This window comes from Moschus berezovskii, chromosome 2 (assembly GCF_049115385.1).
Source record: "Moschus berezovskii isolate FMDL1 chromosome 2, NW_MosBer_1.0, whole genome shotgun sequence".
In the NCBI taxonomy this organism is placed as follows: Eukaryota; Metazoa; Chordata; class Mammalia; order Artiodactyla; family Moschidae; genus Moschus; species Moschus berezovskii.
This window is the reverse complement of record NC_142461.1, coordinates 76188133-76260221: the sequence shown is the minus strand read 5'-3', so window position 1 is coordinate 76260221 and position 72089 is coordinate 76188133. Positions and strand designations below refer to the sequence as shown.

The following is a 72089-nucleotide window of genomic DNA, read 5'->3' as shown; positions in this document are numbered from 1 at the left end:
GACGTTGTCAAGGACCCAGAAAGCTGAGAAAACAAGTCCAGGCAAAACTTCATTTGAAACCACAATGCTCTCCTCAAGAAAACATACAAAGCTCTGACATTCCATTGTCCTGTTGTGTTTCCAACTATCTTTTTAATAATCACAATAGACACAATCCTTCCTTGTGTCTAACTTAATCCCTCTAACTGCCGTTTAATTTGAATTGTCTTATGTCTGCATCCAACAGAAAGAGAAGCTGTATACTTATGTCACAAAATATCTCAAGCTCCTAGGATCTTTGCCTGAAAAAAGTCTCAAGACTCCTGTTTTATTTATCAATTTTAAACCCTATACCAATATTATACATGTTTGTCTTCATATGAAAATGCTATCTAAGCTATCATCAAGTTAACAAATCCACTAGGAAAATGCACAGTGTTTTCCAGTTTCTGGCATATCCCCAGCTCACTGGCATAAACCCCCTTTAAAAAGCCCAGCTTCTGGCCTATATAACCCATTAAAAAGTCCATTCTCTATCCAATAGAATGCTTTTGGCTGCAAGTAAAAATATATCCAATCAAAAGCAGCTTAGGCATTTCTCTGATGGTGCTGTGACTAAGACTCCATGCTCCCAATGCAGAGAGTCTGAGCTCAATCCCTGGTCAGGGAACTAGATCCCACAAAACTGCAACTAAGAGTTTGCATGCTACAACGAAAGATCTCACATGACACAACAAAGACCCACCACAGTCAAATAAATATATATTTTTTAATGGTGACCAAAAAATGTATTCCTGCATATAAAAAATTCCAAAGATAAATGGTACAAGATTGCTTAAGTGCTTCAAAAATGCCATCAAGGACCCAGGGTCCTGGCAACTTTCCACTTTACAAGAACTTTCACTTTGTCCTCTCAGACACAAGATGAGTGTCATGGTTCAGGCATTCAGACAGAATACATTAACATCTAGTTGAAGAAAATGAATGCTTTATCTCATGAGCCATGCTTTATTAAGGAAGAAAATCTTTCCCCAAACCCACCCCACACAAGGAAACTTTCCCTCAAGCTCCACTGACCATGATTGAACCATATGCCTGCTATAGATTGAATGTCTGTATTTTCCCCAAATTCTAACCCCCATCATGGTACTCGGAGGTGGGGCCCTTCAGAAGATGATTAAGTCATGCAGGCAGAACCCTCATGTTTGGGATGATTACTCTTATGAAAGAGGCCTGAGAAAGTCCCCTAGGCCCATCCACCATGGGAGGACATAGAGAGAGGGTGCTTTCCGTGAGGAAGGAGGTGCTTGTTACCAGACATGTGCCCCCAGCACAGAAAGCCAAACTCTGATAGTGGGTGCTGGCAGCAAATCTTCAGGGCACCAAATAAGAAGAACGGGCAGCTCATGCACAAAATGACCTGAACTCTTGATGGATTTCAGGCAAGGGTTTTTAAATGCCATCATAGGAGAGAGGGTCATAGGATGCCAGATCAGTTCCTGAACCTTCTTCTGATTGGTTGGTGGTGAGGTAACAGGGTAATATTTCAGAAATCTCAACTTTCTGGTTCCAGCCAGTCTGGGGTATATGTGCTTGTGGTCCTAACACAGTCACTAACCTCCACTTGAATGGCGTTCTAATATTTTACAGAACAACTCAAAGATGTGCATCAGATTGTTACCTACAGCCTTCAGGAGGAACTAGGAATCCTGTGACTCTATTGCCCTCATCATTAACTACTTGAGACCGCTTTCTGGAACTCGAGGAAGGTCTAGGAGACCAAAGCCTGTTTTCCTGTAAACAAGAAATGAGGAACAGAGAAAGCCTATCATACCTGAAAGGCCCCACAGAATCCTGCTCAGTTTCAATCCCCCCTTTTCTTTAATACTCCTCAATCCTGAGGGGAATGAGGGTGGGGCAAGAAAGGAAATAGAGTTTTGGATAGAGAGCCTAAACATGAAGCAAGGGAACGTGGTTTTAGGGGGACTTGGTTTCACAATCACCAAGCATCAGATCTACTAGGACCATGATCATGGACTTCCCAGCCTTCAGAACTGTGAGAAATAAGTGTCTGATTTTATATGCCACACAGTCTCTGGTATTCTGTCATAGTAGCCCAAACAAGCTATTAATAATACAGTGCCCAAGCCTTAGTTGTAGTGAAGACTGGAAAATGGAAAATCTGACATTTTCAGCTTCTGTAGTAGAAGGCAAGTTCTTCAAGGAAGGAATTTAGATAAGTGGGGTCTCATAGCCCTCCCACCGGACAGGTACGGGAAGGATCTGCCACAAAGCCATCAGTCTCATTGGCTCAGCCCGCAGGGCAAAGCTAGATACACTTTGAATGAACAAGATTCTCAAGGGATTCGAGCAAGTAGCCCTAGGAACAGTGGTTTCTTCATTTTGCAACATTTCTTCACCCTCTTTCAGCAGCTTCCCTGATAGCTCAATTGGGAAAGAATCTACCTGCAATGCAGGAGACCTGGGTTTGATTCCTGGGTTGGGAAGATACCCTGGAGAAGGAAAAGGCTACCCATTCTAGTATTCTGGCCTGGAGAATTCCATGCACGGTATAGTCCATGGGCTCGCAAAGAGTCAGACATGACTGAGCAACTCTTACTACACTCTCTTTTAGTCCCTTCTGACCCATGACCCTTTAGACCCTTCTGTCTCCCTGTGTCCCTTCTCTACCTGCCACTATGGTCATGGCTCATGGCACAATTAGGGTCCCTCTTCTGCCAAGGGACCAAGACCTAGCTTCATTGGTTTAGCCCTTGTTTCAAATCAAGGTCTCAAATTCAATACCTCCAGGTGCATATTTCTATATGCACATAAACTTCCCTACCAGAGAGAAACCAAAGAACAATTCAAGAACAAATAACAAATGACACTTAATCTGTTGGGGATTAACAGGAAATGGTGAGGAATATGGCAAACTGAAAAATCACCCCTGCTTCTAATGGGAAGAGTGAAGTATTAACATATCATAATACATACACAGGATTGTCAGATAATCCTACTTTTCTACAAAAGTCCGGAGAAGGCAATGGCAAGCCACTCCAGTACTATTGCCTAGAAAATCCCATGGATGGAGGAGCCTGGTAGGCTGCAGTCCATGGGGTCGCTAAGGGTCGGACACGACTGAGTGACTTCACTTTCACTTTTCACTTTCACACATTGGAGAAGGAAATGGCAACCCACTCCAGTGTTCTTGCCTGGAGAATCCCAGGGACGGGGGAGCCTGGTGGGCTGCCGTCTATGGGGTCGCACAAAGTCGAACATGACTGAAGTGACTTAGCAGTAGCTACAAAAGTCAGAAATCAAGATGGTGTGTTTTTTTTTTTTCATAAAACTTTGTAAATGTTGTCTCACCTTTTTTAAAAAAGAACATGCAAGCCAAACACAATATGCATATCTCAGCTCAAGAGCTTGCCCTCCAAGCCCCCATCAAAGCACATCCCTCTCGCTAGTGGACTTGTAGCTCTAGCAAGGCCATGTCCTCACTTCATGGCTTTTCTTGACTACTGACCCTCCTCATGGCACAGTTCTTCATTCCTGGACAAATGCAGTCTGCATTGTTTCTGGGCACCCAAGGATTCTCCAGACTGTAACACCCCTATTGACAACACATCAGACCTCTTGACCCTGCTGTCCCTGCATCAGGGCCTTATTTCACATTCGTATTTCCGGGCTGCTTCCCTGATGAGTGCCCAGCTGAGGCCTCTCCCTCTTGACAGCATCCTTCCACTCCACCATGGTGTCAGCTCTGCACCATCACCAAGACCTCTCTGAACTCAACCCTTCTGCCTTCCTCTTGTGCAGCTGTTGACAGTACAGACCACAGGAGCAAACTGTTCCCTGTCTCCCTATTCATCCACTAAGTCTGAAGGTCAGGACTTAGGCCAGGCCCCAGTCCCAGATCCCCCTCACCTTGTTCTGGTCCTCTAGTTCTGGTCCTAGGGCGGGGGACATTGCTGGACATCACCAGGCTTCATGAGCTTGGTCCACTCTTGGTCCATTCTGTTTCACTTCCACTGAGTCCTTGCCACCTCTTACTACTACTCTCACACAGAGGCTCCTCCATACATTGATCCCTCTCCTCAAGTACCAGGCCACCCAAAGTCTCCACTGTCAGCAGACAATGAGGAAGAAGATGACAGTGATATACAGTGGGCGGTCTATTGAGAGCCTACATGTTTTGGGCACTTTGCAGTATTTCACTGAGTCAGCGCTCCCAATTAGATATCATCCCATTTAAATATGCGGTAACTGACATATCATTGGATATACATGGAGTGATCAAGATCAGATGGCTAGTGTCCCAGACAGGGAATACATCTATGCCTACTTGGCTCCAAAGCCTCACCTTCTACCCTCTAACCCACTGAACCAGTTCTGCCAGTCTCCTTCTCTATCCCTGGATTCTACCTCAGCCCCCCCTGCTTTCTCCCCTCCTCTGTATCTCAGGAGAAACAATCCTTCCTTTCTGGGGCTAACAGCCTAATAACCACACTATGCCTATCACGGCCTCCTCTGTACTCCCTTCCCATCTTCTCGTCGTTCTTGATTCTTTTTCAATTTCTCCCTCTCTACTCAACACTTCCCTGAGTCTCTCCCTACTATCTGCTTCCCTGAACTCCCTGTCCTGAAAAATCCATCAGTTTATTTCCACAACCCTCTCCCCTCTTGTGTTTCTCCTTTTTAGTCATCATCAATCTAGCTAGTACCTAAACCAATTCAAGCTAATGTGTTAATGGATGATATGCTCTCTAAAGACTATATTTGTTTTATTAATGGAAGCCCTGGAAGTTTACCCACAGAAAGAACAATGTTAAGAAAGTTTCAGGGACATGAATTTGAATTGGGGGATGCCAGATTAAATTAGCGGGACCTCGATGCTTCTTGTAATTATAGAAGAAAGAGGGAAACTCTCTGCTGGACTACTCATGATCCTTGGTTCATCCAGATCTTGATCTTCACAACAGCCCATTGAAGACAAGTATTAAGGGATCTGCTTTTCTGCTTAGGAATCTAAGGCTCAGAGAGGTTAAGAGATTGCCCAAAGACACACAGCTAGATAGTAATAAAGCTTCAAATTAAAGCCGAATCACCTGACTTAACAGCCCCTGAACTTTTCATAAAGCAAAACAATTTCATTGAGAAGGTTAAGGTTGTACTACCACAAAAGCTAAAACAGGCACACAGGACAGAGCATACCCATCCCCTTCTCTCTCTTCTGCGTTCCTCCTCCCCAGACCACCCTCAGAGGACAAATGATTGCCAGTTAAGAACATGACTGGAGTTTGTATTCTTCTCCAGATTTCTATCTCCTCCTTTCCAGATGCAAACTCTTCCAAGAGGTACACAGTTCTTCAAATACCTGAAACTGGAAAGATTCCAGGGCAGGGGCCTAAGAAAATGTGGCTGGTATGACTCAGTCTGAGAAGAGACAGAGGCCTGATGGAATGAGTGAGCTCTAAAGGTACAGGTGAAATATTCATTCAGAGGTAGTATTTAGACACATTTTAACTAGGCCTAACTTTTAAAGTCCTACTTACTAAAAGGCTGACCAATGACCCCAGGGTTCATTTAGCCCATGTGATAGCTAAAATTACCAGGCCTAGTCAAGGATACTCTGAGAGCTTTTTTAATGCCCGGGTAGGAATTTAGCAGAATCTGTTTCCACACAGCCTGAAAAACAGAAAGTCAAAAATGTTCAGAGTTGTCAGTACATGTGTTTCAATACTAAAAGCAGAAGCAGATCAGACAAGGAGTTGGAGCAAAGTTCCTATTTCAAATTCATCCGATAACATCTTCAGATAAGACTGAGGTAAGAAACCTAGGATGCAATCACTGAAATAATTGCTGCTGAGAAGCCTGGGGCTATTAAAAGAAAGAAGAACGAAGACGTGCAACTGTACCAGCAGACTTTCAGGGCTGCCTGCTGCCTGGTCTTGCAGTTCAGCTCCGTAGCCTTTGTATGAAGCTCATTGTTAAACAGGGTAAACACCCCAGCAAAGGAGTCACTATCCGGAATTCCAGGTTCCACTGAAAGATTATCAGCAGCTAGTGTGTTGATGTTTCTCCATGTGCAGTGTGTGGGGGAAGAAACAGTCCTCTCCTTTATGGCACCAATTCATTATAAGGCACTGCCTCTTTCCCCGGGCTCCGGAATGATTTGCCATTTGTGAAATGTCCTCTCTTCAAACTGCACAGTTCCCAAATTAAACACTGAAGTTCCTGACCCGTTTTTCCTCTCCATGTTCCCAGCTCTCCCTCTCTCACAATCTACTGAACTGCCTGGTTGGAAAAACCCCTGTGAACCAAGCAGCAGAAGCATCAGGCTTCCCAATCTCCCTCCTCCTCCCCCACCAACTCAGTCCGTTAGAAACATCCCAACGCTCTTCTCTTGGTTCCCCACCCCCCACCCCTCCCTGCCCACTCCTGTCCCATTCCCTTATTAAGGAAACAATGAAGCGAACACACCAGGATATTCTGGTACAGACAGTGATCTCCAGCAATAAATTACTTCCTCACTTGGTGACTTTTATGGGTCAGAGAAACCATATGGCCCATGCAGCCAGCTCCAGGTCAACTCTAGCAAATTCGATGCTCATACTTCTCATCCTGATCATATTAAAAGACTGTGGGGTGCCCAATTCTAAAGTGTTTCATCACCCCAATTTCCCAGATGCATGCAATTCACTCTCAGTAATCATGCTGCCTTCCTTCTTGGCTCTCATCTATTGACTCTTGTGCCTGGTTTGTGGCATCTGGGTTTCCCTTTGCTAGCATCTTTCTGGGACAATCTAGTGGGGGAGGGACATTCCTTAGGAATTTATTGGCCCAATTGATGTACTTTTTTTTCTACATCTTTATCCTGACTTTTCTTTATCTTGGCGATAGAATTCCATGGTATAGGTTGTTTCTAGCACAAATGAACCAAATTAGGCAAGGAGAGGTTGACCTGAGTCCACTCACCCTTGCTTCCACTCCAGTGCTGTGGGTGTCTTGGGGGAGCACTCCTTTGTGACACAGCATTGAGAAGGACATCACTTCCATGCCCACTGGCACTCAGAGTGTTCTCTGAGGTTGTGCTTTTCAAACTTGGGGCTGGGTAGTAGTGACTGGTGTATAGGAATGGGATGGGGGATTTTCTACTGACATCAGTTCAGTTCAGTTCAGTAGCTCAGTCGTGTCCGACTCTCCGCGACCCCATGAATCACAGCACGCCAGGCCTCCCTGTCCATCACCAACTCCCAGAGTTCACACAAACTCATGTCCACAGAGTCAGTGATGCCATCCAGCCATCTCATTCTCTGTCGTCCCCTTCTCCTCCCGCCCCCAACCTTTCCCAGCATCAGAGTCTTTTCCAGTTAGTGACATATCAGGTAGCAATTTAACTAGAAGGTAATTCAACACATCTTCATGTTAAAACAGGCCTGAATTGATCACACAATGCAATGCAAAAAAACTTTATAAATTTAGACAAACTGATTTCTCATTTGCAGGAGGCCACTTTGGTTCATGACCCTCCCACAGACTCCCACCCTCAGGATCATTTTCCTTCCTCTGTTCCCAGAAGTATTTTGGTGAAAAGTATGAGAAGTGCACTAGGAAGTGATTCTGAATGTTATTTATATAAATAATAATAGTTATTACTATTTCCCCTGAGATAATTTTTCTCAAGCAATGTTTTCATTATATTTCTGTGGATGGATTAATAATGATAATTAACTACCCACTATGTGGCTTCTCAAGGAAGGTATTATTCCACTTTATATTTTACAGATAAGTAAATTGAAACTCAAAGAAATTAAGTGATTTGCCCAAAGTCTTTTAGCTAGTTACTGGAAAAAAGCAAGATATGAACCATTTCTTTCCCTTCAATCTTTCCTAGCATCAGGGTCTTTTCCAACGATTCAGTTCTTTGCATTCAGTTCAGTTCAGTTCATTTCAGTTCAGTCGCTCAGTCGTGTCCGACTCTCCGCGACCCCATGAATCACAGCACGCCAGGCCTTCCTGTCCATCACCAACTCCCGGAGTTCACTCAAACTCATGTCCACAGAGTCGGTGATGCCATCCAGCCATCTCATTCTCTGTCGCCCCCTTCTCCTCCCACCCCCAACCTTTCCCAGCATCAGAGTCTTTTCCAGTGAGTCAACTCGTCGCATGAGGTGGCCAAAGTATTGCAGTTTCAGCTTTAGCATCAGTCCCTCCAATGAACATCCAGGATTGATCTCCTTTAGAATGGACTGGTTGGATCTCCTTGCAGTCCAAGGGACTCTCAAGAGTCTTCTCCAGCACCACAGTTCAAAAGCATCAATTCTTCGACGATCAGCTTTCTTCACAGTCCAATTCTCACATCCATACATGACCACTGGAAAAACCATAGCCTTGACTAGACAGACCTTGGTTGGCAAAGTAATGTCTCTGCTTTTTAATATACTATCTAGGTTGGTCATAACTTTCCTTCCAAGGAGTAAGTGTCTTTTAATTTCTTGGCTGCAATCAGCATCTGCAGTGATTTTGGAGCCCAGAAAGATAAAGTCTGACACTGTTTCCACTGTTTTTCCATCTATTTCCCATGAAGTGATGGGACCAGATGCCATGATCTTTGTTTTCTGAATGTTGAGCTTCAAGCCAACCTTTCCACTCTCCTCTTTCACTGTCATCAAGAGGCTTTTGAGTTCCTCTTCACTTTCTGCCATAAGGGTGATGTCATCTGCATATCTGAGGTTATTGATATTTCTCCCCTCAATCTTGATTCCAGCTTGTGCTTCTTCCAGCCCAGCATTCCTCATGATGTACTCTGCATATAAGTTAAATAAGCAAGGTGACAATATACAGCCTTGACGTACTCCTTTTCCTATTTGGAACCAGTCTGTTGTTCCATGTACAGTTCTGACTGTTGCTTCCTGACCTGCATTAGGTGCCCAAAATATTGGAGTTTCAGCTTCAGCACTGAAGCTGAAGGCAGGAGGAGAAGGGGATGACAGAGGGTGAGATGGTTGGATGGCATCACTGACTCAATGGACATGAGTTTGAGTAAGCTCCAGGAATTGGTGATGGACAGGGAAGCCTGGTGTGCTGCAGTCCATGGGGTCACAAAGAGTCACACATGCCTGAGCAACTGAACTGACTGAAACATTTCTATCTGACCCCGAAAACTACTTCTCATTGCAGCAGAAAATAAAACAAACTTAAGAGAGAGAAAAGGACCCTTGAATATTCAAAAAGTTTGGTACTAGAAACTACAATCTAGAGACTTCCCTGGTGGTCCAGTAGCTAAAACTCCATGCTTCCAATGAAGGGGACCTAGGGTTCTATCCCCAGGCAGGGAACTAGACCCCACAGGCCACAACTAAGAGTTGGCATGCTGCAACTAAAGGTCCCACACACTGCAAGGAAGATGGAAGATCTTAGTGCTGCAACTAAGACCTGGTGCTGCCAAGCAAATAAATAAACTTTAAAAAAAACTACAGTCTACCAGTCATTGGGCATTGGCCATGTGCCAAATATTATTCTAAGCATTCTACATGTCTCATCACAACAACCTTGAGAAGTATGGACAAGCATTATATCCATTTTACAGATGAGGAAACTGAAGCAGAGCGTTACGTTTCATGAGGAAAAGAATTGTATCTGTCTTGATCCCTCTTTTATCATAGCATTATCCTAGCATATAGTAGGCACTAGTCGGATGAATTATTTGAATGTTTAGTCACAAAATACCTAATACATACTATCTGTCTTGTTCATAATAAGATCCCTACCTAGTATCTAGCATAGTTTTGGCATATACTATACATTCATTGATTAAATCTTATAGTCATATAATATTTAATTTTCTATTAATATGTTCAATATATGGTGTCAACCTGTTTTGCATTCAGTGCATATATAAAGAGATATAGTAATCAGGACTTCAGGGTTGCAAATGACAGAAACTGAGCGCCAACTAGCTCAAGATAAGAAGAAAAAGAAGAGTAAAGACAGGACGGAAGGAAGAAAGCAATGCATGTAACTATAAAGTTCCAATGTGGACTTCAGTTCACTTCAGTCGCTCAGTCGTGTCCAACTCCTTGCGACCCCATGAATCACAGCACACCAGGCCTCCCTGTCCATCACCAACTCCCGGAGTTCACTCAAACTCATGTCCATCGAGTCAGTGCTACCATCCAGCCATCTCATTCTCTGTCGTCCCCGTCTCCTCCCATCCCCAATCCCTCTTAGCATCAGACTCTTTTCCAGTGAGTCAACTCGTCACATGAGGTGGCCAGAGTATTGGAGTTTCAGCTTTAGCATCAGTCCTTCCAATGAACATCCAGGATTGATCTCCTTTAGAATGGACTGGTTGGATCTCCTTGCAGTCCAAGGGACTCTCAAGAGTCTTCTCCAGCACCACAGTTCAAAAGCATCAATTCTTCAGCGATCAGCTTTCTTCACAGTCCAACTCTCACATCCATACATGACCACGGGAAAAACCATTGCCTTGACTAGACGGACCTTGGTTGGCAAAGTAATGTCTCTGCTTTTTAATATGCTATCTAGGTTGGTCATAACTTTCCTTCCAAGGAGCAAGCGTCTTTTAATTTCATGGCTGCAACCAGCATCTGCAGTGATTTTGGAGCCCCAAAAAATAAAGTCTGACACTGTTTCCACTGTTTTTCCATCTATTTCCCATGAAGTGATGGGACCAGATGCCATGATCTTTGTTTTCTGAATGTTGAGCTTCAAGCCAACCTTTTCACTCTCCTCTTTCACTTTCATCAAGAGGCTTTTGAGTTCCTCTTCACTTTCTGCCATAAGGGTGGTGTCATCTGCATATCTGAGGTTATTGATATTTCTCCCAGCAATCTTGATTCCAGCTTGTGCTTCTTCCAGCCCAGCGTTCCTCATGATGTACTCTGCATATAAGTTAAATAAGCAAGGTGACAATATACAACCTTGACGTACACCTTTTCCTATTTGGAACCAGTCTGTTGTTCCATGTCCAGTTCTAACTGTTGCTTCCTGACCTGCATACAGGTTTCTCAAGAGGCAGGTCAGGTGGTCTGGGATTCCCATCTCTTTCAGAATGTTCCACAGTTTATTGTGATCCACACAGTCAAAGGCTTTGGCATAGTCAATGAAGCAGAAATAGATGTTTTTCTGAAACTCTCTTGCTTTCTCCATGATCCAGCGGATGTTGGCAATTTGATCTCTGGTGTCTCTGCCTTTTCTAAAACCTGCTTGAACATCTGGGAGTTCACGGTTTACATACTGCTGAAGCCTGGCTTGGAGAATTTTGAGCATGACTTTACTAGCATGTGAGATGAGTGCAATTGTGTGGTAGTTTGAGCATTCTTTGGCATTGCCTTTCTTTGGGATTGGAATGAAGACTGACCTCTTCCAGTCCTGTGGCCAGCGCTGAGTTTTCCAAATCTGCTGGCATATTGAGTGCAGCACTTTCACAGCATCATCTTTCAAGACTTGAAATAGCTCAATTGGAATTCCATCACCTCCACTAGCCTTGTTAGTAGTGATGCTTTCTAAGGCCCACTGGACTTCAGGTCGGGCTATATCCAGGACCTCAGTCAATAGCATCAAGACTATTTAAATGCATATATCATTTAAATTTTCCTTTCATAGACTCTTCCATATGGCTACAAGATGCTCTAGGTTATATCATTCTTACAACTAATACTCACAGAGAAAAGTCCCTCTTTCTGTTTAGTCATAGTCCAAGGACCAGGAAGAACTCAGATTATACCAGCTGGAATCACAAGTCGATCCCTGAACTAATAATGAAGCTAAGGGAAATCAGTGCTCTGATTAGAGGGGTCTGGTTATATGCCCTTCTCTGAAAGTAAGGTCTCTTTTCTTCCCAAATAACATGAAATAAGTTCTCTCTGAAAAACAAGTTTTGATGGTTTGATGAAGCAGGGAGGGGAAGCCATGTTGGACAAAATCTCTGGCTGCCACATTCACTAGCAAGAAAAGGTCCGATTCCCTTTCATGGGATCTGAGGCCTCAGGAGTCAGACTCCTGTATCTACAGATTTCTTCCTATCACCCTCCTTCAGCCAGGGTCTAGGCTTCCTGGGGACGCAACCCTGAGAACCAAAGTACCTTCAGGCAAGCCCCTTTCCAGGCCCTTTCCAGTCCTAGACCTGCCTCCACAGACTCCCAAATGGGGCTCTTCTCTTGGTGTGCAATGCAGCTGTATAACACAGTTGTACAGTGGGAGAGAGATGCCATTCTTCCAGCCCCTGGAGACAAGGCCCTCCCACTGCTGAGCTCATTGGTCCTACTCAGTACGTCTGCACTCCATTTCCCTGGCTTCCTGCTCTAGGTGCACATTGCACCCTACCCCTGTGCCATTTTCCAGCCCTCTATCATGGACCCTCCCATGCTGCATGAGAAGGATAAACCAGAGAGTGCAAGCACATCAATCATGGTCTGGCAATGGGGATGAAAGATGAACGCAATTCTTACTCATCACCACAAAATCGGTAATGTGTGCAGAGAAGTCAGGCCCATTTATGGGGGGCTATGATCTGTAACAGACTAAATGACACATTTGCAATCACTCCCACATGGCTGCCAAGAGGATAGCAAAGCCATTTGAGTCCCCATCAGCACTAGATTCTCTTCCCCATGCATGGATTCTGACAACTGCAATAACACTTAGTACCTCAATTGCACAACTTCTAAATGGGGCAAAGCAGAGTTTAATTTTACATTCAGTGGTGCAAGAAACTTCAAAGTTACTTCAAATCTCTGATGCAATCTCTTGACAAAGAAACTGCTTATCAGAGTGTACAGTCCTGGCCCAGAGTGTTCAAAAGGATGGTAGAGAGCATTCTATCCAGTGGCTGTAAACTGGCAGCCCTCAGCTGATTATGATTCACAAACATGTTCTGTTGGGTTCTGGTAATGCTTACAAATAAGGAAATTTCAGCTTTTAAAAATCCAGAGTCCTCATTTATCGTGAAATTCAAAGGATCAGACAAATTAAGTGCATAATCCATCATGGTAGTTGGCAGCTGAGACAGAAGTTGTAGCTCCTCCATTCAGGTGGATGGAAACTCACCCATTCTCCACACTCCCCACCACTCCCTGTTGACATCCATTTTCATTATCCATCATCCCCCTCATAGGAATTGGCACCTGCAGCTCCTGTCTAGGCCTTTCATTTCGCATCGGACTCTAAGAAGGCCCAAAATGGTAGAATGACTTTGATCAATTCAGACTGGAACTCTGTTTTTGTTATTGTTTTTAAACAATATGTTGACTTTTCTTTCTTATTTTAAATTATCATACAAGAAAAGTGACTTTTTTGTACAGTTCCATAAATTTTAATGCATATATATATATATATTCATGTGATAGTGAAAGTGTTAGTTTCTCAGTCATGTCTGACTCTTTGCAACCCCTGTACTGTAGCCTGCCAGACTCCTCTGTCCATGGAATTCACAAGACAAGAATACTGGAGTAGGTTGCCATTTCCTCTTCTAGAGGAAACTTCCAGACCCGGGGACTGAACCCAGGTCTGCTGCATTGCAGGCAGATTCTTCTCCATCTGAGCCACCAGCAAAGCACATGTATAGATTCATGTACCTTTACCAAATCAGGACATAAAATGGTTCCATCATCCCCAAAATCTGGCTTATGTCACCCCTTTACTGTCACTCCCTCCTGCCACCCCTAACCCTGGAAACCACTGATCTGTTCTCCATCATGACAGATTTATCTTTCACGTCTATCAGAAAAGTGGAGTCATACATGATATAACCTTTAATACAGGCTTCCTAGAAGTAGCATAGCGGCTGAAGGAATCACTTGAGATTTTGGTGTATTGGTAGTTTGGTGTGTTGGTGTATTCCTGTTTATTCCTGAATGGTTTTCCTCTCTATGGATGTACTACAGTCTGTTAATAGACTGAAGTTTTTTACTCAAAGTTCAGAAGGGCTTTTTGAGACGTCAGGCAGTGGGGTGCTGGCTCAAACTGGATCATGAAAGTTGAGTGCTAACTTTTCAGAAATGATGCCAGCCAACTGTTGAGCAAGCGATTAAAAAGTTAAATCAAAAGTAAAGGTAATAAATACTCAAAGCTTGTCACATTCTAATTAAGCTCGTTCAGTTTATTACACTCTAAGAAGTGAGATTGCTGTACCTATCGTAACTACGTGGTAAGAAAACTGCACTATGAGGTACAATGTCCCTACTTAGTGTTCAGTGACATCATGTTAATGTTATTAAATCCATTTACTAGGACACCATGGCTCTAAGCTCTAAGAACCAAGCCTCACCCATTTCCTCACCCACTTTTCTTACCTGCCCCAGACCCCCACCCTAGCTTTTCTTATGGATTCAATTTGGATAAAGAAAGTCCCCCTGGGGAAAAGACGGGGTGCAGAGCTAGACAGCAGAAACCTGACATACTTCACTTGGCCTGAAAGCAGCTACAGGACAGTGCAGTGGAAAGTGCCTTGAGCTGGAAGGAAGATGCCCGGGGATTGCTCTCCCCCTATAGGGGTGTGGTGCAGTTCTTTTTTTCCTACCTCCCCACCTTTTCCTGCAGCCCAAATTCCGGTTGGGAAGATCTTCTACCCAACCTCACTCCTCGTCCAACTACTCCCTGTACTGGATCTCTTCAGTAAAAAGAAGGAGCTAGTGAGTCAGAGCTTTCAAATGGCCACCTGCAGGTCCCCTGCTTCAAAGGCACACCTCCCAGGGATTGCCAGGATGAACAGGCAAAGATGAAGTGATGGGACAGGGAGCCCTGGACCCCCCACTTCCTACTTCAACTGAAGCCCCTTCGCTTTTATACTCCACTTTAATGTTTTATAAATGAAAGACCAACACAAGATTTCCTTTGAAAATGGTTTCTGGTGATAAAAGGAAACTAAAACTTTTGAACATTAACCCTGAAGCATCTTTAATCTGAGCTATAGCAAAAGCCTCCTAAGTGGTCTCCCATTTTCTACTCTTGCCACCTCCCTTCTCCCCCCTCCCCCTTCCCGTCCCCTCCTCTCCCAACACACACACACACAGAGCAGAAGAAACAGCAGCCACAGTGATCCTGTTAAAACACAAATCAAATCATGCTGCTTTTCTCCTCAAAACTCTGACAGCTTCCCTTAGTGGTCAGGATAAACTCTGAAGTCTTCAACAAGCTCCACAAGATTCCACAGGGTCTGGCCCCAAGCTCTTACTCTGATGTCATTGTCTCTCACCGTCTACGCGTATCACATACCTGGCCTCCATCCTGCTCCTCACAGGCACCAACCATGTTCAAGCCCATGGACCTTTGCACATCTTTCTGGAATGCTCTTCCTCTGAGTATCCACATTGTTACCCCCTCAAACATATGGCCAATGTCACCATCGGTGAAGCCTTCTCAAGTCCTCCTATCAAACCTGGTTCTTTGCACTATAATTTTCTCTCTCCTCAACCTAAAATATACGTTTCATAATTTAAAAACTAAGCCATGTTCATTTCAGAGACTGCAGAAAATATGAAAAAGTACAAATAAGACAATAAAAAAATCCGTTACTATAAACCCAGAGATAGTTAACATTCTGCTGTATTTCTTTCTAGTATTTTGCTTTTCCTTTCTTTTGTCCTTCTTCTTTCTCATGGTTAATTGTGCACAGAATGAAATAATCAACAAGATGTACAAAGCTTACTGTGAAGAGCAAGTTTCCTACCCTTCCACAGTCCCTACCCAAGCCCACCACCGTCAACAACTTTAACAACTGCCTACAAATCCATTTTTAAAAATTAAAAAATTGGACTTAATTAAACTTATTAATAAAATCTTTTCACAGCAAAGGAAAATAACAACAAAATTAAAAGACAACCTACAGAATGGGAGAAAATATTTGCAAACAATGCATATATTAACTGACACAGGGTTAATATCTAAAAATACATAAACAGCTTATACAATTCAGTACTTTAAAAAATCAATCAAAAAATGGGCAGAAGATCCAAACAGACATTTTTCCAAAGAAGACATACAGATGACTAACAGGAACCTGAAAAGATGTTCAACATTATTAGATCATCATTGAAAGTGAGTGAAGTCACTCAGTTGTGTCCAACTCTTAGCGACCCCATGGACTGTAGCCTACCAGGCTCCTCCATCCATGGGATTTTCCAGGCAAGAGTACTGGAGTTGGGTGCCATTGCCTTCTCCGAGTAGATCATCATTCAGTTCAGTTCAGTTCAGTCGCGTCCGACTCTTTGCGACCTCATGAATCACAGCACACCAGGCCTCCCTGTCCATCACCAACTCCCGGAGTTCACTCAAACTCATGTCCATCGAGTCCATGATGCCATCCAGCCAGTTCATTCTCTGTCGTCCCCGTCTCCTCCCGCCCCCAATCCCTCCCAGCATCAGAGTCTTTTCCAGTGAGTCAACTCAATGCATGAGGTGGCCAAAGTATTGGAGTTTCAGCTTCAACATCAGCCCTTCCAATGAACACCCAGGAATGATCTCCTTTAGAATGGACTGGTTGGATCTCCTTGCAGTCCAAGGGACTCTCAAAAGTCTTCTCCAGCACCCAGTTGAAAAGCATCAATTCTTCAGCGATCAGCTTTCTTCACAGTCCAACTCTCACATCCATACATGACCACGGGAAAAACCATTGCCTTGACTAGACGGACCTTGGTTGGCAAAGTAATGTCTCTGCTTTTTAATATGCTATGTAGGTTGGTCATAACTTTCCTTCCAAGGAGTAAGCGTCTTTTAATTTCATGGCTTCAATCAGCATCTGCAGTGATTTTAGAGCCCAAAAAAATAAAGTCTGACACGGTTTCCACTGTTTCCCCATCTATTTCCCATGAAGTGATGGGACCAGATGCCATGATCTTTGTTTTCTGAATGTTGAGCTTCAAGCCAAACTTTTCACTCTCCTCTTTCACTTTCATCAAGAGGCTTTTGAGTTCCTCTTCACTTTCTGCCATAAAGGTGGTGTCATCTGCATATCTAGGTTATTGATATTTCTCCCAGCAATCTTGATTCCAGCTTGTGCTTCTTCCAACCCAGCGTTCCTCATGATGTACTCTGCATATAAGTTAAATAAGCAGGGTGACAATATACAACCTTGACATACTCCTTTTCCTATTTGGAACCAGTCTGTTGTTCCATGTACAGTTCTGACTGTTGCTTCCTGACCTGCATACAGGTTTCTCAAGAGGCAGGTCAGGTGGTCTGGGATTCCCATCTCTTTCAGAATGTTCCACAGTTTATTGTGACCCACATAGTCAAAGGCTTTGGCATAGTCAATGAAGCATAAATAGATGTTTTTCTGGAACTCTATTGCTTTCTCCATGATCCAGCAGATGTTGGCTATTTGATCTCTGGTGCCTCTGCCTTTTCTAAAACCTGCTTGAACATCTGGAAGTTCACGGTTCACATACTGCTGAAGCCTGGCTTGGAGAATTTTGAGCGTGACTTTAATAGCGTGTGAGATGAGTGCAATTGTGTGGTAGTTTGAGCATTCTTTGGCATTCCCTTTCTTTGGGATTGGAATGAAGACTGACCTTTTCCAGTCCTGTGGCCACTGCTGAGTTTTCCAAATGTGCTGGCATATTGAGTGCAGCACTTTCACAGCATCATCTTTGAAGATTTGAAATAGCTCAATTGGAATTCAATCACCTCCACTAGCTTTGTTCGTAGTGATGCTCTCTAAGGCCCACTTGACTTCACATTCCAAGATGTCTGGCTCCAGGTGAGTGATCACGCCATCGTGATTATCTTCGTCGTGAAGATCTTTTTTGTACAGTTCTTCTGTGTATTCTTGCCACCTCTTCTTAATATCTTCTGCTTCTGTTAGGTCCATACCATTTCTGTCCTTTATTGAGCCCATCTTTGCATGAAATGTTCCCTTGATATCTCTAATTTTCTTGAAAAGATCTCTTGTTTTTCCTATTCTGTTGTTTTCCTCTATTTCTTTGCATTGATTGCTGAGGAAGGCTTTCTTATCTCTCCTTGCTATTCTTTGGAACTCTGCATTCAGATGCTTATATCTTTCCTTTTCTCCTTTGCTTTTCGCTTCTCTTCTTTTCACAGCTATTTGTAAGGCCTCCTCAGACAGCCATTTTGCTTTTTTGCATTTCTTTTCCATGTGGATGGTCTTGGTCCCTGTCTCCTGTACAATGTCACAAACCTCTGTCCAGAGTTCATCAGGCACTCTATCACATCTAGACCCTTAAATCTATTTCTTACTTCCACTGTATAATCATAAGGGATTTGATTTAGGTCATATCTGAATGGTCTAGTGGTTTTCCCTACTTTCTTCAATTTAAGTCTGAATTTGGCAATAAGGAGTTCATGATCTGAGCCACAGTCAGCTCCTGGTCTTGTTTTTGCTAACTGTATAGAGCTTCTCCATCCTTAGCTGCAAGAATATAATCAATCTGATTTCGGTGTTGACCATCTGGTGATGTCCATGTGTAGAGTCTTCTCCTGTGTTGTTGGAAGAGGGTGTTTGCTATGTCCAGCGGCGCAGACGCGAGAGACACCGGCTGGGCGCAACCGACCACACGCAGAAGCGTGGCCGAGAGGAGATGTCCTTTTCATTATAGGGGACTGGAATGCAAAAGTAGGAAGTCAAGAAACACCTGGAGTAACAGGCAAATTTGGCCTTGGAGCACGAAATGAAGCAGGGCAAAAGCTAATAGAGTTTTGCCAAGATCATCATTGCTGCTGCTGCTGCTGCTAAGTCACTTCAGTCATGTCCGACTCTGTGTGACCCCATAGACGGAAGCCCACCAGGCTACCCCATCCCTGGGATTCTCCAGGCAAGAATACTGGAGTGGGTTGCCATTTCCTTCTCCAGTGTGTGAAAGTAAAAAGTGAAAGTAAAGTCGCTCAGTCATGTCAGACTCATAGTGACCCCATGGACTGCAGCCTACCAGGCTCCTCCGTCCACGGGATTTTCTAGGCAAGAGTACTGGAGTGGCTTGCCATTACCTTCTCCAAGATCATCATTAGAGAAATGCAAATCAAAACCACAATGAAGTACCTCACACTGGTCAATGGATGTCCTCAAAAAGTATACAAATAATAAATGCCGGAAAGGGCATAGGGAAAAGCGAACACTTGTACACTGTTGGTGGGAATGGAAACTGGTACAGACATTATAGAAAACAGTATGAAAATGCCTTAAAAAACCAAAGGTATGGTCTAGCAATTTCACTCCCAAGTACATATCTAGAAAAAAATGGAAACTCTAATTCAAAAAGATACATACGTCCAATGTTCAATGTTTACTGCACCGCTGTTTACAATAGACAGGACATGGAAGCAACCCAGTCTCCATCAACAGATGAATGGATTAGAAAGATATGGTCCATATATACAATGGAATACTACTCAGTCAAAACAAAGAATGAAGTATTGCCATTTGCAACAACGTGGATGGCTCTAGAGAATATTATACTTAGTGAAATGTCAGACAGAGAAAGGTAAATACTATATGATATTATATGTAGAATTGAAAAAATAATATAAATGAATGGCTATAGCAAAACAGAAACAGACTCACAGACATAGAAAACAAATTTATGGATACCAAAGGGGAGAGGGAGAAGGGGAAGGACAAATTAAGAGTACAAGATTAACATACACAAACTACTATACATAAAATAGATTAGAAAAAAAGGATCTATTGTACAGCACAGGGAATTATACCCAGTGTCTTATAAAATTTATAATGGAATATATCTATAAAAAAACTGAATCACTGTGTTGTACACTTGAAACTTAAAAAAAATATTCAGTTCAGTTCAGTCGCTCAATCGTGTCTGACTCTTCGCGACCCCATGCACCACAGCACACGTGCCTTCCCTATTCATCACCAAGTCCCAGAGTCTACTCAAACTCATCTCCATTGAGTCAGTGATGCCATCCAACCATTTCATCCTCTGACATCCCCTTTTCCTCCCGCCTTCAATCTTTCCCAGCATCAGGGTCTTTTCAAATAAGTCAGGTCTTTGCATCAGATAGCCAAAGTATTGGAGTTTCAGCTTCAACATCAGCCCTTCCAATGAACACTCAGGACTGATTTCCTCTAGGATGGACTGGTTGGATCTCCTTGCAGTCCAAGGGATTCTCAAGAGTCTTCTCCAACACCACAGTTCAAAAGCATCAATTCTTTGGCACTCAGCTTTATTTACAGTCCAACTCTCACATCCATACATACTGGAAAAACCATAGCCTTGACTAGATGGACCTTTGTTGACAAAGTAATGTCTCTGCTTTTTAATATGCTGTCTGGTTGGTCATAACTTTCCTTCCAAGGAGCAAGCATCTTTTAATTTCATGGCTATAGTCACCATATGCAGTGATTTTGGAGCCCCCCCAAAAAAATTAAAGTCAGTCATTGTTTCCCCATCTATTTGCCATGAAGTGATGGGATCAGATGCCATGATTTTAATTTTCTGAATGTTGTGCTTTAAGCCAAATTTTTCACCCTCCTCTTTCACTTTCATCAAGAAGCTCTTTAGTTCTTCTTCACTTTCTGCCATAAGGGTGGTGTCACCTGAGTATCTAAGGTTATTGATATTTCTCCTGGCAATCTTGATTCCAGCTTGTGCTTCATCCAGCCCAGTGTTTCTCATGATGCTGTGGAAAATTCTGAAAGAGATGGCGATACCAAATCACCTGACCTGCCTCTTCCTGCAGGTCAGGAAGCAACAGTCAGAACTGGACATGGAACAACAGACTGGTTCCAAATAGGAAAAGGAATACATCAAGGCTGTATTTTGTTACCCTGCTTATTTAACTTATATGCAGAGTACATCATGAGGAACACTGGGCTGGAGGAAGCACAAGCTGGAATCAACATTGCCAGGAGAAATATCAATAACCTCAGATATGCAGATGACACCACCCTTATGGCAGAAAGTGAAGAGGAACTAAAGAGCCTCTTGATGAAAGTGAAAGAGGAGAGTGAAAAAGTTGGCTTGAAGCTCAACATTCAGAAAACAAAGATCATGGCATCCGATCCCATCACTTCATGGGAAATAGATGGGGAAACAGTGGAAACAGTGGCTGATTTATTTTTCTGGGCTCCAAAATCATTGCGGATGCTGATTGCAGCCATGAAATTAAAAGACGCTTGCTCCTTGGAAGGAAAGTTATGACCAATCTAGATAGCATATTAAAAAGCAAAGACATTACTTTGCCAACCAAGGTCCGTCTAGTCAAGCTATGGTTTTTTCAGTGGTCATGTATGGATGTAAGAGTTGGACTATAAAGAAAGCTGAGCGCGGAAGAATTGATGCTTTTGAATTTTGGTGTTGGAGAAGGCTTTTGAGGGTCCCTTGGACTGCAAGGAGATCCAACCAGTCCATCCTAAAGGAGATCAGTCCTGGGTGTTCATTGGTAGGACTGATTTTGAAGCTGCAACTCCAATACTTTGGCCACCTGATACGAAGAGCTGACTCATTTGAAAAGACCCTGACGCTTGGAAAGATTGAGGGCAGGAGGAGAAGGGGACGACAGAGGATGAGATGGTTGGATGGCATCACCGACTCAATGGACATGAGTCTGAATAATCTCTGGGAGTTGGTGATGGACAGGGAGGCCTGGCGTGCTGTGGTTCATGGGGTCGCAAAGAGTCAGACATGACTGAGCAACTGAACTGAACTCTGCATATAAGTTAAAAATGCAGGGTGACAATATACAGCCTTGATGTACTCCTTTACCTATCTGGAACCAGTCTGTTGTTCCATGTCCAGTTCTAACTGTTGCTTCCTGACCTGCATATAGATTTCTCAAGAGGCAGATCAGGTGGTCTGGTATTCCCAACTCTTTCAGAAAACATTACAAATCAATTAAACTTCAATTTTTTAAAGTAATACAAGAACAAAACAAAAAATAAATTAATTAAAAACATGTTTTAGCATTGTCTATTGATTTCCACTATGGAAGGTGAGGGCTTCTCTGGTGGCTCAGCTGGTAAAGAATCCGCCTACAATGCAGGAAATCTGAGTTCGATCCCTGGGTTGGGAAGATCTCCTGGAGAAGGGAACAACTACCCACACCAGTATTCTTGCCTGGAGAGTTTCATCAACAATACAGTCCATGGGGTCACAAAGAGCCGGACACTACTGAGCGACTTTCACTTCACTTCACGGAAGGTGAGGAATTAGCTTCTCTCTTTCCACTTCCCTTACCACACAGCCACATATTTTCTGTCTCTTTCCCCCTAATATATACTACTTTGGGATAGGTCAACAGTGAGTTATATAATTATAACTATGCAAATGCTTGAATCATATGTGTGTGTGTGTGCGCACACTCCAGTCATGTCCAACTCTGTGCAACCCTGTGGACTATGGCCCACCAGGCTCCTCAATCCATGGGGATTCTCCAGATAAGAATACTGGAGTGGGTTGCCATTTACTCCTCCTCTGAGGGATCTTCCCGACCCATGGATCAAGCCCACTTCTCTTGCATATCTAGCATCGGCAGGTGGATGCTTTACCACTAGCACCACCTAAGAAGCCTTGAATCATACAGTGTTATATTATTACTTTTCCTTTCCAATTATTTCTGCTTTTCCTGGAGTTACTACCTGTATAGTTTCCTGTTTTATTGTTTCTTTTGTTCTGTTTGCATCAGTAATAACAACCAAACATCACGAGTTGCCTGTTTCTTGAAGTACTTTCCTCCCTTTATCTTGCGACATGGTCCAGTCTAAATGGTTTCCCTGTGTATCTGCAACACAGATGACTTCTTGGAATTTCTCTTCACCATCATTCTAGTCATATTCTCTTTCCTGACCCTGATATCTTTATTTTTCTTGGTTTATTCTTTTGTTTTGGTGGAGCACATGCTGCAAACGCTTCCTAAGAAAGGTTGCATGAAAGACACATTATTTTTAAGAATCCATAATCTGAAAATGCTTCTTTTCTAACCTCACAACTCAGATAATTTGTCTGGAAGTAGAATTTTAGCTCAGAAATCATTTTTATTCAGCATCCTAAAGGCATTGCACCACTGTCTTTCAGCTCCCAACGTTTTCTCAATAGAAACCATACTGATTAATGATCCTTTGTAAGTGATGTCTTTTTGCTGGCTGGAAGCTTCAAGCTCCTTCTCTGGCTTAGTGTTCTGAAAGTTCATGACAGTATAAGTGTAGGACTCTTTTCACCCATTTTGCAATTGTGATGGGCACTTGGTGGCCTTTTCAATCTGGAAACTCATATTTTTTTAAGTCTAGCAATGTCTATTGAATTCTTTCTTTGACAATCCCCCTCTCCCTTGTGTCTTTTTTCTCTCTTTCTGAAATCCCTATTATATGGACCTCCTGGGCTACTTTTCTAATTTTTTCATCTTTTCTCTCCTATATATCCAACTCTTTGTCTTTTTATTCTAGTTATTAAGAGGTTTCTTCAAGTCTCCATTTATTCTACTGTGGTTTTCAAATTTGTCATCACATTTTCCAAGAGCTCTTTTTTCTCTGAATATTACTTCTTATACAGCATTCTGTTCTTTTCTCAGGGTTGCAGTATCTTTTATCTCTCTGAATATTCACTGAGAATTTTCTCCCTCCCTCTGCCTCTGTCTTACAGGTTTTCTTCTCCCTGCACAGTCTATTTCCTCCAAGTTTTTTTTTCTGCACATTTGGCTTTTGTTTGGTCTTTCTTATTAGAACTTTTCCTCAGATGTCTGGTAATCCTTGGCCATCTGCTCCTCTGAGGATCAGGGAACTAAGCTGCTGATTGGAAGCTCTGTGTACACAGGTGGGACTTGCTAACTAAAGAGTTTCACTGCATGCTGCCAGCAGACTGCACACCTTGATTGGAAAACTCCAATATCACTGTCTTCAGGTCTTTCTTGAGATAGTCAGACTCTCCAGAGAAAACTTCTCCAAAGCCCTGCTGGAGCACATAGGCCTGGCTGCCCTACTCACAAGGAGAGAGGGCCTCAGCATTCGGTACACATGTACTCACTTAATCCCCTATTTGAGTCCGGTCAGTTTGCCATCCTCTGCTGGTCAGGCAGTCTGCTCCAGGGACTAGAGCCGCAGTGTTCTGCCAGAGGTACCCGGCTCTCCTCTGTGGAGAAAAGAAGATGCTCTGAACTGATCCTCTTTATTTTATCTTCTGTCTTCTACATACACACACACCATTCCAGATTCCCCAACACACCCATTGCCCACGCTTTGGGAGGTGACTAGCGTAAACCAAGTTGGTTCTCTACCCACTGAGGACGCAACTTTCTCAGGTTTACCTTCCAGCTCCCATGCTTAGTGCTATAACCTCCTCTCCTTATTTCCTCATCCATGAATATCTATGCCTTTAAAAAATGCCTTGCACTTCCCAGCCACTCAGTGCTTAAGACGCCATGCTTCTACTGCAGGGGGCACAGGTTCGATAGTTAGTTGGGAAACTGACATCCCACATGCCACATGGCATGGCCACAAAAATAAAAAAATAAAAGGGGATTTATTTCATTCTGTGATGTCTCAAAAGGAGTAAAAGGAGATATGGTTTTCAATCTGTCATTTGTGACCAGGAACCCGTAGTGTTTATCTGCTTATTTGTTTACTGTCTATTTGCTCTCACTAGAATATGCGCTCCGTGATGGCAAAGACTGGGATGCTTTGGTCACCCCTCGATCTTCAGACACTCCCAGAAGAGTGTCTGGCGCATACTAAATAAGTGTCGACCAATAAATGAATAAATGTAAGAAGGAAGCAATATTCCTCTGGCTCTATTTCTTTTTTGTAAGTTTTTACTCCATTTCCCAAGTTTATTCTAACTTTCCTTCTCTTCAACTATGTCCCTTTTTCCCAAAAGACTTCCCACTTCACTGCTTACCAAACTTTATTCTTCCCTTGCAATTTTTCTCTTTCCTGACTCACTCTCAACTTTCCTTTCTACTACCTGGCATTAACTTCAGTCTCAATTTCCATGAAAGTGAAAAATGTGAAAGTGTTAGTACTCAGTTGTGTCCAACTCTTTGTGACCCTATGAACTGTAGCCTGCCAGGCTCCTCTGTCCATGGAATTTGCCAGGCAAGAATACTGGAGTGGGTAGCCATTCCCTTTCTCTAGGTGATCTTCCCAACCCAGTGATCAAACCCAGATCTCCTGCATTGCAGACAGATTCTTTACCTTGTGAACCACCATGAAGGAGATCGAGTTTTCACTCAGTAAAACACACTCATTCCATTTGTAGGAGCTTGGAAAACACAAAGAGAGAATACTTGGTTCCTGCCTTCTCTGGAAAAAACAAAATTTAACTAACTCTTTTTTAAAATTAAGACTTCTATTAAGACACTAATTCAAGCTAGGTTTCAAAAAAAGAAACATCAAATTACCAGAGTGCCAGGAGCAGGTGGGTCAATAAGAAAAGGCCTGGGGATGCAGAATTTGAGGGATTATTGGAAGGGACAGAGGACTGAGCTTCTAGACAAAGAAAGGCCAAATAACACTCACAGTGCTCACAGCCACTCTTATCCTTCCAACCCCTCCTCTCTTGTATCTCCTGTTTAAAAAAACAGGGCTAAATTGGAAAAGAAAACAATTGTTCATTTTTCTCTCATTAATGTTTCTTGAATTTTCTAGTATATTCTAGCCCTAGGGAAGCAATTCAGACATGGCATCTGCTCTTATAAAGTTAGAGCCTAGTGTGAGATTCAGATTATAAACAAGTAAAAAACAAAATAAATAGTACAAACAGTAGCAGGTGCTCTGGGGGAAGTACACAGTGTTCAGTAAGAGAAGATAACAAAGGGGACTTCCTTAGATGGGGGTGGGCAGTGAAGGCTCCTCTGAGAAAGTGCAATGGACTTGTTGTTGATGCTGTGGTATTCTGAAGTTAATTTCCTACTTTTCCCAGCAAAAGTACTCTGTATCATTTTTTAAATTTCAGCTCTCTTCCATATGCAGCCATGCTATTAGAGCATGTGGGGTCCCACCCTCAGTTCCAAATAAACGTTCTGTCTGGCTTAAGCAAGTCTGATTCTTTCCCTACCTTCATGTCCCTCCCAAGGTGATTGATTTAGACATGGGTTTGTGACACAATTTAGTCCAATGAGAGAAACTGAATCCTTGGACCTGAGCAGGAATCACCAGAAGAGACCCTCTCTCTACTCCTGGAGACTGTGGTATGAGGATGTAAGTTTGAAATAGTGACAGCCATTTTGTAATCATGAGGAAAGAGCATCTGTACAGTAAGTGAGTGAAACAGTCTTCAGTGACATAGGTTAAATCTTTCTTGAAGCCAGAACTATTTCTGGACTTATTAGATATAGGAGACTGCCCAAGGAGTGCTAGTGGTAAAGAACCCGTCCGCCAATGCAGGAAATATAAGAGATGTGGGTTGGATCCCTGGGTCAGGAAGATCCCCTGGAGGAGAGCATGGCAACTCACTCCTGGAGAATCCCATGGACACAGTTCTCACCTGGAGAATCCCATGGACACAAGAGCCTGGTGGGCTACAGTCCATAGGGTCACAAAGAGTCAGACATGACTAAAACGACTTGGCACACACACGCACAAATTCTTTTTATTATAATATTTTAGGTAGTCTGAGTGGGATTTTCTCACTTGCAATCAAAACAATTGTTACTGCTAGAGAAGTGATATTTAAGCTAAAAACTGAAAAAGAACTAACCAAGAGAAAAGAGGAGGTAGGAGCATTCCAGGCACAGGAAACAGCCCTAAGAAAGCACTGGAGAAAGAAAAATCTTAGTGTGTTTAGGGAATAAGTGGAGGCCAGTGTGGGAGCCACAGGATAAGAGAGTGAACTGGAACCAGACTGGCAAGCAGGGAGTCATGGGAAGGAATCTGCATGCTTAGATTTTATTCAAAGGAAATAGGAAATCCCACTCTGATTCGTGTTTCATGATAATGTGGTTGCTGAGTACAGAATGGACTGGATGACTGGACAGGGGCATAAATGTGAGAGGAATATAAGAAAAAGCCTATGTGATTGTCTGGGCAAGAGAAGGTGGTTTCTTACACTAAGGTGATGGTGGTGGGGATGGAACATAACAAAAAACTAGATAGTTTTTCAGTCATTTCTTTAATTTACTTGTACATTTATATATTCAACCAGGGAAATGAAGAGTCTCTGTACCAGTGTGTTAAAGTTCAAGACCTTAAGATGAAAATATAATTTTGCTATCCAAAAGAGACTTCTATCTAAAGGGAAACAACCAGGGAAATGATTATAACAATATAAAAAGAACTGTGATGGAAGTAACTACAAGATGCACTGGGGGCATTGGAAAAGAAACCACTAATTTGGCCTCGGAAATTCAGGCGTGGATTCTTTGAAGAAACAGAGACATGGGTTTCAGGAATTTGTCAGATCAGCAAGGAGGATATTCTAGGCTGAATGCCTCAGAAAGACATGGAGGCTTTAAAATAGTTTGGTGGTGTTGTTGCTCAGTCACTAAGTCGTGTCCAAATCTCTGCGACCCCATACCTGCAACACACCAGGCTTCCCTGTCCTTCGCTATCTCCCGGTGTTTGCTCAAACTCATAATCACTGAGGATGGTGACTACAACCATGCAATTAAAAAACGCCTGCTCCTTGGGAAAAAAGCTAAAGCAGAGACATCTCTTTGCCAACAAAGGTCTGTCTGGTCAAAGCTATGGTTTTTCCAGTAGTCATCTATGGATGTGAGAGTTGGACTATAAAGAAAGCTGAATGCCAAAGAACTGATGCTTTTGAATTGTGGTGTTGGAGAAGACTCTTGAGAGTCTATTGGACTGCAAGGAAATCAAACTAGTCAATACTAAAGGAAATCAATCCTGAATATTCATTGGAAGGACTGAAGCTGAAGCTTAGGTTCCAACACTTTGGCCACCTGATGCAAAGACCCAACTCACTGGAAAAGGGTTTGTAGTCAGGGGAAAAGAAGTCAGGTATTTCCAGAGCTCCAATTGCAAATGATCAAGACCATCCCCCCCAAGAAAAAGAAATGCAAAAAGGCAAAATGGTTGTCTGAGGACTTACAAATAGCTGAGAAAAGGAAAGATATATCCATTTGAATGCAGAGTTCCAAAGAATAGCACGGAGCGATAAAAAAGCCTTCCTCGGTGATTAATGCAAAGAAATAGAGGAAAACAACAGAAGGGGGAAGACTAGAGATCTCTGCAAGAAAATCAGAGATACCAAGGGACAGAAATGGTATGGACCAAACAGAAGCAGAAGATATTAAGAAGAGGTAGCAACAATACACAGAAGAACTATACAAAAAAGATCTTCATGACCCAGATAACCATGATGGTGTGATCACTCACCTAGAGCCAGACATCCTGAAATGCGAAGTCAAGTGGGCCTTCGGAGCATCACTACCAACAAAGCCAGTGGAGGTGATGGAATTCCAGTTGAGTTGTTTCAAATCCTAAAAGATGATGCGGTTAAGGTACTGCACTCAATATGCCAGCAAATTTGGAAAACTCAGCAGTGGCCACAGGACTGGAAAAGGTCAGTTTTCATTTCAATCCCAAAGAAAGGCAATGCCAAAGGATGTTCAAACTACCGCACAAGTGCACTTATCTCACATGCTAGCAAAGTAATGCTCAAAATTCTCCAAGCCAGGCTTCAACATTATGTGAACCATAAACTTCCAGATGTTCAAGCTGGATTTAGAAAAGGCAAAGGAACCAGAGATCAAATTGCCAGCATCCGTTGGATCATAGAAAAACAAGAGAGTTCCCAAAAAGCATCTACTTCTGCTTTATTGACTACACCAAAGCCTTTGACTGTGTGGACCACCAGAAACTGTGGAAAATTCTTAATGAGACAGAAATACCAGACCACCTGACCTGAATCCTGATAAATCTGTATGCAGGTCAAAAAGCAAAAGTTAGAACTGGACATGGAACAACAGACTGGTTCTAAATAGGGAAAGAAATATGTCAAGGCTGTATATTGTCACCTGCTTATTTAACTTATATGCAGAGTGTATCATGCAAAATGCCAAGCTGGATGAAGCACAAGCCAGAATCAAGATTGCCGGGAGAAATATCAATAACCTCAGATACGCAGAAGACACCACATTTATGGCAGAAAATGCAAAGGAACTAAAGAGCCTCTTGATGAAAGTGAAAGATGAGAGTGGAAAAAGCTGGCTTAAAACTCAGCATTCAGAAAACGAAGATCATGGCATCTGGTCCCATCACTTCATGGGAAATAGATGGGGAAACAATGGAAATAGTGACAGACTTTATTTTGGGGGGCTCCAAAATCACTGCAGATGGTTGCTTCAGCCATGAAATTAAAAGACGCTTGATCCTTAGAAGAAAAGCTATGACCAACCTAGACAGTATATTAAAAAGCAGACATTACTTTGCAAACAAAACTCCGTCTAGTCAAAGCTATGGTTTTTCCAGTAGTCGTGCAAGGATGTGAGAGTTGGACCGTAAAGAAAGCTCAGTGCCGAAGAATTGATGCTTTAGAACTGTGGTGTTAGAGAAGACTCTTGAGAGTCCTTTGGACTACAAGGAGGTCAAACCAGTCAATCATAAAGGAAATCAGTCCTGAATATTCATTGGAAGGACTGATGCTGAAGCTGAAACTCCAATACTTTGACCCCCTGATGCAAAGAACTGACTCACTGGAAAAGACTCTGATGCTGGGAAAGATTGAAGGCAGGAAGAGAAGGATACAACAGAGGATGAGATGTCTGGATGGCATCACCGACTCAACAGACATCAGTCTGAGCAAGCTTCACGAGTTGGTGATGCACAGGGAAGCCTGGCATGCTGCAGTCCACGGGGTATGTCGCGAAGAGTCAGACCCGACTGAGCAACTGAACTGAATTGACCATGAGTGACCATGATAGAAACAGTAGTAACCACCAAACATTCCCTGCATTTCCCAGGCCCTTTGCAGCTAAGTGACAAACTCGGCAAATTGACTTTCAAGATGAATCTCAGAAGAGTTCATGGCCACCTTCCAGGTCTCTCTTTCTCCTCCATGGCAATCATGGAGGAAATGGGGTGAAATGGAAATGTTACTTGTCAAAGTAGCCTAGATTTCCGAGTTACTGAATGGAGAATAGTTCCTCTGGAGAATCATCCAAACTTGCAACAGACCTTGTATAAATAAGAAATAAATCTTTGTTGTGTTAAGTCACTGAGAATTTGAAGTTGTTTGCTAATATGTCATAACTTAGCACAACTAATATATAGAGTAATGGGGATAAGATGACAGAAGGGCAGGGGCCAGACCACAGAAAGACTTGTCTGCCAAGTAGCTCAAGCAAAGATTGAACTTTATCTTGCAGGGATTTAAGAATCACCATAGAATAAAGATGAATATGAGACCATTCTGGCAGCAATGGGATGGATGAATGGATGAATACTTGGGTTTGGGCCTTGAAGGGGAGAAGTAATTCTTAAAGGCAGAGAAATTAGAAAAGAGTTGTTGAAATAGTACAGGAGAAAGATGATGACATAGGCAATGGTACCGTACATAAAGGAGTATGTAATTTTGGTGGATATTTTAGGAGGGAAAATGCAGAGACTGAATTAGTGACTATTCATTGGGCACAGAGTTAAAGGAAACAAAAGAGGGAAGCTTTGACTCTGTTAAGCCTCTGCTTCCTTAGCCCTGATAACAAACCACCTTAATCACCATGAGTCCAACCACTGTCAGCACCAAGCTCAGTTCAGTTCAGTTCAGTTCAGTCGCTCAGTCCTGTCCAAATCTTTACAACCCCCTGGATTGAAGCATGCCAGGCTTCCCTGTCCATCACCAGCTCCTGGAGCTCTCTCAAACCCATGTCTGTTGAGTCAGTGATGCCATCCAACCATGTCATCCTCTGTCCGAGACAGAACCAGAAAGAAGAGCTTAAGGAGAAGCTCTTCTCCTTAAGTGGTTCCAAGGGAAATGGAAACACTTGGCCTTGAGGCAGAGGAGCCAGGGCACTAGGTCTGGTCCCTTTGGTTGGTTCATTGTATTTCTCTAGATTTCAGTTTCCTGGAGTCATCAGACTTAAATATTTCCAATGTCTCTTTCCCTTTTAATGCCATAACTCTCAAAAAGGAAACAGAGGAGCAAGGGAAAGGATAGAACAGGAAGAAGGCAAGTGAGGAGTTCAGCTATGACTAACAAGGAAAGAAAGGAAGAAAAGAGGGAAAAAAAAAAAACAGGTGTGGTTGCTCAAAATGGGATTCTCAGAGCCTGGGTTACCCCAGCAACCCATCTGTTCATCTTCGCCAATATTCAGTTGCATGGTGTGGATTTTGTCTCAGCTAACATGTCATTGTTTGTGCTTACTGAATTTGTATTTTTAGTTGCAACTCAAGCCACTCCAGTACTCTTGCCTAGAAAATCCCATGGATGGAGGAGCCTGGTAGGCTGCAGTCCGTGGGGTCGCTAAGGGTCGGACACGACTGAGCGACTTCACTTTCACTTTTCACTTTCACACATTGGAGAAGGAAATGGCAACCCACTCCAGTGTTCTTGCCTGGAGAATCCCAGGGACGGGGGAGCCTGGTGGGCTTCCGTCTATGGGGTCACACAGAGTCGGACACGACTGAAGTGACTTAGCAGCAGCAGCAGCATTATGATTATCCATAATTGACAAAAAAAAAATGGATCAATGGCTCGAAAGTGGTGGTGATGAAAATCATCATGCAAATGCCCTGACTCCAGATTAACATCTTAAATGTAAAGAACAGATTTAAGGACAAATGAAGGGAGGTGATGCAGTACGTGCTAGGAGAAATGAAAATATGATTGTGATGATCAAGTTAAGAAAAATCTAAGTCTGTAAGTCAAGAATAGGAAGTTTGACCAGAAAAAATATCTGAAAATTGAATTGTATTCGACTGGTGATACATGTTCCTCTAGACCTCCAAGGTCGGAGAAGGCAATGGCAACCCACTCCAGTACTCTTGCCTGGAAAATTCCATAGGCAGAGGAGCCTGGTAGGCTGCAGTTCATGTCGCTAAGAGTCGGACACAATTGAGCAACTTCACTTTCACTTTTCACTTTCACGCATTGGAGAAGGAAATGGTGACCCACTCCAGTGTTCTTGCCTGGAGAATCCCAGGGACGGGGGAGCCTGGTGGGCTGCCGTCTATGGGGTCACACAGAGTCGGACACGACTGAAGCAACTTAGCAGCAGCAGCAGCAGACCGCCAGGGTGGCCTTTTTTATTTAAAAAAATGTTTTCCAGTAACAGTAGGAAGCCAGGAAAGCTTCAGTGCTATTTTCCAACAAAGTACAATGCCTTCTCTGATAGAACAGTAAGGTTTTTCCAGAACAAGTGCAAACTTTGTGTTTCCCAATACACACCTGATAAATTGTATTGCTCAAAGTGATGGAGTAGCCAAAACTACCAGAGGCATCATAAAGGATTCACTCCTTATAGAAAAAGAGGTGGATGCTGCACTACTGCCAAAAGTGTGTTAAAACCAGCTACAAAGGGAATGATAAATATTATGCTTGGAAAGAAAGCAGAACTATCAGGAAATTTTCTTTATCAAAGAACATCAGTAAATGTTGCAAAATGTCAACCATGCATAATGTGTGGGAAAGGTGGTATCACCTCTGTGCAGACATTTCACTTTATATATGGACAAAATTCAGTTCTGGTGTGGGGCACATGTATGCAAAGAGACGTGCTTTATGACTTCCTCCCCGCAAAATCTTTTCTTCAAAAACAGCTTTATTGAGATATGATTCATATTCCATACAGTTTACCCACTTATAGTATTCAAAGTCATTGGGTTTTGATATATTACATTATGGGTCTTTTAAAAATTGTGATAAAAAGTATATATAATATAAAACTTGCCATTTTAACCATTTTAGGCATATAATGCAGTGGCATTGGATGCATTTACAATGTTGTGCAACATCACCACTATCTACAGGACTCTTTTTTTACTGAGATACAATCAACTTGCTGACTGTCTTTCTACTAGAATCCACAAGCAATTTTTCAGAAGATATATAAATCTCACTGCAGACAGCATTGCCTTGTTACAGAAACCTAAGGATTGATACTGTAACTCTCCTACTGCCATAAGCTCCACAAGGAATCTTTTCCCACCATTGATACCACAAGTACCATGGGCCTTACCTGGTCATATAGCCCAAGCCTCTAATGGCCGCAGAACTCTTTTCTCCTCCGGACACCAGTCAGAGCTGACAGCCTTGAATACAGTTCACTATATGAACTACAGCAGTACCCCCAGGTTTGGAATAAGCAGTCTCTATAATCAGAAGAAGCCTACCAAGAGTCGTGCATTAGTTTCCTTCCTGGTGTCTGGAGGCTCATGATGTAATCAGTTGTCCTTTACTTTTGAGGGAATATCCTGACCCACCCCAGAGAAGCAGAAGCCTCTAAATATGTCACTGATGTGATGGGTCCCTGAATCTTTGTAGTGTTTATCTCCCACCTTGGAAGTGTATATGCTTTACCAAGGTGAGTTTTACCTGATCTGATTAGCAGATGTGATATTCCATGGGATGTCCAGACAAACTAGACTATTTTATGACATAAGAAAGGAGGATTAACTGGGACAAACCCACAAATGAAAGTTTTTGTCCTTTCCAAGTCAATGCAAGCTATTTCTGATCCTCTTTCCTAATAGGGTTGTAAAAGAAAGACTTAGCCAGAGCAATGACCACATATCATATACCCGAAGCTATGCTAATCTGTTTGACAAAGAGACTGCATTCGGGACTACTAATTGGTTAAGTTTACAGTGGTCCACTGTCATTTTTCAGGATCCATCTGTGGGGTTCAGGTGCCAGACTGGTGTAGTATATGTGACATGATGGGAATTCCACCTGGAGTCTTTAAAGGCAATGGCACCCCACTCCAGTACTCTAGCCTGGAAAATCCCATGGACAGAGGAGCCTGGTGGGCTGCAGTCCATGGGGTCGCTAAGAGTCGGACACAACTTAGTGACTTCACTTTCACTTTCATGCATTGGAGAAGGAAATGGCAACCCACTCCAGTGTTCTTGCCTGGAGAATCCCAGGGACGGGGGAGCCTGGTGGGCTGCCGTCTATGGGGTCGCACAGAGTCGGACACAACTGAAGCAACTTAGCAGCAGCAGCAGCAATATCTGCTCTTACCCCCCAGAATGTAGTATTTTTAATTTTCTGCCTTGTTGGTGGACAGGGTGAAGAGAGGTCATTTCAGGACCTGCCATTTAATCTTCCCACAACCACATCTCTCCCCCACAGACCAAGAATCCAGTGTGGGGATTGTGCCAATGACCAAGTGTATCTGTTTCAGTTACATATTCAGGGACTGGGAAATGACCACTGAGTGTGTCCATAAATTTAGGGAAGTCACCGTGAGCCGGACAGGGACCAGGACCCCATTTATCACCTAGTTCTCATATGCCCCAGGTAACAGTGGCAACTCTGTGTTCAACAGTCCTTGAAAATGTTTGGATATTTCCCTTTTCCCAGTGTAAAAGCTATCACAGTAAGTGACCATGGGCCCCTCTGAGGCAGGACGAGGACAAATCATCCCTGAATACATGGAAAGGGGATCTGAACTCTCCCTCCACTAGATGCGTGTGTGCCTGGTTTAAAAATTGACTCACATTCGAAACTGGGCAAGGGATCATGAATTTTTATTGCAACAATGACTCTCAGCCTCCTGATCATCCACCCATGATTCCTTTAAAGTAGTACATTTATGAGCTGCCCATCTATTTTGCCCCTAAGAAAACCAAGCTTGGTTAACTATCTTTAGAGCAATCTGTAGGTGAGGCCTCCTTAGATGCCATTCAATCTTGATGTTCGTTGTAATTGTCCCCTCCTGGCTGATAACAGTAACACAGTGCCAATGGGCTCTAATGTTTGGGGTTCCTTTGACCCTTGTACCATCTGTGAAACCAGTTCTGTAACAGCATCTCCTCTGTCAGGCCTAGAATACAGAACACAAGCACCACTGAGCTTCTAAGTGACACTGGTGCCCTCTCTACAACACATTCCTTATTGCTTTGGTCAATTGTGTGTCCTCTTGGCTCCTCCAAAGAATATAACCATCTTGTGGAGTTTTTACCCTTAGGCAGTATATCTACTATCATGTGACCACTTCTCAGCCTTTTCTTCTTCCACCATCTGGAATTTCTGTAATTTCCCCTTCAGTTAGTGTAGATCACCACTTTCCTCATGTGTCTAAGAGCCATCCTAGCAGCATATTTGTACCATTTCCTAGGTATCTTTACCAGGGTATTTATCTCAGAAGAGTGCTCTCATAGCAATAAACTCTCATTTAGCGAATGTATGTTCTGCCCCCTCCCCAGCACTGTACCCTCAGAATCCAATTCTCACCTGGGTTCGGCTGGTTACAAGTTGACTAGGTCCTGCAGCTCCCTCTCTGGGAAGGTCCCTCATGTCCTCAGCTGGGTTACGTTGCGACTGAGCCCTAGACATTGGCTTAATGGACAGAAAAAAAGAGGAAGAAAGAGACACATGTTGTTTTACAGGGGAGGTCTCTGCATCCTCTTCAGGCAAGTGGGAAGCATCAGTGCTTGCAAGGAGATAAGCCACCTGTGCAGATTCAGAGACTCTGAATCCCAGAGTCAAGATATTTGGATGCAGGAGCCTAGATGCCCCCAGCCTCTATCCAATTCTTTCCCAACCAAGGCCTTAACCTTGTAACCTTGGGAAGTTTAACTTTCTGTTTGTTGTCATTCAGTAGCAAAATCATGTCTGACTATTTGCAGCTCCATGGACTGCAGCACACCAGGCTTTCCTGTCCTGCACTATCTCCTGGAGTTTGCTCAAAGTCATGTCCATCGAGTCAGTGATGTCACCTAACCATCTTATCCTCCATCGTCCCCCTTCTCCTCCTGCCCTCAATCTTTCCCAGCATCAGGGTCTTATCCAATGAGTCAACTCTTTGCATCAGGTGGCCAAAGTGTTGGAGCTTCAGCTTCAGCATCTGTCCTTCCAATGAATATTCAGGGTTGATTTCCTTTAGGATTGACTGGTTTGTCCTCCTTGCTAACCAAGGGACTCTCAAGAGACTCTCATCTAGAGCTCAGTTACTCTTACAATTAAATCCCAGGCCTGAACCTCAGCTTTGTCTCCTGCTGAAGATGATGCAGGCCTTTCACATGCTACCAAGGAGGCCCTCTGGATTCACACTTATATTTTTAACTGCCAGTTAATCATTCTCAGACTTAAGTTCTTTTCCCCAAATGGACTTACTTATAGCCACCAAACTTCACTGTCCTTAAAGTCACCATTTCCCACATATTGCTCTAAAGCCTAATACACTGCATGAACTATCACACTGTCTCCCACCCACGTATCATTGCAGTTAACCACGGTAAGAGTTGCCACACTGGGCCAGGGCCTATCTATGCTCCACCTACCACCAGTGATGAGGTCTTCATTGCCATCAGGCAGCATGTGCTCTAGACTCAAACTCCCATCCCAGTGACTGCTTCCTCCTACCTCTTTGGCATCAGCTATGACAGGTTGGATTCTCCAGGAAATAGATTTGAGAGAGATGTTAACATGCAGGACATTTATTCGGACTTACTCTTAGAATCAACACTAATGAAAAATAGAGAAAGAAAGCAGGATGAAGGAGGGAGAATTTGAGGGGTGATCCAGTCCTATGCCAACCCCATGGAGAGTTCTGAGGCTGGGACAACCTTTCAGAGTTGTCTCAAGTTGAAGGTGAGGCGGTGGGGCCTGTCTGTCCCCTCACTGATCTGTCAGCTCCTGGAAGGAGACAGGACCTTGGATTGGGCCTTTTACTTTAGCAGAAGCATCCTCAAAGAGGGCTGCTGTCTGAGAGCACTCTTCTAGTCATACTCCCAGGAACTGGGACGGGTGGGGTATGGGGAACAAGTCTGTCATTCCTGGAGGGGGACCTGGGTGGTGGCCATTATAGAGCCCACAACAAAGGAAATGGTGAAAACTGGAAACATGATGAAATTGTGGTCACTGATAGATAATAACACTGACAGATACTGATAGACACTGATAGTTACTGATAGATACTCGTCACTGATAGGTAATGTTGATTATTCATGAGGAAGATTTTGAAATGAGAGATGCAATGAAAGTAATTTCTTCATGGATGGACCTTGAGGACATTATGCTAAGTGAAATAAGTCAGAGAGAGAGAGACAAATACTATATGATTTCTCTTATAGGTGGAATCTTAAAAAAAAAAAAAAAAAACTTTTAAATTTTAAGCCAAGCTTATAGATAGAGAGGATAGATTGATTGTTGCCAGAGGCAGGGGGTGGGGAAGGGTGGGGGGGAATAATTTAAATAAAGTAAAAGTAAAACAAATTAAATTGTTGTTTTGTAAAAGTAAAATAAATATCTAAAAATAAGCAATAATTTCTTCATGACCATTTCTATAATTTCAAATGACTTGCTACAGAACATACCTCACTGACACAGTCCCTATTTTGAACAGCCTGACCCTGCATGGGCATGTGAAGGATAAGGCATCCAGATATTTTTAAGACTGAACCATGGCATAAAGAGTTCAAAAATGAAAAAAAAAAAAAAAAGCTGATTTGTTGCAGCATTTAACGGCTTTCCTCACTCATTGGAAAACAAAACCTATTATGCATTATTTTATATATTTAAAAACACACCTGAATATGGCAATAAGACATAAATAGTTTTCAGAGCCAAATGAAACCCACGAATAGACTAGGGATCTGTTCGCTGTTATCTCCTGATTTGCAACCTCCAACTGCCTCACATTTGAGTGTGGTAAGCTCATACACTGAGCATCTGACAAACATCAGATGCAGTCTTCAGAGAGAGCCTGCATCATAATTACTGGGTCTGTGTATGACTGAAATGTCCAGAGGCAAATACATGTGCCTTTCCCCAAGCTTTCATAATTCTAAGACAGGGTTTTCTTGTTTAATAAAATAGGAAACAAAATTAAAATATAAGAAAAGAGGAAAAAAGCAGAATAAGTAAAGAAAGTGACTTGGTGCAGCTCAGATCAATGACTCAAGAGGTTGATACAAACCAATTATAGATGTCTTAAGGGGAGACTGCCAGCAACATCATCTATCTCAACCCAATGAGACAATTATCATTTGATTTTTAACATATTGTTTCATTTTTTTATTTTATAATGAAGACAATTTGTAGTCTATTTATTGTAATTTACCTATACTGGCAGATAGGGGTCTGACAGTTCCATAAATGCAAGCATGTACATGTGCACGCACGCGCACACACAAACACACAGCCTTCAACCACAGCAGATATGCTTTTACCTCTATTTAATACAGAGGTTACCCCATAGGACATGCATTTTCAATTGAAAAGATACAGACCCTAGTGTTAAAATCAAGTCTGAAACCACAACACTAAGTTATCTGAACTCCTGGGGGGCGGGGTGCTGTAAGTTTATCTAATTATTCTGTTCATTGTTATTATATTATCCTGTTTTATTATCTTCGTAACTCCTCATTGTCATTATCATGTTATGTAGCTATCTGTTTGCAGCATGTTGTCTTGACTAAAGTTTAAGTTCACTGAGTACAAGGACCTTGTCTTTCCACCCCTGCACCCTTATTACCTAGAATGATGCCAGGCACATTGTACAGACTTACTAAATATTTGCTGAGTAACTGAATGAATGAAGCTCTCACTTATCTATCCATTCATTCATCCATCCATCTATTTACCCATCATGTACCTATGCATCCATCACAAGAGAAAGCCATGCATACTAGTGAGTTTGTTTTGTTATCTATTTGAAAGTTTAAGTAAGGTTGCAAAGAGTCGGACATGACTGAGCGACTGAACTGAACTGAACTGATAGATATATACACACATGTCTATATTTTGTGAAACAGCATTCTGGAGAACAAGTCCTAAGGTTAGAATCCACAGATCCAACAAACTGGTGATTAAAAGTCATCTTCCAACACCATGTCCTTGGTTATTCCAGATGATAATGACAGGATGACAGCCAGCAAAGAAAAGGACCTGGAGCAGGCACTGCTGAGAACTTGTTTCATCCATCTTATTATGCTTTGTACTGACTCCATATTTCAGTAACCTCCTCCCAAATACCTTATGAAACCAAGCTAAATCGCCCCTTTGTACAAAACAGTATATATCTGATGCCCAATAATAACCTCTTTGTTCTTCCCTCCCCCTGACCAGTATAATTCCATTTATTATCTAACCTTACTTAGGCATTTTCAGCAATCTTTTCATGTTCCTCCACACACATTTTCTAAAAAGCCAGCTGTGCAATTTAGACCATCCCTGGAGATTATTGACCAGTTGGGTTTGCATTTATGAGCACATAACTGAAGCTGACATGGCCTTTACCAGAATTAATAGCTCTTGGAGCAATTTGCTTTCACAGCATTTTACAAACAGCTTCATAATACATCTAAGGGCAAGGCAGGTTTTAATTAGTGTCACTAACAGCTAAGTATTCAGAGGTGAAATAATTAAGCAGCCAGACCGATAGGAGCCAGAGGTGGAAGGTGAACTTGGAGTCTGTGCAGGTTCAAGGTGATAGAAGTTTCCACCTGTCATTGGAGTGGTACTGGGGAGCTGTTCTCTACTGAAATGAGTCTTCTGTTAGTGCTGACCAGGAATTACAACTGACAGACTCAGTCTGTATGTGTGCAATATCATTTTGAAATACCCAGTGCTTCCTTCTACCCACTCTCTCTCTCTCTTTAGTTTCTCCTCTTATTTAACTTTGGTTACTCTATTTCACAAGCAAAGCAGCTGTCTGCATGGGGACAAGGTGCACCATTCAGATTCATGGTTTACAGTTCACTAAATGTAAGCCTGCCTAATCCTTTCATATCATTGGATTACTCTCCCCAAGCAAATTCTCCCAGCTTTCATCATGAGAAATGGGCTCCCTGCCAAGAAACCACTCATCCCAGCTCAGGTCCACCTGGCTTTTCCTGATTGTCAACTCCTCCATCTTGGGCCATTAAAAGGGCTTTCAGATTGAATATTTGCACAACCATTTCTGAAAGCCAAACACAAAATCTTTGTCACAGAGTCACTAACTTCTGTGCAGAATTGTGGTCCAAATTATTATCAGGCAAAGAAGGAAAACCTTTGATCACTGAGTCAGTTTTCTCTTAATAACATCTAATTAGATACAAATACATTTATTTAAAGTTTAAATAGTAACCAAGTTCAGATCAGAGAATTTAGAGAAGAAAATGTGACTTCTTAGTAATAGGTGGCTGCATTTGGAAGATAGGTTAAGCTTAAGAAAGTCATCCAAAAATTCCTATGTGCTCCATAAATGCTCCATCAATTAAACTTTCAGTGGATTTTTAGAAAATATTCATGGTTATTTGCTACCTAATTCCCCCCACAGGTCCAAAGAAGAGACCTTCTTGGATTTCAAAGGGAAAGGATTCTTTGTGCAAAACAGAACAAGGGGTTTGATTCAAACACACTCCTCTGTCAATCACATCTGAAATTCTGAGCATGTGTAAACTCTCGCAGCGAGACAGCACAATAGCACCTTGCCATTCGATCGCTGATTCTGATCCCTCCTAGGCTAAACTTTAACAACTGTAAGCAAGCAACTGGGGTGAGGGGGAGAGTTGATAGAGCTCCTTTCCAACCCAGGTATTCAGCTGGATTTTAGGACCTAAAAGCCACCTTTCATTTCACAGGCAAACAGACATCTACCTTGAACACAAAATCTGGTTAAACTGTTATGAAAAAAAGTTCCTCTGTACCTGTACATTCTCCACTGTTTACACAAAACTTTCAGGAGTCTGAGTGTATTTCGCATTCGAGACACTGAATGTACACTCAAGAGCAATACGCTGGGTGGGCTTCCATTACGCTATTTTATTGATTTCCTTGAGCCCAAGCACTCAAAAGTGGAAAGAGAAAAATGCATTTTCAGTGTCTCAGGGTCTCCCTTCCACATTCTCTGTCCTTTTCATTGCTTTCCAGAGCTGCCATAGCCTAAGGAGGTTGGGGAGCAGTAAAGGGAGGTGGGCAGGGGGACACTTTATCCAAACATGGTAATAAAGCTAGGCAGAGCGATGCTGCTGCTAAGTCGCTTCAGTCGTGTCCAACTCTGTGCGACCCCATAGACGGCAGCCCACCAGGCTCCCCGTCCCTGGGATTCTCCAGGCAAGACCACTGGAGTGGGTTGCCATTTCCTTGCAGAGCACTAGCCTTTCACAATCTCCTTCTTCCAACCTTCCAGATGAGGGGGCAGGAAGGTCTAAGGTCTTGCAACCCACTCTCCAAAGATGGCACCTCTGATTTTCTGTTTTTGCCTTTTCATTTTTGGCTGCACTGGGTCTTCTTTGAAGCATTCAGGCTCTTCTTAGTTGTGGTGCACAGGCTCTCTCTAGTTGCAACACTTTGGCTTAGTTGCCCCATGGCCTGTGGTATCCCCAACCAGGGATCGAAGTCGTGTCCTCTGCATTAGAAGGCAGATTCTTAATCTCTGGACCACCACGGAAGTCTCAGCACCTCTGGTTTAAATAAAATAGTCCATAAGTGTGGTAAAGAATCCCCCTGCCAATGAAGAAGACATGGGTTCGATCCCTGGGTCAGGAAGATCCTTAGGAGAAGGGAATGGCAACCCACTGCAGTATTTTTGCCTGGGAAATCCCATGGGCAGAGGAGCCTGGCGGGCTACAGTCCATGGGCTTGCAAAGAATTGGACAAAACTGAGCCACTAAACAACAATGAACACAGAACTGTAAAGAGAAGAACTAGAAAATACCTTGCTAAGTGGTTGGTTGACAATACATTTAATTTTCAAGTAAGTTCCTTTCAAGGTAAGGGACCATGTTTCCTATGAAGAGTAGAAGGTGACATCTTACAAACGGTAAACGCTGATAAGAAACTACGGGAACTCAGCTCCCATTCATAGAAGTCTGTGTGCTGTGATACGCGCACTCACACTCCCAAGTTTCACTTTGCATTTCTGGTTCATCAAACTATCAGATTCAAGGCTGAAAGTCAAAGTGAAACCCTCACGAAAAAAACCACACTAATTTTTACCTGCTTTAATCTCAATGTTTTGAGAAACTAACATGAAATCAGTCCAGTTCACTCCACACTTACTTTTTGGGGCATATAAAATACCTCCAGGGAAGTGTCAGAAAATTTGACTTGTCTCAAAAATGTTCACCAATGAGAGGGGTTTTTATTAAATCCAAAACTTTCACAATGATTTTTAAAAGTTTTTAAATTCCCCTGCTGAGTGTCTCAATTAAGTCAAGTATTTAAAAATTGAAAGAGTAAAAACAAGGCATGTCTAAATTTCAACCAGTGATAAGTGCTTTGTGAAAACCTGAATCCCTCAAAATAAATGCCAAAAGTAACTGTGCAACTTTCTCCATTAATATGCATACAATAACACTGTCAAACCAAAGAGAGAGAAAGAAAGGGTTTAAAAGCGTGAGAGCAGATGGAAAGGAAAGAGGAAGAAAGTTGGAAGGGAAAAAAAAAAACAACAAAGATGAATTTCTTTTTCACCCATTTCTGGAAAAGGTAGAGTTTTCACCTATGATTACTAGAAGAGGTCTGGTCTGAAATGCTTGAGTTAGACCAAGAGTCGAATTGGTCTGTCCAGTTTACCTGGGGCCATCTTCATCATAGGTACATAGCATCTCGGGCACTTTTCTGCCTGTGTCTCTGAAAGCATATCACAGGGGCCAGCCCAGTTTCTGTATGGCCTCAGGGAGGCCAAGAGTCAAATGGAAGAAACAGAAAGGAAGCCAAGAGTCTAACCCCTGGGAATGTGCAAACGGCAGAGCCAGAGTGGCCAAGTCAAGGACTGGTCGAGGTCACAGAGTCGCAGTTGGTCAGGTGGGAACAGGTCGGCAGCACGGAGAAAGGAGGAGTTGGAGGCAGTTCCTAGAAGAATGTTTAATGGGAACATTTGGAGGCTTAATTATCCTCTTAAGGAAAAAATAAAATAAAAGAGAGAGAGAACCCTAGGCCTGAGTTTGCTGTCTTTACTGATAAAATTCAAAGGGCCCCAAGTGGGAATTCGTCAGAGGTTATGATGAGAAGAGGGCTTCCCCAGTGGCTCAGCAGTAAAGAATCTGCCTGCAATGCAGGAGCCTCAGAAGACTGGGGTTCAGTCCATGGGTTGGGAAGATCCACTGAAGGAGGGGATGGCAACACTCCAGTATTCTTGCCTGGAGAATCCCATGGACAGAGGAGCCTGGCGGGCCACAGTCCATGGGACCACAAAGAGTTGGATGTGACTGAAGCAACTCAGCATGCATGCACAAGGATGAGAAGAGATAGAACTCACTTGCCCTACTGTGCTGCATGCCCAGTTACTCTGTGCACCCCAGATGGTGGTGATATCCTTATGGGCAGTGGCTCCTATCTCTGGGTCCTTAGGGCCTAATCCAGTGCCTACTGTTTGCTAGACATTCAATGGAAGTGCTCAACTCAGTGACTACATGGACAAATGGTTATCAGAAACTACTTGATACTTTCAATATTAACTGTCTCAGGATGCTTTAGGATATTTGTCCCCAAAGTCAATTAAATGTCATCAATCTCTAGAAAACCCTGTAACTGCTACACTCACGCTCAGTTTGCCTTCTCTAGAATGACAGAGGCTGCTCCTTTTCTGGAAACCCACAAGGAAGTACCTTACAGGCAGCCCATCTTCCCGCTTTTTTGCCTGTAAACAAAGTCTGTCTTTGCCTCAAAAATATAGTATGTGTGTTTCCAAGCTGCAAATAAACCGTTGAAAATTAAACCACAGAGCAGCATTTTAATGAGTACATGATTACCTAACACCCCAGTGTGGTTTCAGATGGCCTTGTGCCAACCTTCCAAAATGCTACCAGAAGTTCAAAGTAAAGAGGAAAAAAAAATGTGATTACCATCCCCTTCGTGAAGGTAGCTCTCTTGGATGGCTTCCAGAAAGATTTCTCTAGAAGGACATATGTTATCGGTGTCTGCAGTTAACAAAACTTTTTCTTCCTGTTTTGAAAAGTTTGAGAGAGAGAGAAGGGGGGCCAGCCCTTGAATTAGTACATGATGTCCTGAACTAGGTGTTTTTAGCATCAAAGCTCTGCTGTCAGCGTCAGTACCCCGTGCCGTCGATCTCATCAACTCACCTCTGTGCACGCACTTGCTATTTCTGTAGCCTAGGTTACAAGACCGCAGGTGTTGATGCTCCACTGGCCCCACAGAACAAAACCCATGCAAACACTGTTCCTCCCTGGTTGGCAGCTCGTGCTGAGCATGTCCAGCACTAGGCACAGAGGAGAGGAGGGAGGCGCTGACCCCCTGTTGGGGTCATTTCTCAGGGGCATCCTTTCCTGGGTGCTTCAGTGCTAAGGAAGCACTGAAGCACCCAGGGTTGTGGTTTCATTTCCACATTTGGGTTTCCTGAACTGTCTTTTGCAGTTGTCTTCGCACTGATTCAACGACAACAAGATTGCCCCGAGAGGCCACAGGCAAAAGCGGATCACAGAGTTGGAAGACACCGGAGTGAAATCTCTTCATTCCACAGATGAAGAAATCCAGGCCCATAGGAAATTTAGAGACTCAACCAAACTCACACAGCTACTCAGCATCCTGATTTCCAAGCTGCAGGTGTTGCGCTAGACACACTACCTCTGATTCCTTTCCATAACAGAGTAACTTAAACAACCACCTGCACACAACTTGGTGGGCACAGAGTAGGCATAATATACACTACTTTACACCCTTGCCAAGCATTCAGCATTGTGCTAAACCCCAAAAAGGATAAGTGAAAACATACCATAGACTTCTTTTTTCAAAATTGGGATATAGTTCCTTTGGGCCTTCCCTAGTAGCTCAGCTGGTAAAGAATCCACCTCCAATGAAAGAGACCCCGGTTTGATTCCTGGGTCAGGAATATCTGTTGGAGAAGGGGTAGGCTACCCACTCCAGTATTCTTAAGCTTCCCTGGTGGCTCAGCTGGTAAAAAATCTGCCTGCAATGCAGGAGACCTGGGTTTGATCCCTCCATTGGGAAGATCCCCTGTAAAAGGGAAATGCTATCCACTCCAGTATTCTGGCCTGGAGAATTCCATGAACTGTATAGTTCATGGGGTCACAAAGAATCGGACATGACTGAACAACTTTCACTTTCACTATAGTTGCTTTACAATGTTGTGTTAGTTTCTGCTGTACAACGTGAATGTATTATATATATACATATACCCCCTCCCTCTTGGACTTCCCTCTCATCATGCCCCCATCCCACTCCTCTAGGTCATCACAGAGCACTGTACAGCAGGTACTGTATACACGTCAATCCCAATCTTCTAATTCATCCCACCCCACCCCCCGCCCCAAGTCCACACATTTATTTTCGATCCTTTTCTTTTCCTCTCCTACAAATAGGTTCATCAATCCCATCTTTTCATACCATAGACTCTTGCCCTCAAGAAGTCATAAAATCTTGAAAGTAACAACATATACACATTCGGCACAGAAACAATACAGATGAATGCAAAGTAGGGTGGGAGGTGCTCAATAGCACCTCAAACAATAAAAAGCGAAATGCTCTCTTCTTTACTCTCTGCACTTTGTTGACATACTGGTTTTGTATTCATTTGTATATATTCTTTTATTAACATTCTTTTCCATTATGGTTTATCACAGGATATTGAATATGGTTCCCTGTGCTATATATTAGGACCTTATTATTCATCCATTCTAAATGTGATTTTGTCTTCATTTTGAGATTGCCTCTTTCAGGAAGCCTTCCTGGGTTTGGTTCAGGTTGGATTCTAAGTTCCTGTGCACTTGTCTAGGCCCTGTGAGCCCTTTGAGAACAAATTCCTGGTCAGCCTTGGGTATTCCCATGTCGAGTGCCTGGAACATAGATGGTACTTAGTAAAATGTCTGGGGAAGAAAGAAACTGAATGTCAATTGAAAACCTTTTAGTCATCAAATGGGTTTAGAAATAGACTCTAAAAATAGGAGGGATGTGAATCAATGCAGAAGGGGCTCCAGAAATGGATGGATAACACCTTCCCCATAGAAAAACCACCCCAATCTATGCTGGTGAGAAGTCAGTGAGGACACGCTCAGGGACAGAGTAGTCATCCTGGATGAAGAGCACCAGGAGGGTGCTGTCAGATAAGTCAAATAAGGCCAGACTCTGGGTGGTCAGGGAGGCTAAATGCATGATGGTGACTGACCGAAAGGAAGATGTGTTGCTCTTAAAAAGAGGAGAATTAGGGAAAACTCAAACGGAGAAAGCTGTGCACAGCAAATTACTAGCTCAGTTTTAGAACCTGATTTTGAGAAGCATTTTTCCTACACTTGCAAAGAAGCTTTCGGGCTTCCCTTTGGTAGCTGGTGTTTTCCTCCCTTCTCAATTTTGAAGCATTGAACACCTGAAAAGACAGGCTGAGTTTCACCTTAGGAAAATGCAAAATAGTCAGCTGCAGTGAGAAAAAACAATGAATTGCAATCTCAATCACAGATTTCTTTGAAACACTGTGCTAAAGGGAATTCTGAAAGGACCACTGACTCATTCAGCTAGTGAGCCAGGGTGAACATTTAATGTGGTAACAGGGACTGAGGAAACCACTTCTCTGTGGGGAGCTGATGGTTCTGTGTCCTCTTATCTGGATCCCTTTACCAAACAAACTGAGTATCATCTTTCACTTGGGGGCACCTGGTAGGCATTTACGAAAAGAAAGGAGTTCCGAGAAGAAGAACTATAATTATCAACGGCAGAGAGGGCTCAGTTTCTGCTCTCTTCGTGGCTCATCCACAGAATGATCAAAATCAAAGAGCAAAATAGTTTGTCTGGGAAAGGGGGGTGTGAAGGAGGAACAAAGAGTCCTAAAACAGTGGGATTAGGGATATTAAATACGCCCCTCCCCAACATCCAAGGCTGAAGCGTTACCTTGTGGGCAGCCATATAGTACGTAAAACCCCGCAGATACTCTAAGTCAACTCAAGCCATTCTAGCAAGACATTGATTTGGAGGAAATGCCAGGACAATGAGAGGCTGGAGGAGAGAGAAAGCATATTGTTATGGACGCCTGGCTGTTAGGCTGTCCTGGACTGTTGCTGGTGATATCAACTCCAACCTAGAGCAGACTAGGTAGAAAAGTCGGACTCATCTCTAACGAAGAGCCTTGAACAGGTTCATAATAGTTCTGCCTCTCCCCAGGTAAGGTCACCTGGAGGTTCTTGGTTTAGAGACCTAAACAGTCCTGTGGTCTGAGATGTCAAGGCAACGATGACCCCACATGCATGCAGATAGTTAACATGATTAGCCTCACTAGGGAGGCCATCCCACTCTTGAGGTCCATCTGCAAGCAGATTTGAATTTCTAAGTGGCATTTCAAACCAAGTTCCGTGTTCCTTGGGATTCATGTGACCAACCTCCCAGGTGGTACTAGTGGTAAAGAACCCGCCTACCAATGCAGGAGACATAAGAGACACAGGTTCAGGCCATGGGTCAGGAAGATCCCCTGGAGGAAGACATGGCAACCCACTCCAGTATTCTTGCCTGGAGAATCCCATGGACAGGGGAGTCTGGCAGGCTATAGTCCATGGGGTCACAAAGAGTTGGACATGACTGGAGCAATTTAGCACACACACACTTCTAACGAGAGAGTCACCCCTCAAGAACCAGGTAGGAGACGTTGGGATGAACTGCTGCCTTAGAAGCAGCATGTTGTCACCCACACACTGGAGCAGCCATAAGAAATGGTGGTTGCCATCTTCCTGCTCCCCACCAGCCTCTGGAGGCACCCAGCGAGGTGCCCCCTGCTATGGGGTGCAAGAAATAACATGCAAACATCTGCTTCCCTGTTCCTACACTCCTTCACATAAAGAATGATGGGAGCTTCTGATGCCCTTCTCCTCCTTCTTCCACATCCTCAACATGGGTTTCTATTGGCTGCTAGAGAATGGTATCCTCAGGCCAGGTCCAGCACAGGGCAGGTGTGTCACAGGTTGATGTTGATGGCTGGACTCATGACCAAGAGGTAGGCAGCACTTTGCATTATCATTATTTTGATGAGGAAACCAAGGTCCCAAAACATCAGGTAATTTGCCCAAAATCTCTTGATCAGTAAATTCACATCATTTAACTCCAGAGCCCAAGGACTAAAAGTGATTCATCTCCTTTGCTCAAGGTAGTCTGGATGGATGGAGGAATTGGGTGTGTCAGAACCTTCTTAAAGAACACTTCCCCTCCCCTGATTTCAGCAGCATCAGTCTCCTACTATCGGGCAAGTGCCTGCTTTATGCTTGCCAGTCTCAGTGGTGCGCTCAAGGTCACAACTCTTTATAACTCCTCAAGAGCTCATCACACCCCGTGTTCCCCAGTTTCATTTGTACACTGAGGTTCCAACTGTCAGTCCCCAGCCAGCACATTGGTTTCACTTCCCTGGGCCCTAATTCATCCGTTTTTTGAAATAGGGATCTATCTACCAGGGTGGGTGTGAGAAGAAAGAAGAGGGGCATAAAAATATAACCGCAGAAGCCACGCCATGACGCTGTTCACGCATTAGTGAGCACTTCACAAACAAAAACCTTATAATAGGCTATCTGTGTCCTTTCTTAGTAGTCTTCTGTCTTGACTCTGGCTGACATCAGAATCACCTAGAGCATTTTTTAAAAATACAAACACCAAAGGCCTCATCTCAGTCTTACCAAATCAGAAACACCAAAGTTGAGGCCCAGGGATCTGAATTTTACATACCAGTGATTCTAATTAACTTACCTAGTAGTTGAATTAGTACCTAGTGGTAGTAGTACCCGGTATGTAGGGGCCTGGGCAGAACTCAATGTACACCCTTCCAGGAGTTTCCGTAGGCGATTCCCACCCAGGATGGGGGATAGATTTACAGGACCTGAAAGCTGCGTCCCAAATAATAGTCTTCTTACTTGGCTGGTTCTTAGTTGGTAGCTCCCTGCCGCAAGCCAAGTGGTACTGGCATACGGAGAAATATTCCTTTCATCCCATTACACTCTGCTTATCTCCCAAGCTCTCTCCCTGGCAGTTCAAGCAGGGGTAGGCTCCAGGTACAGACAAAAACTCTGCTCCCTCCAGGCTGCCTTTTCTCTGCCAAACCAGAAAATCACTTTTAACAACCACAAAGTTTCATGAGCCACCAGATGAAAGCTGGTCATGCCCTTAGTGTCTGTTGATGGAGAACATGCTTATACACACACAAACACACAAAAACCCCAATACAAGTTATGGATTCAAGAAAACTTTCAAATAAATTTTTTATTTCATTCATCGCAGGCCTGTCCATCTATACTCACTTGCATCCTAAAAGTAAATGTCCACCAAAGAATCCAGTCATGGAATAGCAGTATTTGAAAGGAGCCCCCAGTGTATAACTAAAAAGCCAGAAGAGTGACCTGAGGTCAAGAAAAAAAAGAGAAAATGGATCTGAAAATAAAATTTGCCCATAGTGAAGTATACCTAGGGCCAGCCTTGAGCCTCACTCAGGAACCAAAGTTGGACACTCAAAGGCAGACCAGGGGACTTCCATGGAGGTCCAGTGGTTAAGACTCCGTGTTCCCAACGCAGGAGTTGTTGTTCAATCTCTGGACAGGGAACTAGATCCCACATGCCACAACTAAGAGCTTGCATGCCGCAACTAAAGATCCCACATGCTGTAACTAAGACCTGGCACAGCCAAAGAAATAGATAAAAATTTAAATAAACAAACAAAGGAAGACCAGAACACTCAGCAAAATAACTCTTATAATATTGTAGGAGTAAAGGTCTGGATGCAAGAGTGCCTGTTTTCCTTAAAAACGACTGCAGCACAATTTACAAATAAAGGCACAAGTTTAGAGCAAGTTATTTTCAGTGGTCTGCCAGAGATTGTTTGCAGTTAAAGTGCCCTAATATTATTTTAACCTCAGGCATTTGGGTAGGACTTCCCAAAAGTGTGCCCAGCCAGGAGGTAAACAATGTGGCACTGTAGTCTCTCTGCAAACAGGATTCCATCTCTCCCACAAAGCTTTCCTGGGGCACACTGGTTTGAAATGACTCCTTCCTTCCTCTGTACTTTGGGCCTCAAACCTGGTGATTCTGATTCTTCAGGTCCAAGGAAGGGCAGATGCCACCAACTTCTTGTTTTCTGTAAATTCATCTGTGACCATTAAACTGTTACTTCATTAGAGATGTTGATTGAAGTTATTTAAGTTTCCTAGGACAGCCTCTTCTTTCCTTCTGGCTTTTCTCCCATAACTCTTAGCACAGTACCTACCTCTAATTGGTGTCCAATAACTACATATTGATTAGCTTCGACCTGGCAGTGTCCTACCCCAGAAACTGACCTCCATATCAGACCCAGTCAGAGGCCTCAGAAATATAAGGATATAAGAAGCACCTTGAAATCTACATTTCTTTTTCTGGTCTGCCAGGTTTGCCACCTCTGATATTTATCTTCTAACCATACACACGTTTTAAAAAAAAAAAGATGTGCATATAGATGGAGTCACCCAGTGACATCAGTAACGGGATACCATCAGACACCCTGTCCCACACAGAAGCCCACAAGGCAGGTGCAACCAACACACAAACTTTGAAAACATAAAAGGATAAGCCTTCAGACTTTCTCTAAAGAGTATCACTCCCCCCACCCACCCACTAACATCCTCACTCCTGACCTCTATTCATCACACCCTAGCTGGAATTCCAATCACCCTGAGCTCCTCTGTCTTCCTCAACCCCACATCAGTGAGCCACCAGATCCCAGGTCCCCAAGATCTCTTTTATTCACTAGCCTCCCTCCAATTCCCACCACTGTCCACCTAGCCCAGACATCTACAACCTCCCGCCTGAGCCATCCGCCTCTGTTCCTCCTTCCAACCCACTCTACACTCTATGTACAGATTAATTGTTCCAAAGCATGGTTCTGACCATATTATCCACCAACTCAAAATCTATACAGTTTCCCTGTTGTTTTATAAAGTCCAGACCTCTCAGTCTTGCCTATAAAACCATCTATGATCTAGCCTCAATGTGCCTCTCTAGAGAGAATACCAACCTACATTCCAATCAGACTGGCTGATCCTTCTTCCTGGCTCCAACATTTTGTTTAAGCTTTCTCATTTCAACCTGAATGTCCTCCTTCCTGCCCAACTCTGTCCAAGTTAAAATCCTACCCACTCTAGATACATCTCCTGGGTGAAAGACATCCTCCTTCTCTGCTGGACCTTGTTTCTACTTCACTTACACTGTCCATTCTGCTCTGGCTTATGTCACATTTATCTCTGTGTCTATATTATCTCCCATGCTGGACTTAAGTCTTGAGACCAAGGATTATATGCTATTTGTGTTGTATGTTTAGTCACTCAGTTGTGTCCGACTCTTTGCAACCCCATGGACTGTAGGCCACCAGCCTCCCCTGTTGGTAGAGATTCTTCAGGTAAGAATACTAGAGTAGGTTGCCATGCCCTCCTCCAGGGGATCTTCCCAAGACAGGGGTCGAATCCACATCTCCAGCATGGCAGGTGGATTCTTTACTGTCTGAGCTACTAGGAAAGCCCTAGATAAATATGCTATTTATCTAGTTTCTATCCCATTGCCTAGAAGGCCTGTGCACATCACAGGCACTCACAGCAGTTTGTGACAAGAAGGCAAGAAGGAAGAAAACGCGGGAGGAAAGAAGAAAGAAGGGAAGGAAACAGGCACTGAAGAGGCCTCAGCCACAGAACAAAGGAGCTCAGAAGGGGCCAGAGAGAGCAGGAAGAGAATCCACCAAGTGGGAGGGGGGCGGACGGGGAGGAGAGCAAAGCATAAAGATGAGAATACACCGTATAGCACAGGGACTCTACTTAATGCACTGTGGTGACCTGAATGGGAAGGAAGTCCCAAAGGGAGGAGATATGTATATATATGGACGGATGATGCATTTTGCTGTATAGTAGAAACTGTCACAACATTGTATAGCAGCTATACTCCAAAAAACATTAATTTAAGAAAAATAAAGAAATGGAAAAATTAAAAATGCTGTGGAACAGATTCTGGCAGCATGAGAGTATGTGTTCCAGATCTGAAAGGGGAGAAGAACTGAAGAAACTTGCTTGCACCATGAGAGGACTTACAGCAACCTTGATTTGATCCCAGGGGCAGACTCTATCATCCTGTTCTCTCCCCTATCCCTCACAGCAGAGCTGGGGTCTCCAGGTGGAAACTTGGTTCCTGTGATTTATGAAACCTGAACGGGGAGAAACTGGCCTTCCTCGTACATTCCATCTAGAGTTAATTAAAATATCTTATCTCTATAATAATTAACTTCTAATTAGTATCATTTGCAGTTCACAAAGTATCCTCATTCATGACCCAGTATGGTCCTCATTTCAGTGGTAGAAGGTAAGTGGATAACATAATAGCTACACCCTGAGAGTTGTCTGGCACTTTAGAGTCAACAAAGCGTTTCGTCTGTCAGAGACATTCCGCGTTGTCTCCACTCACCTTTCCATTGGTTCCTTAAACCCCTGTCACACCCAGGGAGACCCATCCCCTCCAGTTTCCAGGACACAGCCTGCTATTTGATACTTCATCATCTTCGCAAATATGAGACAAACAGGTGGGATGAGTGGACAAATGGGTAGAATTCCTTTTAGCTCTTCACAATCTTCACCTCCAGAAGCCGGGGAGCAGGGGAGAGAAATTCTGACTGTATTGGTTAATTTTTGTCCATTTCTGATTCTATGAATGCCTCACACACTCCCATTTTCAGCTCTTTCTTCTGTAGAATTCATCTGAGACAGCTCATTCTGTTCACAGAGGACACAAAGATATGGGGCCAGAGACTACGGACCACATGTAGCCTCCTGCAGGTCAGGAGGGCAGAGTATTCTAAATGATTTTCTCTGACTTAAGATGGGGGTAAAGCAGGTATTTTTGAGGAGAAAATAAAGCATACAAATGGGAAAAATATATTAATACTTAACTGTGTATTTGGAAAACAGCTTCTTGTTTCACAGGACAAACTTTAGAAAGTTAGCAAAGTTCAACAAAACCCTCTAGGCTGGTGGAAAATGGGCAGGAAAAATATATTCTCTACAGTCAGACTTTGAAGGACAAGGCCAGAGATTTCTCGTGGGATGTACATGGAAGGAGGGCCAATCAAATGTCAATGTTTAGCTTTAGAGGGCAGAGACAGTCTTTACCTACCTGGGACCAGGCAGCTTGTCTAGTGACCCTCAGTACTTGAACTTTTAAGCAGAAGCTCAGACAGAAATTCATGGCAGTGCCCGAAGCAAGCCTGTCCCTTTCTAGAATTGATGCTGGGGCACAGGGCAGGAACAACAGAGAAGAGGGAAAGGAGTTGCTTCTGAGACATCAAAAAATTCAGAAATGCTGGATAACACAGGTTTTGGGGTTCTTGGCTATGATGGTGTGTGTGTGTCAATATGTGTCAGTGTAGGCATAAGAGAGAAGTTAGGGGAGGGTCTTTGGTTCAAGGTGTGAAGGTGGCTCTTTTTTTAGCCTGGCCAATTGCCAAAGAATGACAAAAAACCTCAGCACACCCCATATGGGGTGGCAAGAAAAGGAATCAGAAAAAAAATCTTCCCCTTCAAAAAGTAACCAGCGGCCAGAACCCTAACCCTGAAGTGAAAATTTACTTGGCAGAGAAGAAAAATCCTACCCAGTCCTGAGGAGCCTAATTGAAATCACTTTAGCAGGAAGCTTGAAGATGGGGCTGGAATGCCCTCTCATTTATCATCAAAGATAAAGTTCTCAGCAACCTGGATGTGCAAATGGGGAGCTATTTGTGGAAAGGATTCATCCAAGTTGTTCACAGTTGTTCAGAGTGTCGCCAAAGAGGTCATTCTCCTCTGCCCCCAAACAACCAATAAACTATCTGCATGTGAGCTGATTTCCAAACCACAAAGGGATCATGGGGCAGACTTGGGACATTTGGTGGCTGCTCCCTCTGAGGAGCTACCCCTTCGCAGCTATCAGACATGAAGGGCTGCACTTGGTAACATGGCCTGAGTAACCACAGCCCGGAGGATAACGCCCAAACTGGTTAACCACAGGGATCAATGAGTGGAAAAATACGAAAGAACATCTGAAACATACCACCCTGATATTTTTAAATAACTCTGAAAATGATTTCGTTCCCTCCATTTAAAAAGAAATTGCTCCACCACAGAGCCATTCTCAGTTGACAGAGACTCCAGGAAATGCCCTGAGATTTTTTCATTGAAAAGAAGGGGTTTTAGGGGCAGCTAGATGAGAAAGCAAGGTTTTCTCCAGGCAGCCATCAGCACTTGCTAAAAAGAAACCCATTTAGGTATGGATCTTCAGACAATTTTTTAAGTATTCATTTTCACCTGGCTTTTCCCTAATGTAATACCAAGCATCAGTTCAGTTCAGTTCAGTTCAGTCGCTCAGTCGTGTCCAAATACCAAGCATAGATGGGGTTAATCTCACCCTTGATGAACTGCTTTCCCACGTTTTCTTTTGTCGAGTACATCAGAAAGTCTCGGGAGGCCTTAAAAAGTCTAGCACTAAATCTTTTGAGTCACTTAATCCCCAAATCTTCAACGTTTGGAGATAATTTCCTTTATGAAAAGAAACCCTAACCTGGCCTGGTTCCACTGTCAAACTTGCTAATGGAACAAAGAGGCCTCTCATTAGACTCATCCCTGCGGCTGCAGAAATAAGTGTCTCAGGAAGGGCAGGCAGGTTTCGCTTTAGCCCTAGGATGGTTTTGGCTGCAGCTCTCTTTGGCTTCCTCCTGTGGCATCTCATCCAGCTGAGCTCTGGCTAAATCAGACCCAGTAGATGGAAAATTGGGCAGGTGGGTGCCTAGGAAAAAGGGCTGTACAGTGATCAGGCTCACCCATCAGTGAATGGGCTGCCTTTCTGAGTAATGGGCTGTCCATTCCCAGGAGTGTTCAGGATGAGACTACCCTATATGGTTATAGAGGGAGCCCCTTGGAAAGAAGACCAAATGGGTTCCCAACCCTGAATCTGAGTCTCTGTAACTCAGGAGGGAGCTTTCAAGGCACACATGAGAAACTTTATGACTTCTCTTTCCTTCTTCCATCACATGTCTCTCTTCTGCCCAACTGGAAGTAGGAACGTTTCACACTTTATTGAAGGCTCTATTTCCCTTTACCTCACTTCTGTGGGTAATGGTGGAGAAAGCCATTTGCCCAGTTAATCAAAGGCCTCCAATGACAAGAAAGACATTTCAACAGCTGAGAAATAAGTATATACAGTAATAATAACAGCTAATGTTTACTGATGACTTACGAGCTGCCCCACACTGTGAGAAAGACTTTACATGCATTTGCCAATTTAGCCCAGCCAACAATCCAAAAATGGAAATGCTCTTATTATCTGCCTATTACAGCTAAGGAAGCAGCTTGCCCGGTTGTGGTGTTCCTGAATATGGAGCTAGAAAAGATGTGAAGTTAGCACTCATGAGTTGGTTTCAAAGTCCTGTGCTCCAAACCACTAAGTTTCACTGTCCATCTGGCCATCCTTCCTTCTACTGTCAGTCCTCCTGTTGAAACAGAGAAAGGAAGGCCCATCTTCCAGAAGGAATCTGCCCCCAAAGCTGAAAGGAATAACAGCCCAGGTTGCATGCATCAAGGTAATCAAGAAGCCTGAGAGCCTATGAGCGGGGAAGGGATTAGGAGAAAAAGACAGAGCCAAACAGAAGTTAATTCTCTTCAGGGTCCCAAATATTAACCTGAGTACACTGGGAGCCGCAACTCAGGAAATCCAAAGTAATTGATTTCAGTCTTGGAAAAATGGACAAATTACGACACAGAGGCTACTGCGACAGGATTCTGAGGCCAGTTCTGACTACTTGGCAGTTTTCCTTGTGTGTATCCATTCCATTCCTCCAAGTGTCCGAATCCCCAATTTTTCCTTTGATTCCTAGTGCCAATACCTTAGGCCAGTGTAAACTGGAAGTTTATAAAGTTTTTGCTGGCTTGCTTGTTTTGAATCAACATTTTAAAGTTGAGAGATTTCACATTTTAAAAATCAGGAGTTTCAGCTTCTCTTTAAAAAAAAAAAAAAAAAGGAAGATAAGGCTCAAATTCTCTCATAGGGTAATCAAGGATGATGGCTATGGACAGGGTATGTACCCTCTCGTTCTTCACAGTCCGCATCTCTCCCTAACACCTCATTTACTTACAATATCTGCAGGTGTTTAGAATTTGCCACTGGTGCCTTAGGCCTACAAGTAGCTCTGGATACGTGTAACCAGGTTGATTACAGCTGTGGATTTAGGAAATTGTTCATGCAAGAACACTGCGTGCATTCCCTCTATACATATACACACACACACATTTCTCATTCTGTCCTTTTGCTAATATAAAACTCTTGGTAGAATGATCTCAGAGCCCATCTGTATGGGTGATCAGACCGCCACACTTCTGGAAGCACCCTGGCTCTGCCATGGATGCATAATTCTCTTTAGAAAGCAGACTGTCCACAGGGCTCTGGGTGCCTCCTCTTGTTATATAGCTGCCTGAGGTCACTGCCAATAAATTACTGGTTTAAGGAAAACAATGACAAGACTTTTCCATGGGGAACAGAGTTTGCTCACTCAATTATTTCCTAAAGCCATGCCCTCTTTCCCAACTAGACACTATAATTTTTGAGGTAACAGGACTGAGTCTGTTTATTGTTTGTTATTCTGATCCAGAAAGCCACACTGCACCTGCCACATGAGCCCAGCAAACTTTGCGAGTAATGCATCCTCCTGGCAGTGAAACTAGTCAAGTAACGATCATTGCACTGTTAATTAAGTGGCTGCTTTGTTAAAACTACTTACCAGGGTGACTCTAAATTGGCTGTGCTTATTTACCAGTCTAGCTTTTCTCTTTGTATTGTTCTTGATTGCTACAGAGAATTGATGGAAATCACGAATAATCTCATTTTATCAAAATCAGACCTTTTAGAAATTCAAGATATGACTTGAATTTGGGATAAAAATATACCCAGAACAACAGTATAATTTTCCTAAATCGGTATATAGCTGAAAGACGGGAGACTTAGGTTTATTTGCCAAAGTCCTTTTTCATCTGTTGGAGACATAAGGAGTTGGGGATGGAGAGGGGCTGTGTGCAGTGGCATTGTGGTGGCAGACCACTTCTCCCACCTAGTATCAACTTGGAAATTGCTGACATTTGATAACACTGTCACTTTGAGATTTTTAACCCTCTGCCAGAATTACATGGCTCTTGAGAAATAGCTTCCTTTTTAAAAAATTACTTGGGAAAATATTATCTTTGAGTATCTCCTACTGCCATCAAGGAAGTTTATATGTTTTTTTTCTCTGTCAGAAACAAACATGGCAATTTTTCTTTTCAGAGACATAGCAGGAGCCAGCGAGGGGCCAGGGTGACCTGGTGCTTTCAGAAAACCTTTAATGATGCTGCCTCCTGCCACCCACCATCAGGAGGAGGTCTGTCCTCAGCTTTCTGTCCCCAACTGGCTCTGAACCTATTTGGGGACACAGTACAGCTTTCTGTCATGCACACACAGATACACAAACATGTACACACACTCACACACAAACCAACCAGCTGCAGAGCAAGCAACAGGAGGTGGCAGAATGCTTACCACTGTGTCACCGGATTTGTAAGCATCCCCTCCAAACCACGGCCAAGACCAGTTACTCCCTGGGCTAAAGCCAGCCTGAGAACTTGGGGATCCTGCCAAGCCAACAGCCCCAAGGCCTAGCTCTGTTGCCAGAGCCACACAGAAAAGTCATTAATTCACTAAACAAAACTTCAGAAAAAGATTAGGGAGCCCACCATTTGTTCATCAGTGGGCTAGCTGCACAGAAGATATCTGAGCATTCACTTTAAGGAAACTAGAATATTTGGGGCTGAGGAGAAACGCCATACACTCATTTTAAGGTGGAATAACGTCACACAAATACACTCATTTTAAGATGTAATAACATCACACAACGTTTCCCCTGGTGGTTCAGATGGTTAAGAATCTGCCTGCAATGCAGGAGACCCAAGTTCAATCCCTGGGTTGGGAAGATCCCTTGAAAAAGGAATGGCAACCCACTCCAGTATTCTTTCCTGGAGAATTCTATGGACAGAAAAGCCTGGTGGGCTGCAGTCCATGGGGTCACAAAGAGTTGCAAAGAGACGACGGAGCGTCTAACAATTTCTAACGCTTTCACACAACGTCACCAAAAAAAGATGCCACTCAAGCTGTATGTAAGTAAACGTTGAATGACTTTCAGAGGAGGGAGTTCCAGAGGGTGAATCTCCACGGTCAGAAAGGGCACATTGTGATGTTGAGGAGAGAGACTGGGCTTTGCTGCTGCACAGACTGCGTGCAGATCCTAACTGTGTGATCACAGCCAATTTCCTCACCCTCTCTGGACTTAAGTTTGCTTACCAGTGGAGAAGAGGTGGTACATGCCTTACAGGGTTGCTGAGGGGATTACATGAGGTCAGCTGCATATTCCAAGCCTTCAAAAAATGTTTGAGTTTTACATATTGTTGTGTTTTGAAGAACATTAAAGAGTTAAAATAAAAATCAGTTCAGGTAGGATTAGCCCAGAGGAAAATGGAGCAAGACCATTCTTTGAAGAGGAAACTCATAGAAAAAGTTATCATATTTAGCAAATACTTTAGGAAGTGGAAAGGTATAAGAAGGGATTGTTTCTTTTTTTAAATCATATTGATTTTTTCCTGAATATGAAAATATTTCATGTTTATTACAGGAAATTTGGAAAGCATAGTAAAATGCAAGGAATAAAGTTAAAAATCAAATGTAATTTTGCACCCAATGAAAACTCCTATAAACATTTTTCTTTCAATCTTCTCCTAGTTTTAAATTAACTGAGATCACATTGTATACACAGTTTGGAATCCTGCTTTTTGCACCTAATGTTTCATAAGTATTTGCCCTGTCATTAAAAGTTCTTTGCAAACATCATTTGCAATGGCCATGCAGAATTTCACATATGGATGTACCAACATTTTCTCAACTATTCCACCAACAGTGGACATTTAGGGCTGTTCAGATATTTCAGTATTATAAATAAAGCCTCTGTGAATATATTTTTTTGTAGTTTTTTGCAAAATCTTCTTTCCTTAGGATAAGTTTCTATAGGTGGAATTACTGTTCTAAGATTCCTACTGGATATAAGACATTTTCCACAGAGGTCCAACCCACAATTCCCCCCGGACACAAGTGAGAGACAGTTGGTCTTATCAAATCCTGAGACCCAATATTATCTTTGGAAAGAAAACTTTTTTCCTAAGTTGACAGTCATGAAATAGCATTTCATTGTTCTCTTAACTATCTTCTTCCTTCTAGTGATATACCTAAAAGGATCTAAAGGAGTTCTCAGATAAAGGATAGGTGCTTTCTTTTGTCTGCAAACAATCAACAAATATTTAATGTGCAAATCGTTTTACTCTGGATTTATCCTCTCTCCTTTTTGAGTGGGTTTGGAAGATTCTGCTTTTCAGGTTTTAGCCATTGTGAAGATAATAGTTTGAGGACATTCTGACATTCTGCTGTCATTGCAGCTGACATTCTGAGTCAAAACATTGACTTTGCCACTACCAATCTTCTTGAAAATCAAGCCATGAAACCTGTCTGAAATTCCAGCCCTTCAGCAGGTAGAATGCCTGTCCTACCTAGCTTATGAAAATGTGAAGATACTGATGTTTTATTAATGATTTTAAGTGCTTTTAAGACTTTTATAAAAACCTGCATGATATTATGATTGACTGTATCCAATCATTATTGTGACCTAAATTGACAGTTTCTGAGAAACTTCAATATCAGCTTTCAGTGGATGAGGACCTTCACTGGCAAGTATTAGGGAATGGATCCAGAAAAATGATAAAAATTATGCTCTGTGAAGAAATGATTCCCAGTCTACACATTGTCTCGGGAATATCTCCAGATTGAAAGATTTTCTCTGGAAGAAAAGGAAGTGGTGCTTAGGGACCAGTCTGGGCAAGCCTTCTTCTGGCGACGGTCCCAGGGTGGGAGGTGTCTGGGGTCCTCCCGGTAAAGCAACCACTGCTCCCGCCAGTTGCCAGCCGAAACTCACACCTCGGTCCCCACTGTCACTCCTGCAGTCACCCTCGCCTGTCTCACTATTTATCGGCCCCGCCCCTTACTGGGTCCCCGCCCCATCCAGGCTCTGTGTGCGGGCGGGAAGTGGCCCGAGACTGGAAGGCACTATCTGAGCGCCCACTGCAAACCCCAGCCGTCTGAGACACCTTTAAGCGTCCAGCCCCCACCCTTATTCCACGCTGCCCAACTCTCCAACCGAATTTCTTACTGTTGCCATCGCTTGTTCTCCACATTAGATCGGACAGCGGATGTGAGGCCAGGAGATCTGGGTTTGAGTCAGGCTTGTAATTTCCGGGCAACCCTGGAATTTCATCTCTGCAGATCTGCTTCTTGTTTCCTCCGCATGGGGGCCTTGTCAGGTTCATCGCTGTATCCCCAGCTCCTAGAACAGTGCGTGGCATGCAGTCAGCCCTCACTAAATATCTGTTGACTAAATGCATCTCTGTAATAACACCTACAGCGTGTTGTGAGAATGAATGAATCTGCGCAGCTACCTGGTGACATGTGAGGGAAGGACCCTTCGCTGAGTATCTCTTATATCACAGCACACTTTTTTAAAAGCACTATTCACGAACTGGTTACCTGGGAACACACATCTACTTCTCTATCACAATCTCTCTCCAGAATTATGTCAAATCATCCGACCTTCTTCTGAAAATGTTTCCTGATTGTCAACCCCTGGCTCTAGCACTATTACGGTGGATGTGCGTGTCTAATTATACATAGTTGTGCTCTGAAGAAATAATCTTTACTTGTTTCATTTTCTGAATGAACTGCGTCTGCTCAAAGAGCAGGGAGTGGACTCAAGATATTGGTCCCACTGCTAGCATTGCCGCCTGCTGGTCGGGTTTCTCCGGCAAGTCACTTCCCCTCTCTGGACCTCAGTGTCTTCATCTGTAGCTTTCCCGGGTCAGCAATACCACCCACGTGAGCAAGGATAGACGCGCCACACAGGGCGCGTCAATCGCCCGCGCTTTCCACCTCCTCCAAGCGCATCCTGCTTTCCCAAGTTGGGACACGCCTCCGGGATGCGCTTCCCAGCTTAAGAGTCACGAGGTGACCGCGAGGTAGAGCTAAAGGTACCCGCTGAGGGCCTCCCAAGGCTTCGCTGCCCCCGTGCCTACCCCGCCGCCCCTCCCTCGCGTCCCCCGCCCCCGCGTCTGCCGCTCTCCTCCGCCCCGCCTTTCTCCCCGCCCTGCCCTCCTGCCCGCCCGCGCGGCGCATGCGCCGCCCGCGGAGCGTGTTTTTATAAAAGTCCAGCTTCGGCCAGAAACTTCAGTGTGTTGGCTGTGGCAGCAGGTAGCAAAGTGACCCTGAGGACTTGAGTAGCCCCCGCGGCTGGAGAGCAAGCGGTTACCATGGAAGGGATTCGTGTAAGTCCAGTTTCAACCTGCTTTTACTTTAATGTGCAAACACCTGAATTTACAGCGCAACCGCTCTCTGAGTGGGCTGGAGCAACTAGAATATTGCAGGTGCCAGTGCCCCGGAGAAGGGGTGTGGAAAGATTTCGTGCGCTTAGCTACAGAAGGGGAGAGGCACGTTGGACTGAAATCTTTTTCTAAGTAAAAGGAGAAAAGATTGGGACGACCGTTTCAGCGGTTGCATGTATCTCCCCCTGAGTTCTGCGTCGCGAGCCGGTTTTGCACGCCGTTTGCTAACAGAAGAACACTCTGTAGAAAAATGCAGAGATGTGTGCTCCGCCAGAGACCTTCCTGGGTCTCTTCCTCGAGGGAGCGGGGGTTTCTTTTGGAGCAAATTACACGATCTGAATTTGGAGGTGGAGGGCGGTGCTCCCGGGCAGAGTTAGCAGAGGGAGACTACTCCCCTGGGGGGTGGAATGAGGGGCTGGAGGGGCACCTGGGCTGCCGCTGGTTGCGGTGCAGACAGGCAGGTGCAAGTGGGGAGACGGTTTGCCTCTCACCGCGCCCAGTTGCGCCATTCAACCGTCGGTGGTTTCCTGGAACCTTTTGAAAACCCTTTACTAGGGAGGCTTTTCGTTTCCCCCAGCGGCGCGTAATTCAAAGGCTCCCGCGGCGGAGCCGCCCAGCCTCTCCCCAGCACCCAGCAGTACTTGCCCCTCGCGTGCGGCGGAGCCAAACCGCTGGAACGGCAGTGGAAGGGCGGCAGGCGTGGGCTTTGTGGACTGCGGGGGGTGACGGAGCTGGACCCCCTGTCCAGCGTCCCACTGCGGACCTCCCACCCCTTTTACTGGATCCTTGGCGGGATGGGAAGCGAGTCGGGAGAGTGAGGAAATGAAACTTGGGGCGAGGACCACGGGTGTAGACCCCGTGACTTTCCCCTCCCATTAAAATTCTGTGCTCGCTAATGTCCCAGACGCGCCAAGTGATAAACGGGGGTTTGGCAAAGAAACGCAAGCCCCTGAAGAGCGCCCGTGGGCGGGGGGTGGGCGGGTTACCCACTTCTGACACCCCTGCCCCCAAGCACCAAAGCCCTTCATTCAAGGCCGCATTCTCCTTCCTCACTACGTGTTGCTTGAAGTGCAGAATGATAAGTGTTTAGACAGTCATGGAGAAAACAAGTGTTTCATGCCTTAGAATAAGTCTTTGGGACACCCCGCCCTTTCACACACACACACCCCCCCCCCACCCAGTGCTTTTTCCTCCCGGCTTCCCTGTCCTGGCGAATCTTGGTTGAGAAAGTTAATCCCTGCCCCTCAGAACATGAGATTCTTCCCCCACTCCCACCCACGCTCCCACGCCGCCTTTGTGTTGTGTTTTGGTTTTTTGCCCCGGAGGTTTTTTCTTCTCTCCAGTGGGCGGGGCAAAAGAGTTAGCAAAGATGTGACTTTGAAAACCAAAGAATATCATCGCCGTTTTGTTTTAAACAAAGAGTTTTGTAATTGGTTCTCCTAAAGAGGGATGTAATGAAGTGACTGTGGGGGAAGATGGGAGGAGATCCGCAGGAGTCTAGAATTCCCTTATGCTCTTTTTACCCCGGTACTTTAGTGGGGGAATTTCCTGAAGAAAGCTGGACTGAGTTGGTTTTTACAAATTGCTTTTTTAAAATACCAGAAACATTGTTTTGAACCTGGAGAATGCCTGCTGAACTTGAAAGTGAATGTCTATTCCCTTGCCTGTTTTTCAGATATTCACTTCAGATAATTACACCGAGGATGACTTGGGCTCAGGTGACTATGATTCCATGAAGGAACCCTGCTTCCGGGAGGAAAATGCCCATTTCAACCGGATCTTCCTGCCCACTGTCTACTCCATCATCTTCCTGACGGGCATAGTGGGCAACGGATTGGTCATTCTGGTCATGGGTTACCAGAAGAAACTAAGAAGCATGACAGACAAGTACAGACTGCACCTGTCTGTGGCGGACCTCCTCTTTGTCCTCACACTTCCCTTCTGGGCAGTTGATGCTGTGGGAAGCTGGTACTTTGGGCAGTTCCTCTGCAAGGCAGTCCATGTCATCTACACGGTCAACCTCTACAGCAGTGTCCTCATCCTGGCCTTTATCAGTCTGGACCGGTACCTGGCTATCGTCCATGCCACCAACAGTCAGAGGCCAAGGAAGCTGCTGGCTGAAAAGGCGGTCCATGTTGGTGTCTGGCTACCCGCTATCCTGTTGGCTATTCCTGATCTCATCTTTGCCGACATCAAGGAGGCGGATGAGAGGTACATCTGTGATCGCTTCTATCCCAGCGACCTGTGGCTAGTGGTGTTTCAGTTTCAGCACATCGTGGTCGGCCTTCTCCTGCCTGGTATTGTCATCCTGTCCTGCTACTGCATTATCATCTCCAAGCTGTCCCAGTCCAAGGGCTACCAGAAGCGCAAGGCCCTCAAGACCACAGTTATCCTCATCCTGACTTTCTTCGCCTGCTGGCTGCCCTACTACATTGGGATAAGCATCGACTCCTTCATTCTTCTGGAAATCATTCAGCAAGGGTGTGAGTTTGAGAGCACTGTGCACAAGTGGATTTCCATCACCGAGGCCCTAGCTTTTTTTCACTGCTGCCTGAATCCCATCCTCTATGCCTTCCTTGGGGCCAAATTTAAAACCTCTGCCCAGCATGCACTCACCTCTGTGAGCAGAGGGTCCAGCCTGAAGATACTTTCCAAGGGCAAGCGAGGTGGACATTCTTCTGTCTCAACTGAGTCTGAATCTTCGAGTTTTCACTCCAGCTAACACTGGACTTTTATACATTAAAGAACTTTTTTTTGAAGTTACACATTTTTTCAGATGTAAAAGACTGACCAACTGTACAGTTTTTATTGACTGTTGGATTTTTTTCTTGTGTTTGTTTAGTTTTTGTGAGGTTTAATTGACTTATTTATATAAATATTTTGTTTCATGTTGATAAGCATCTAGGCAGGACCTGTGGCCAAGTTCTTAGTTGCTGTATGTCATTGTAGGACTGTAGAAAAGGGAACTGAACATTCCAGTGTGTATAGTGAAATCACTTAAGCTAGAAATGATTCTGAGCTGTTTGTAAATAAATGATCTCTCCATTCCAGTGGAACATTTTCTTTTTCCTGTTCTTAAATCTTTGGTTACACCATGTGATTTTGCTGTAGAAGATGGCATTTATAACCAAAGCCTGAAGTGATATGGAAATGCTGGTTTTTCAATTTTCAGAAGTGGATTGATTTCCACACCTACAATGTACAGCCTTGTATTAAGTTGTTAATAAAACTACATGATAAAACTACTTAATGTTATGTTCTGATTTCTATTGACATTCCTTTGGCTGGCAGAAGTCAAAAATAACAATAATAGATACATGTATAGCATGTCAGATCCTGTCCTAGGTATTTAGTTGTCATATTTTACTTAATGCTTATCACAACTCTGCTAGATTCTAACATTTTGTAGAGCATGAAACCAAGCTACTGAAAGCCTCAGTGACTTGGTCAAAGTATAGTAAGTAAGAACAACAAATATTTCAAACCAGACTATGTGACTTCAGTAACTCTTAATTCATGCAACTTTAGAAATATCCAACCAGTTCATATTCCTATGAAAGATAATATTCCTAAAGGATAGATGTGCATAAAAAAGGAAAGGTATCCAAACCCACATCTTAGATTTGACTAGTATCCTCACCTTGTATACTTCAGATTTGTGCCAGCCAGGCATTGTATGCTCTTCTCACCTACTCTCAATCTGGACGTCATCACATGCTTTTGACAGGTGAGGAAACTGAGGTTTAGAGACTTGCCATAACATGTACTTTCAAGGGGACGTATCAGGAGCTGACTCCAGTCATCCTTCCAGCCCTTGCTCTTAACCATCACCCTCTGTTGTCCCCCAGAACACCTGGTCATAAGTCAACTGAACTGTTATTGAAAATAAAGCCAAAAGTGAATGTTTTCTTCATAAAATTAACCATACCCAAAATACCCCTCTTGCAATATCTTCTATGCAAATCTCAACACTTATTCTTAATCTATTGCAACATCTAGCACCTCAAAGGTTCAGTCAAGCAGATAAAAGTTAAATTGGTGCTTTCAGAGCTCAGAAAAAAAGGTCCACTGAAGCAAGCTCCCCATTGCCCACATTTTGCACAAGATTCTGGAGTCTTATGTAACATCACCCAAAGCTATTTACACTACTGTTGTGCAAGCCCCAACCTCTTGAGTAAATTTCAACTCTGGACTCCATTTAAAGATAATTTCTAAACTAGAGCAGCTTTACCTGTCTTACTCTGACACAGACAGGGCACTCCAGACATGCGCTCTAAGATAATAACCAGGATATAATTAAGGAAATATTTGGTTTACTTTTCATAATTGTTTCTGACACAGAAGATCCATTTTGGAGGAAAATTGCAATGTCTTATCTTTCTGAGGCAAATCACATTTGTTCAAGGCAAATTATAGATCCTGTGAAGGAAATAACTTAATTACTTAGAATAGAATCCAATTTGGCTGTACATTTTTGCTGCAGTCTATGGAGCTGGTAGAATTCAGAGTGGTATTCCTATTCCACTTGAGAAGACAATTAGATTTTACATAGGAAATTATCTTGAGGTTTCTTGGTTTTCCCTGGGAAGCCTAATTGGATCACCCTTCATTTAAGCATAGTTTTACATGTTCTCTCTTAAAGGCTTAGTCTTAAAGCCGTGACCATTGTAAAAGATTTCACTTGAACTTTCTCTATAAATATTTATTCTTGAGGAGACAATAGAAGAAATCCTTGGAAGGAATTCTTTTTCTTTCTCATCTTGGCTTGAAACCTGTCACCCCAGATTCCTCGCCTCTGCCCTGGAGTCACAACAAAAGGCGCTGAGCTGAAACAAAATTCCCAGTGTCACCAGTCTTAATGGATATTTCATTCTCCCTTGGAACAAAGGTGAGATATCTCTTTTTCAAAAGGAAAAATAGCCTTGGCTCGTTCCCTGCCCTGAAAGCTCCCGCAGCCCCATCATTCTCTGTCTCGACCCTGCCATGTTCCGAACGGCTCCAAAGCACTCCCTATGTCCTGGTTTGTCTGACAATGCTGGGAAAGCCAGTCTGCTGGCCAGACCTTGCATGAAATAGTTGATTGTTCCCTTTCCTCATCCCCTTATGAATGGGTCCCTTGAAGGTCAGTAATGTAGATCCAGTTGTATAATGGAAGCTAAAATATTTAAATTGTATGCATGCTGCCAATAATGGCATGAATATGACATCTGAGTTATTAATAACATGAAGCCTGTAACTGGGGAGGCTTTATCTTGCAAAGCCTTTGTTTTCATAAAACGCCACTTGGCAATTCACCTCTCCCTACTCTGAGCTTCTCAGCCGCCTTTTGTGGTTAGGCCCATATTAAAGCAATATTTCTGGGGTACTCTGATAAGAGAATAACCTACAGGTTTTCTTTTAACAGTTCAACTAAGTGTCTGTGACTTTCTCCAAACTTACTGTCAGTAAATAAGGCACCACAAACAGAACTGAGTCGTCATTATTCCCATCAGCTTCCCAGGTGGCTCAGCGGTAAAGAATTCACCTGCCAAAGTAGGAGACACAGGAGACGCGGGCTGGATCCCCGGGTTGGGAAGATTCTCTGGAGTAGGAAATGGCAACCCACTCCAGTATTCTTGCCTGGAAAATCCCATGGACAGAGGAGCCTGGCAGGCTACATACAGAACATGGAGTCACAAAGACACACACACACACACACACACACACACACATTCCCAGGTAACACTTAAGAGGCACAACGACCACTGGAGACAAGATTCACATCACCTTAGAAATTAATCTAGGCAGCCCCAACACTTGGAAATGTGGCACTGAGCCTAGCATTGTAGGGATTAACCCAGGCCTCTTCAAGGAGGTCTCCACCTGGCTGCCAATGTGGCTTAGCCAGGCAGTGCTGGAGAGATCCAAAAGATTAGCTAAAAGAATGGCCTGAGAGGAAAGTTGGAGCCTCGGGGACCCATAAAGTAGTGGAAACAAATCCTTTCAAAGCAGTGGTTCTCAACTGGGGGTGATGTTTGCTCAGCAGGGAACATTTAGTAAGGTCTGAAAACATTTGTGATTATCATACTGGGGGGTTAGTGGGTGGGTGGAAGAGTAGGTGAAGTGCTACTGGCATCTTCCAAGGAGGCCACGAAACATCCAATGATGTACAGGACAGGCCCCCACAACAGTTAGCCAGCCCAAAGTGTCAATAGTGTTCAAGACTGAGAACACATTTTTAAGGTAAGGGCCATGGTATGAAAATAACTATCAAAATAAAGATACATCCAGGGACTTCCCAGTGATTGGGACTTCACTTTCCAAACACACAAGATGCAGGCTGGATCCTTGGTCAGGGAGCTAGGATTCCCTATTTTGGGTGTGTGGAACATGCCTCACACCCAAAATACCAAAATATAATTCAGTTCAGTTCAGTCACTCAGTCGTGTCCAACTCTTTGTGACCCCATGAACCACAGCACGCCAGGCCTTCCTGTCCATCACCAACTCCCGGAGTCCACCCAAACCCATGTCCATCGAGTCGGTGATGCCATCCAACCATCTCATCCTCTGTCATCCCCTTTTCCTCCTGCCCTCAATCTTTCCCAGCATCAGGGTCTTTTCAAATGAGTCAGCTCTTCGCATCAGGTGGCCAAAGTATTGGAGTTTCAGCTTTAGCATCAGTCTTTCCAATGAACACCCAGGACTGATCTCCTTTAGGATGGACTGTTTGGACCTCCTTGCAGTCCAAGGGACTCTCAAGAGTCTTCTCCAACACCACAGTTCAAAAGCATCAATTCTTCAACGCTCAGCTTTCTTTATAGTCCAACTCTCACATCCATACATGCCTACTGGAAAAACCATAGCCTTGACTAGACAGACCTTTGTTGGCAAAGTAACGTCTCTGCTTTTTAATATGCTGTCTAGGTTGGTCATAACTTTCCTGCCAAGGAGTAAGCGTCTTTTAATTTCATGGCTGTAATCACTGTCTGCAGTGATTTTGGAGCCCAGAAAAATAAAGTCAGCTACTGTTTCCACTGTTTCCCCATCTATTTGCCATGAAGTGATGGAACCAAATGCCATGATCTTAGTTTTCTGAATGTTAAGCTTTAAGCCAACTTTTTCACTCTCCTCTTTCACTTTCATCAAAATATAATTAACAGAAGAAATATCGTAACAAATTCCATAAAGACTTTTAAAAAAAATAAGGATACATCCAACCAGCGTAATTTCATTAAATTATTGCTTTGACAGAGTCCCAAGGTCTCCCTTGAGCCTCTTTTACTCTGTCTCATGTCAATGCGTTTTTTTACTCCCACCTTACTCAACTTATAATTCTCTTTCACCGTTATTTCAATATTACTTTGTCATGAACATGTCTTTCTGTTTTCTTCTCTCATGCCATTCTAGGAAGACATCCCGCAAAGGGAAATACATGGTAAAGGGTGACTGCTAATGATTCTCTAGCTCCCATCCAGTATCTTTCACTGTAAAGACTATGATGTTTACTCATTTAATTCCCACCACAGCCTGTGACTCAGTTGGGAACACTTCCCATTTTTCTCCTTTTATTTGAAAAATAAACAAGGAGTGATGAGGTACCAGCCCATTGTTCCATTGTCTGCAACTGATTCGGATTAATTTAAGTCCTGTTAAGTCCCACAATTAAAATCTTATTAAACCTACTGAAAACATTCCTTTCAACTGAAAATGTAAAATGCTTGCAGGCTGATGTAAAGGATCCACAATGTTAAGAAAGCCACAAAAGGGGAAAGAATTTTTCCAAATCAAACAAATACAGGTGCTCAACCAAACTATACCAGGTGCTGGCTGTTTATCTGGCAGAGTCAGGACACGATTAAGTTGATTTACATATTACAGTTCAATTAACTAGAACCCAACTCATCAACACTCTTAATTAAAGGGAATTATTTCCTGATATTTGACACTGTCAAAAGGAAAATAATACTTATTTAGAGCTCACTAAATTCCAGGCACTATCAAATATGTGGTCCATGCATGAACCCCAGCAGTTAGATGATATTACTTTTCAAGTAAGGATGCAAAGATGTTAAACTACAAATAAAGGAGTTATGCTCCTTCCACTATGCATACTAAAAATGGCATTAAAACAGAACCACCAAGTTCTGGGGCATATCCTCAAGTTCTCAATATATTCAATCCAAACATCTTTATCTATTTTAGACTGAGTAGTACATGATAACAAAACAGTTACCATTACCATTTACTTTGAGAGTTTCCTACATTAAAAAATACATTGCTTATTTATCATAACAGCCATATATGGTTCAGTTCAGTTCAGTTCAGTTCAGTCGCTCAGTCATGTCCAACTCTCTGCGACCCCATGAATCACAGCACGCCAGGGCTCCCTGTCCATCACCAACTCCCGGAGTTCACTCAAACTCATGTCCACAGAGCCGGTGATGCCATCCAGCCATCTCATTCTCGGTCGTCCCCTTCTCCTCCCACCCCCAACCTTTCCCAGCATCAGAGTCTTTTCCAGTGAGTCAACTCATTGCATGAGGTGGCCAAAGTATTGCAGTTTCAGCTTTAGCATCAGTCCTTCCAATGAACACCCAGGATCGATCTCCCTTAGAATGGACTGGTTGGATCTCCTTGCGGTACAAGGGACTCTCAAGAGTCTTCTCCAACACCACAGTTCAAAAGCATCAATTCTTCGGCGATCAGCTTTCTTCACAGTCCAACTCTCACATCCATACATGACCACGGGAAAAACCATAGCCTTGACTAGACGGACCTTGGTTGGCAAAGTAATGTCTCTGCTTTTTAATATATTATCAAGGTTGGTCATAACTTTCCTTCCAAGGAGTAAGCGTCTTTTAATTTCATGGCTGCAATCAGCATCTGCAGTGATTTTGGAGCCCAAAAAAATAAAGTCTGACACTGTTTCCACTGTTTTTCCATCTATTTCCCATGAAGTGATGGGACCAGATGCCATGATCTTTGTTTTCTGAATGTTGAGCTTCAAGCCAACCTTTTCACTCTCCTCTTTCACTTTCATCAAGAGGCTTTTGAGTTCCTCTTCACTTTCTGCCATAAGGGTAGTGTCATCTGCATATCTGAAGTTATTGATATTTCTCCCAGCAATCTTGATTCCAGCTTGTGCTTCTTCCAGCCCAGCGTTCCTCATGATGTACTCTGCATATAAGTTAAATAAGCAAGGTGACAATATACAGCCTTGACGTACTCCTTTTCCTATTTGGAACCAGCCTGTTGTTCCATGTACAGTTCTGACTGTTGCTTCCTGACCTGCATACAGGTTTCTCAAGAGGCAGGTCAGGTGGTCTGGTATTCCCATCTCTTTCAGAATGTTCCACAGTTTATTGTGATCCACACAGTCAAAGGCTTTGGCATAGTCAATGAAGCAGAAAAGATGCTCTTCTGGAACTCTCTTGCTTTCTCCATGATCCAGCGGATGTTGGCAATTTGATCTCTGGTTCCTCTGCCTTTTCTAAAACCTGCTTGAACATCTGGGAGTTCATGGTTCACATATTGCTGAAGCCTGGCTTGGAGAATTTTGAGCATGACTTTACTTTTACATGATTTAGGGACTAGATCTGATAGATAGAGTGCCTGATGAACTCTGGACGGAGGTTCATGACATTGTAAAGGAGACAGGGACCAAGACCATCCCCATGAAAAAAAATGCAAAAAAGCAAAATGGCTGTCTGAGGAGGCCTTACAAATAGCTGTGAAAAGAAGAGAAGCAAAAAGCAAAGGAGAAAAGGAAAGATATAAGCATCTGAATGCACAGTTCCAAAGAATAGCAAGGAGAGATAAGAAAGCCTTCCTCAGTGATCAATGCAAAGAAATAGAGGAAAACAACAGAATAGGAAAAACAAGAGATCTCTTCAAGAAAATTAGAGATTCCAAGGGAACATTTCATACAAAGATGGGCTCGATAAAGGACAGAAATGGTGTGGACCTAACAGAAGCAGAAGATATTAAGAAGAGGTGGCAAGAATACACAGAAGAACTGTACAAAAAAGATCTTCACGACCAAGATAGTCACGATAACGTGATCACTGACCTAGAGCCAGATATCTTGGAATGTGAAGTCAAGTGGGCCTTAGAAAGCATCACTACGAACAAAGCTAGTGGAGGTGATGGAATTCCAGTTGAGCTATTTCAAATCCTGAAAGATGATGCTGTGAGAGTGCTGCACTCAATATGCCAGCACATTTGGAAAACTCAGCAGTGGCCACAGGACTGGAAAAGGTCAGTCTTCATTCCAATCCCAAAGAAAGGGAATGCCAAAGAATGCTCAAACTACCGCACAATTGCACTCATCTCACACGCTAGTAAAGTCATGCTCAAAATTCTCCAAGCTAGGCTTTAGCCATATATGGTAGGAATTATCATTTGCCTGTTTTAGAGATGGAGAAATTGAGGCAAAATTAACCCAGTGCCACACACTTAATGAGTGGTAAAACTTTGACACTAGGCAGTCTGACATCAGACTGTACCTTCTCAAGCACTACAGTAATTTATTTTCTATGATGGTAGCCAGGGTAATCACCACCAAGTCAAAAAGTTCCTCCATGCTCTCCAGTTCTCTTTAGGGTTCAATACTAGACACTCCAATGATTGTACTTTTTAAAGCAACAAAGCAGACATTGACATTTGAGAAAGATTTTCAC

General features: G+C 43.4%; 1 protein-coding gene and 1 long non-coding RNA gene across 4 annotated transcripts; one reads left to right on the top strand and one right to left on the bottom strand.

Moving 5' to 3' along the window:
- Positions 1 to 34551: 34551 nt before the first annotated feature.
- Positions 34552 to 60373, bottom strand: LOC148778550 (uncharacterized). Of its 2 annotated transcripts, XR_016038795.1 has the most exons (4): positions 44045 to 44180; positions 43808 to 43907; positions 35265 to 35369; positions 34552 to 34854 (listed from the first exon to the last, which is right to left on the bottom strand). It is a non-coding gene; the product is annotated as an uncharacterized LOC148778550 (long non-coding RNA). The 2 variants fall into 2 exon arrangements; XR_016038796.1 differs by lacking the exons at positions 43808 to 43907; positions 44045 to 44180 and adding an exon at positions 60208 to 60373.
- Positions 60374 to 61214: 841 nt separating this feature from the next.
- CXCR4 (C-X-C motif chemokine receptor 4) lies at positions 61215 to 64674 on the top strand. 2 transcript variants are annotated; one of them, XM_055398560.2, is made up of 2 exons: positions 61215 to 61372; positions 63105 to 64674. In XM_055398560.2, the coding sequence occupies exons 1-2, from the start codon at positions 61358 to 61360 to the stop codon at positions 64149 to 64151; spliced, it is 1062 nt and encodes a 353-aa protein (XP_055254535.1). In that variant the 5' UTR covers positions 61215 to 61357; the 3' UTR covers positions 64152 to 64674. The 2 variants fall into 2 exon arrangements, with proteins under 2 accessions (XP_055254535.1, XP_088685256.1); XM_088829130.1 differs by lacking the exon at positions 61215 to 61372 and adding an exon at positions 61822 to 61995.
- Positions 64675 to 72089: the final 7415 nt, after the last annotated feature.

Coding starts and splice junctions, on each gene's coding strand:
- CXCR4 (XM_088829130.1), top strand. CDS start 61,837: ATGAGGGGCTGGAGGGGCACCTGGGCTGCCGCTGGTTGCGGTGCAGAC. Junction 61,996..63,104: donor CTTTACTAGGGAGGCTTTTC/GTTTCCCCCAGC, acceptor CCTGTTTTTCAG/ATATTCACTTCAGATAATTA.